The following is a 72089-nucleotide window of genomic DNA, read 5'->3' on the forward strand; positions in this document are numbered from 1 at the left end:
TGCATGATAACTCCCACTGTTACCACCAATTTGGTGCATATGCTCATTGTCCAGGCTCCAACAGGATTTTACTGTGGATAAATGAAATCTGGAGGAAAGAAAAATTACTATACTTTGTTATGCTAGTAGAGCTTGACTGTAAGACTCGGATTCCAATGCTAGACCAGGGAATTTAGTTTTTTGATCTTCAGTAATGGGGGCTGGTTGCTATTGCAAGCTCTTCTCACCTACTGAAGCAAACATTTAAATACCCCCCCCCCCTTTGCCTTGAATGAAATGATTGGTTGGAACAAACACAAATTTCTGCATTTACATATTTATTGATTTAGCTTTATTATATCGTATTGTTTTGTTTACTCACTGCAGAAGTTAATTATTTCAAAAGGAGAATATTCAAGTACCAATTAGTGCTTAAGAAATTATGGGATTTACTGGGTTTTTTTGTGGGGGCAATGCGATGCCATTTTTTAAATAAAATTGTATTATACTCTTGTATTCTCTGTTTTGCAGAATATCACATTCACAGTATAAAAAGACCAACTCAAAGGATTGGTGAAATGATCAGAAATATAATATCTGCATTTTTCAGTCATATCTTGACTGTATTGTACATAACAATCCAGTGGAATTCAGATTCACATCATACTGTTTTTTATTATATCATGATCCATGCAAACAATAAATCATTGTGGGTTTGCTAAGATAATTTCAAAATAGTGAAATGTTTTCCGTGTGTGAGCTTTCCAAATGTATATCGCAGAATAATATTGGACTAAGACAAGGATATGGGTTTTGCTTTGTAGGAATAATGACAAATAACTTGGAAAAATTATGTTCTAAAAGAACCTGATTTTTTTCCTGGTAAATTGTTTGAATATAATTCTAATTTTATTAAATGTATTTTAAATATTATCTGATTTTTAAAGATATAAATTTTATGTTTATTGAATGGATCTGCATTCACATCCAATTATTTTATATAAACACTCAAAGTAATTAAACTGAATTAAACTGCACATTGTATAAATGCACTATATATACAACTAGACTGTATCTATTTTTTTAAAAAAAAACAAATAAACAGCCTTTTTCTTTTGAATATGAATTTCAAATTGCTCTCTGAATGTGACCAGATTGTGGGTGGCTAGAACACTGGTTTTTTAAAAAATTAAATACATCTTTATTTTGAACATTTGTTTTTGTTTTTTTAAAAAAAGAAAGGAAAGAAAATGTCATTTTCCAAAATAACACTAAGGCCTTAATTTGCCTGGGAGTAAATCTCGCTAAACTTAACTATATTATTTCTGAATAGATAGGTACAGGATTTCATGTCACTGCACTGCACATAATAGAAAAGTAATCACAGTTTTGAATTTTGTTATCTAATTTTGTCCATGAACTATGATTTTTGACACACCAGCTTGCTTCTATATCACATTTTGTTTCTGCTACTGACTATTTCTGCATTGTCTTTTCATTTTGTTATGACAAATAATCGTGTATATATATATATATATATATATATATATATATATATACACACAGAGAGAGAGAGAGAGAGAGAGAGAGAGAGAATTTCTGTATCAGCTGATACAGATGTTGAATCAGCCTATTCTAAGCTCCCCTGACCCTTTCATAGGATTGTTGGTGATGGTTTTTTTTTTTTATCAAAATCTCTATCTAAAGATGTGCTTATATGCTAGCAAAGGAAGCACTTGATCTTTGAATGAAGATTTTTATTTTTAGAAAATAAACACCAACAGAAGAACAACAGGTGAGTTAAAGTTTTAAATACCTTTGTGAGGTGGGAGGGATTACCTTGCCCTGTATGTATATGAGAAATGCTTTTCAGAAGGAGCTTCCTTCAAGCTCATTTCATGATTTTGTTGCGGTTGTTGTGATGAATTTAATTGTAGGAGTGATGGTGGAAAAGTGTGAATTAAGTTGACTACAAAAGACTTCCACTACACTGAATTACCTGTTTCACCTTGAAAAGCCACACAAAATGAAGCTCTTAAAGCCTTTTGAAAATGACCCTTTTTTTCCTCAGTGATGATTTATCTTTCTCCCGTGAAAATCCCTTTTACAAAAGGGAGTATGATTAAAGGAAGCCAAGCAGCACAAATGCTGGCTGAAGATCCTGCTTATCGGGAACTGGCTTGACAATGTATGTTTGGGAGTCCAGAATGCTGCAGGTTCAAGGGATAATTCTGCCTTTCAAGCACTTCAATTTATTTCATGCCTGAGCACTGTCATTGTACGCAGACAAGATGAAACGCATCGTTGTGTAAAGAAATTGAAATGAAATCCTACTTGACCCAGCAGGATGGGGCATTATGTTTGACTCACTAGTGATTCCTGGGATAATATCTAATTCCAGGAGGAAAATTTCTTGATATGGCCACCTGCTGTGCGGGGCTTTGTCCAGGGATCACAAGTTGTTCTGGGTGACTGGGCTCAGGACATGGTTAAAAGAAAGCAGCCGGCCTCCTGCTGTCGTTAAGATCGCTTCATTTTCTCCTCTGCTCTCTATTCACTCTCCAAGTGAATGGAGAGAGACTCCTAGGAGGAGGGGCGGAAGATGAAGGGAGAAATTTAGAAGGGGAACCAAAGGACTTCCACAAGGAGATGCACACACTCCCAAGTCAAGGCCGGCTTGACCTGAGTTTTTCACGGAGGACTGTATAGTGTAGTGGTTGGTTTTTTAAAAAGTGAGGACATCTCATTATTTCTTCACAGTAAAAAAAAAAAAAACATGATGGTGGACCTGACACTTGTGTGTCTTCCTGCTTTGGGTCCCTGTGAAGTGTTTACTTTGAAAAGACAGCACACCAGCCGATTAAATAAAATGGGAGCACTCCTTGTCTCACAAGAGGGAATCCTGGAGACAGCTTTATTACTTCTGTCAGAGAACAAAGGTTTTTCCCAGCGTGCCAGGGATTATTAGGCCAGCAGCAAACAAACGGAATTCACAACGTCAAAGCTTCAGATGAGTCCAAAGAGCAGAGGAAGGGGTGAATTCATAATTGATTTGTCTGCTGAGATATATGGGATAAAACTAAACTGCAGTTATTCTAAGAGAATAAAACTAAAATATAGTTGTTGTTATAAGATAATCTGCACCATCATCTTATTTTGATACTAATGTTATAAAGGAATAACAGAGTTCATTTGGAAAGATGACTGCTTGTTTGTATGTTGCTCATGCATTTTTGCATTATACACCTTTGAAAGAACTGAAATGGCATTCTATTTTGTTTGTGATTAAAGATGGCAACTTGGTAGGAGGAATCATGAGGGGAAATTATAGGCTATGACTAGGATCAAAAAAAGGGCTTGGACATGCCTAGTCAGGTACTTTTCCTCTTTTAAAGAGTAGGGAAGCAATTCATCTCATGCCATTCCACTCACAGCTGCTTTTCATTTCAAAAGAACCAGCTGGTTGCAAGGAGAAGGTAGATACAAGGCTATAGCTACCTAAACCATATTTTTAAAAATCCAGTGTTATATATTCAGTAGTGTGTGTGTGTGTGTGTTTTGTTTTTTTGTTTTTTTACAATAACTCAGCATTCAAGTAGCCTCTGGGTATGTCTACATTTAGAATGAATATAATTTTACACTACTTTAACTGCCAAGCCTCAATGTTATGGAATCATGTAGTTTTACAAGGTCTATAACTTTCTCTGCCAAAGAATGGTGGATCCTCACCAAACCACTACTCCCATGAATCTACAGTGTAGATGCATAGATACACCCTGAATGCACTGGGCTCTTGGTATCCATTGGAGTTCAATTCCAGGATTCCCCACAGATACCAAAATTCATATGTACTCAAGTCCCATTATGGTGTTCCTTATATAAAATGGCAAAAGCAAGGTTTGCTTTTTGCATTTGTAAAAAATAAATGTAAAGAAAGTCAAGCTGTGGTTGAATCCATTTATGCAGAATCTGTGGAACAAAATTTAAGTTTTGCATTTTAACTATTTCAATTTCTAAAATATCAATTTAAAGGGGCATGGGGAAAAGATCCCATGACCTCAGTGTAGACAATACTGTCAGTCATTGTATGGGGTTAGTGGTGTTTTTCATTTTAAGATCACCACATATATTGAAAATAAATGTGTCAGGTGCACAGGCCAGATGTGAAATCCTAGCAGGTCAGGATGATGAAATTTGCATATGCCCAATTGCTCAGAGCTGCCATATCTATTGTCCTGATTTTAATCATTTTATAAGGCTATAGCTGTGTGGCACACTCATTGCACTATAGAGAGAGCTGAATGAGGAGATATTTTTCTATTTCACTGCATGAGTGACCTTGCGGAAGTGTTAGAAAATGAAACAGATTGTGTCTTGTCAAGCTATGAAGCTTGAAAGCTCACCTCCGAGATGTTCCCAAACTCACCCTCCCGGTGAACGGCAGGAATGTGAAATGACCTCCACAAGGTTCTGTGGTGCCATGTTAAGTATTCCACTCCCCCATTCTGAATGTCTTAATGACATTCACAGTCAGGAAGTGAAGATGGGAAAAAGAAGTATTAGGCAAGATTTATTGTCAGCAAAGTACATCATTTTGTCTTTTGCTGCACTGACGCACTGAACAAGAGCATCTGGCTGTAAGTGACGGCAGACCATTTCATCTGAGAACGCAGTCGAGTTACTGAGTAACTAGTGCTGCTAATGAATTGGTGTGCGTTTACAGTCTAGCTGAGGAGCATGTCACTTTCTACACAGTGCCTACTAATAGATGTGATTTTCTTGTACTTGGGATCACAACATTCGAGAGCAACGGCAATAGGTTAGAATTTCTCAAGCTCCAATTTTGCAAAGGTCAATGGCTGTTTAGAGCTGCTAGAGTGCTAAGCTGTAAAGTAATCCTAGCATTAATAATGAGTACCATTTGCTAGTGAACAGCATGTCGATATACATTTAAAAAAATTAAAAGGACTTCAGTTGGAATAGCAGTCTGAATTACTTGGACCTGATCCTACTTTGATTCAGATTAGTGGAAGTTTTACTTTAAATTTGAATGTAAAAGGGAAGTAAGCCCTGAGGGTCTGATATTGGTGCCAGCTTCTTTATTTTGCCAATGATTTGTGCCCATTCCAAAATATGCCTGTGCTTTGCACCTGCAATTAATTTGCATCCTCAAAGAGGCTTGGTCAAAACCCCTTAAAATATAGCCTTGGATGCATAATTTGAATAACAACCATCATCATAACGAGCATTTCCTGCTCAGTCAAGCAATCTGCCTTACTATTCCTTTCTGTTCTCTGTGCTGCTGCACCTCCCAAGGAGACTAACATTCAGACAGAGTGTATGACATCAACTCTCTGTGTTAGAGAAAGACACATTTGATCACTAAGCTGATTCAAATTATCTTGGACATATGGAGCAACGGACCCAAAGGAAATCTGATTTAGTTTGGTTACCATTCTTTCGATTTCTCACTAAATTTATGATTTAACTCTTGGCTCATACCTCTTAGTGTTCCAAACACCACACTTTATCTTTACAAGGACTGAGAACATAGTTTCTGAGGTTGTACCTAGGCAGTGTGCATTAAATGGAAGGATTATTTGAATCCAAGATAATTGCACTGATGGAGTTGGTGCATATGTGCTACAGGGAAAAAAATGTAGAACCTTTCAGTTGGCAGAAACAGTACATTCCATCTGCATACATGCTGCTTAGTGTACAAAAAGAGAAGGTACAATGTCACATTGTATCTACTTTACTTGTGTGCTGCTTCCCGCACTTCCATTATTGCAGTAAATTAAGGATGAGAATCATGAAATTCACCAAATGATGTTGAACTACTTACCTCAGCAACAATGGCCAACATAGCTAAGTGTGAAGTTTGCAAGGAACTGCAATGCAAGATTATTTTGGATAGCTGCATAAAGTATAACATTGCAGAATTGGTAATTAAAGGCTCTCTTAAAAGTTATGGTATGGTATTCAGTATTGGGCTGGCATTTGGGAGATACAGGTTTAAGTTCACATTCACTCATACAATTTAGTAGGTGACCTCAGAGCAGTCATTTTCCCTTAGCCCAACCAACATCAAAAATGTTGCTGCCCTGATTAATGTGCGTGCATATGCCATTATTTTTCTCAGTAAATTTCTGAGATACGTCTCTCCATAAGTCCAGTATCAGGTTTGAACCTCATAGAGCTTTTTGATGTTCCATTGTTGATACTAATCAAACTCTCTACAGATTCATGGCCCAATCTAATGATTGTCCTATGTCTAGAGAAGCAAGAGCCAGGAAAGTCAAATTCTAACAGAGTGAAAGAGTAGTAAGTGTGCCTGACCAGGCCAAACAAGTGATTCTAGAGAATTATCTGAAAATGTGAGCAGACACATTAGCAAGGTCTGTTTCAGAATCACTCAGAAGAAGCCAATAGATATGACTAGCAAATTCAAACTGGAGACACTGATAAGATGTGCAATGTAAAGTCATCCAGTTGCTGGGAAAGTTATAGCTGTTTGAATATGCTGTGGCTTATTGATTGGCATTTCCTATTTTCAGTCTTTTTGTGAAGTGTTGACTACTCCAATTTGGCTGTTTGGCTTGCCATTAGTCTGAAAATGAAGGAGGTCTCTTCACAGCATCTGTGTGCTCTATCGCTTGCTTCGCTCCTTTTGGAGGTGTTTTTGGGGGTTTCAGCTCCATTACCAGTTGAAATGAGACTAATCATAATGCCCATCAGAGGAAAAGAGAAAGCTGGCAATGTAGTTCTTGACATAGGTGAGGGTTGCTAGGGCATTTTGTAGTTGTAAACCCCACTCTGCTGACAATCTTCTTATTCTGGCAAATGGCTGACCATTGTGTGAACAGAATGTTGACCTATATAAGGTTTGTGCTCAAATCAAAATAACTTTTCTTCTGTTCTTCTTGTCCACACAATTTTCATCGTCACCGATATGAGATACTGGTGCCAACCTTAATTCTGTCCTCCAGTTTTGATCCCAGATTCTAATAGTAAAGCTCATCAAGTTTTTTTCACCCAAGACAGCAACATAATTTTTGATTTCACTTCAGGCTGTAATATATGAAGAATTGTTATGATATGAATTACTAATGATGTATGCAATATATAACATAAGAAAAGATCATTTTGATTTGAAGAGCAAAGCTGCTTTGTTTCTGTGGGTAAAATAAACATAAATGCAATTACTAATTCCAACTAGAGTAGACACATTTAATCAGTTTTTGAATGGTAAATCAACATTTATGTAAATCTTATTGATTTATTTTGTCTGTTCTAATTGTGACTAGCAATTTGGTTAGGGTAGCAACATCTCTTTTCCACAACTCTATATTGATCTGTAATGATCATCTCTAAAGTTGGTAAAAGGTCTAAAGCTTTAAGGAAATATGTGAAATTCACTGGTCCATTATGTCTCCAGCTATCAATATTTCTTATTTAATTTAATACCCAGATATTTTACCAAAAAGTATTAATCAACTGTAACAAAACAAGGATTGATATCTGGAGCTTTGAACTGGTCCAGAACATATCATCTGCAAAAAGTACAATGTTTTTGAATTCTAAATCAATATGGACAAATCCATTGATCTGGAATTTTGTCTAACAGGCTTCAAGCACAATTTCGATTTAAAAAAAGACAATGGACACCCTTGTCCTCTAACACATTTTTAATTTTTTAAAAAAGGATGAGGGGACAATGGTCATAACATATCCTCTTGGTGCTTCATATAAATATTTTGTTTATTTAAAAAAATTGGGAAACCCAAAATTAGCCAGTTTTGTGAAAATAAAGAGGCAGTAAATATTGTCAAAGGCCTTCCCAGCATCTAAAGAAATAATGGCTAGCTGACAAGTTCTGACTAAAATTAAATAAATCATGTCAAATCGAATATTATTGGCTTCCTGCCTGTTTTTTTTTGTAAATTCCACCTGTTTAGGATCTACCAAATATGAAATTTCTTTTGTAATCTTTTAGCTAATTATCTGTCAATATTTACATAAATCAATTGTGCAACTATCCATTCATTACTTAGGAACATACTACTGATACTCATAGCCTGCACTTTTAAATTTGTACTACAGGGTCAGCTTAGTTTGAGATCTCACCCTTTAATAACCCTGGAAAACAGCAATGCAAAACTTTATATAAATATAAAGTTACTACAAGTTGTCAACCAAATGAAGTAACTCTTTTAGTGAAGGGTGGCATGCGTATCTTTGTTCTTTTAATATGGTGGTGGTTTCCCTGTAGCTGAGTTAATACTTTTCTTTAATTTGGATTTCTAGCCCTTGGTTGTTACTCACTGTTCTCTGCTCTTTCAGTCAGTGTCCTTGCAAATGAGATAAGACCATATGGCTGCTGGGCTGATGAAGTAATAAACACCAGCTCCTTATAAAGAAAATGAAAAGAAATGTTCAGACTATCATAGCTGTGGCTCATAATTAGGACATGTTCATCAAAATCCAGAGTGTACTTTTGGAAAGAACTGCAGCCCCAAGACCCATCACCACACACCTTTGATTCATAGGAGAAGGGAAATATAGATTGTACCAGTTTAATCACTGAGCTAAGATTACTCCACACCAAAACTTGAAAGAAACAGCAGTATTGCAACTAAAATGTGTTCAGCATATTAACAGGCTTTCATACTGCTCTTGCAGTGGCTGTACATATAGACAGAGACAGGAACCCAGAAGAGCTGATGTGTGTGTGTGTGTGTGTGTGTGTGTCAAGCTCTCATTAGGTGTTTGTTCTCATGCTGATTCTTAGATTGCAATTAGACCACTGTGTTGTCATCCGAATTATATGCCAGTTTTGTCATGACTGGCATTCATATTAGCACTACATCAACAGAGGTTAATAAACATTAGCAGCTGGAGACATGATGTTAGCGGGGTGATACGTGTGCTCTAAGATTCAGACTGGATTTTAAAAGAATGCTTCTATGTGGAGGAAAGTGTTGTTCCACCCGTTGAATAGCTCCTTTAGATGGATTAAACACTAAAATGGATTTGTATCCTATGGATGTTGGAGCCATAAATAACAATATAACAGATAAATATCCAATAAATAAATAATAATTTCTATACTATACTCTATACTAAGTAGAACCTTGTTTTAGTTATAGTATGAATGGAGTAATGGTGGAAATAATATTCATAAACACTAGAAAAAATTAAAAATATTTTTGAATATTGATAAACCCTGATGAGAAAAATCTAGGACTAATTAGATTTTTTGCAGTTTAAGATTTAACTCACTATGAGAAAGACATTGAAAAACATGTAGAATTCAAAGTCTATTCCCAATGTAAAATTTACTCTGCACAAAATCTGTGCATGGTTATTTAGTGCAAGAAACAACATTTTTCTGCACAGGACATAATATTTCTATATAGCAATATTTTCATGTAGAAAATACTATACTGCTTTGTCTACAAAACATGAAAATTTCACACAGTATAAATTTCAGATTGTGAATAGGCCTAGAAAACCATATAGTTTTGGAATACTTTCTCACAAAAGGAAGAAAAGTGCTAAAATTGCTTTCCTACTCTTGGAAACAAAAGGCTCCCTGATAGAGGTTTGCTCTCAATACACAGAAGTTAAATCAAACCTTTCTTCATTATGATAGACCAGCATAAGGAGAGTGGGGTACAGTCTCATAAAAGCATGATACATTAAAATAATTAGAATCTAGGCTAAAAGCTAAGAGGCAGGGCTGTCCCTAGGTAATTTTCAAGGGTAAGCAAACAGTATTTTGGCTCCCTCCTGGCTGTCCATCATTCAGGCAGCTCCACCCCCTCCCCTTCCTGGCTGAGTGTTCTGAGCCCAGCAGCGACATAAAATCTATAATACAGAATACTAATTAATAATAATAATTTTTAAAAATCTAGAAGGAAATGAAAAAGAAAGAGAATCTGGAGGGGAGGTAGGGGCATTCAAGGTTTTAAAAAATTGACACAAAAACAATAATCCTGGCATGTTCATCCTTTCATTATCTACCCTGCCATCCCATCATCAATCATTAATTGTATACTCTACTATGGAGGTGGTAGAAAGCATTATTCTCAGGCCACATGCAGCTACTAAATACACTTTTGCAGCTTCTAAAGCAGTCCAGCAGTCCCATCCCAAGTTGAAAATCACTTACAGCTCAGCATTCCTCCCAAACCTCCCCCATTTTTTAATTTTGTTACACTCCTTTTCAAAATGGTAATACGAGGTGATGTTATGTCTAGTTGCCATTTTTAACATACTATAAACTCCCAACACTACAAGGCAAGGCTGATGTGGCAAGGGGAGGCTTTTGAAGGCCCCAAGTGAATAGGGGCCATGGTCATATAGGACCATGATGGCTTCATTTGCCCTCATCACATGATGTGATTATATAAGGCAAGTTGGCTCTCATAACAGTCTTCTTTCACTTCACTGTGACCTATTAATCTTAACCTCAAAACAGCACAAGATCACTCTAGTCACATAAGGGCCAGGTAGGATTTTTCTTCTTAATCATTGCGGGACTGAAGAAATTGGCTCATGGTGATGTCACTTAAATAGCTTGTCACTATGGTTGATAAAAGTTAATTAGATTTGGTGGACACTGTGAACCCCCTTTGTAGGTGAAGTCTGGGATTCTCTAATTGTCTAATTCTGTGGCTTGGCAAAATGTGAAGGGGCTAGAATGTGGGTTTCTCACTCTTGGAAAGTTGTGTGGCTTGCGAGGGAACACGCTCAGGATGCTCTTCCACTTAAGATCAGCCAGGGGAGCAGCCAGTTCTTCAGATTACCCTCAAGGTTAGGTGTTCAGCCAAGGGTGATCCAAGGAGGTGACTGGGAGTGGTACCTGACCCTTGGGCTGCCCCCCTAATTAATGGGTTCTTTTTCAAGAAATTAATTAATTAAACAAATATGTCCACAAATGGCCCTTTGGTTCCAATTTACTGTGTCTACTCTCTTTATTTCACAGTGGGAATTGAAAGGGGCATTTGAACTGGTTGTGAATGTGCACCCTATGGATTGGTCTGGGGAAAATTGGGCTATATTTAAGAGGAAGGAACTGGTAAAATCTGATTATTCCTTGCCTAGCAAAACCCTATGGAATTCATGGGGCCACCATAAGTTGACAGACAACTTAAAGGCATGCACACACTCAAGCAGTTGCTGATTCCTGATTTAAAATTCCGTAATGTTCATGCAGAGAGATGGGGGGAGGAGAGAGATTTTCATCCCCTTAGCAATGTCAGAAATGTTTTAGGAAGATCTGTTCTATTTTTAAACACACACACACACACACACACGGTTATTCAGAGAGGATTAGCTTGATCATGATTGATTTGTTTTTATTTTAAATTCCTGGAAGATGAAGTTTCACCATGAGCTATAACCTCAGCTGCCACCATAGCTAAAGGTGGTAGAGGTGCCAAACGTTAACTGACCTTTAACAACCCAGACTACTTTCTTGCATTTTAGTACTTATGTCTTGTTCACCTAACATTTGATCCTCCTCCTTCCAACATGTAGATAGAAGAGCTGTAAAATCACAGGTCCTTCCTCTCATGTCTTTCTACCCACTGTGGAGATGCAACTTTTCACCTCAGGTGTCATGTTTATGACAAAGATTAGAGGTTGATCATCAGCTTGGATTCCCTGCTGAGCAAGAGGGCAATGCATTTAGCAACATGTGGGGAAAGAGGGAAGGGGAAATATCATTGCCAAGCATACAGGAGTGAAATATGGAATGTAAATCTGAGCCAGAACACTGTAGCAAAATCTTACTATGTATTCTGATTCAGACTGTGCAAATAGCAACTTCTCCAAAGTCATAGGTGTGGAAATTGCATGTTATTTTCACGCTATGGGAAATAATTGGATTATCATAGCATAGTACTGTGCATAGCAACTGTTATTTGTTTTATCCTTCCGTTGAAGAGTTGCATCCATCTATGAAAGATGTGTAGGTGAGTTAGAAACAGAAATGGAATAGAAATACTGTTGATTGTTATTATGTTTGCCATACTAATTGTATATTCATCTTAGTGAATACTACATTCACTAGGTATCAGTATAATTTCCCCCAGAAAAATGCAATGTGAAGTTTTCGTTTTTGAGGATGTATTAGAGCCATATTTGTTTAAAACTCAGTTCAATGTGAGGAGAGTGCATAACATTAAAGGTAGAAAAGAAGTCCACAGCAATTTATATGATCAGAACACCCTGACCCTGAGATTACTATGGCATAACTTCAGAAACAATCTGCAAAAACGTGTTAGCAAATTTTTACATAGGGGCTAATAGTCACCACTATTGATAAACAGTGGGCACAACATGGCATCGGTCCTTAACATAGTACCAACAAACCCACCAACAACCATCACCACCAACCAACTATATTCCATATTAGTGAGCCCAAATAGCATGGTCCTAAAGTATGGTATCTTGCCACCTTTGCACTTAGGTCTGCCATTGATTCCTGTTGTTTTTCCCACTTTCGTCCTTTATCAACATGCAATATTGTTCATTTGCTCATTAAATATAATTGTTTAAAAGAAAATAGGATCAATTGTTGAAAAATTCAGTGATAATGCTACTCTCTTAGAATGCCTTATAAAATAGCTAAAATATGGCACTTGCTCTATCAAAAAGTAATGTCCTTCCTGCTCATTTGCAATGGAAATGTAGTGCTTTTGAGTCTATCCTTGCAGGGAAAATATGACTTCATATAGTTAACTGTGACTTTGTCTTGTTATTTCCAATCTGTGACTGAAAGCCAAGACTTGGCAATCACTGGTAACCATTAAGGCAACTTGGGTTCCTTTATTCATCCCGTATCTCATACATTCACCAATTGTGACTTTTGTTTACACACCAGACTCAGGTGAAAAACAAAGCATAATTTAAATAATGTAATAATGTAAACTTTCACCAAGTTGTGAAGCATACTACCCAAAGAATCTCACTGTGTTGAAAATGCAATCTGAAAAATTTAATGAACACAATTTGGCATTAAAAATGGAGGGAAAAGACATATGATCAAATAAGGATTATTTCTAACCAACAAACTTTAAATTTGTTATTTAATGAAACAGGGCAACGAAGCAACCACTTTTTACACCTGCAGCTCTTCCACATTCCATTTTCTGTAATGCTGCAGGCATTAATCAGTTGAACTATTGAAACCACCAGAGAAAACATATTAAATGGTTTTTTAAATAGACAAATGTATAGTTTATATATTAAACATATTGTATCATGCCTGGTAATATCACCTTCAGATGAGGCTGCATTAAAAAAAAATGTCCTCCTTCAATTTCTAATTTGCTGTTGAAATAAAAGCTATTCTTTTCCCTTGAATGTACAGTTCCTTTTGCAAGCCAGTTTGATCCCCTATAATATTTTCTTTTAGCTAAAAATACATTGTTAGAAAGCTTTCATGATCCCATATCATTTTTCCTCTACTTGCATACCCAGATTATTCATCTGTCAATAATCAGAATTTTATATGCTATGAGCAGATACACTACAGAACTGGTCTAATAAAAGTCAAGAAAAATGTATGCCCAAACTTCCATTGCTTGCTACCAAATAAGTTAATTAGCTCAGAGGAAAAGTAGAAAAGAGACAAATCACTTGACTCTAAAATGTCATGACATTGGTGGAGACCAGTAACTGAGATTTCAGTAGGCCAGTGGGTGATGACAGCAGTGTCCATTTGGCCAAGGGATCATTCCACAATCTAGCTGTTCAGATTGCCTCAATGTCCCAGGATACTCTAGAGTTTCCTGCAAAATCAGAACTATCTCCTGACTTTGGCTAAAGCAAGGTGAAGTCACATTAAATGAAGAAATCTGAGAACATATCTACAGTGATCACTGACTGATAGCACCTTGAAAATGTGATGTTCAAATGATACATTATGTAAATAAATGTAGGAATATGATGTAGCCTGGTTCTACACTGCCATATAATGCAGTTTGAAAGGCCTTAGAGGCCTTAAACTAGGATAAGAAAAAATGCAGGATACTCCAAAATAGGCCCTGTTATGTGCATCAGTATGTATAGGTTAAATCATACTATGTGGTGAAACCGATTAAGGGATGGGCACTCCTGTGATCCATACATGTGCATTGGGGAGGGGGGCTGAAAAAAAAAACCCAGCAAATCCTCCACAGCCATGAAGCCACAAATATTGCTAACTCTGGAACAGGATCAAAGCCAACCTGTTCAATATATATAAGCACTGTCCCAGCCGCAATCTGGTTCAAAAGCTTTATGTGTGATCAGGTGCACGTTCACTTCACTTTTGTGTTTGCTGCTTCCATCCCACATTACTTGGTTAGTATAGATGTGCTTTGGGATATTCAATTGAAGATAACAGTGTGCCTGAGAAAGCTTGTCAGTCAAGCCAATTTTGAGAAAAATACAAGGGAGCTTATTCTTTACTGTTCTGCCCCTAAAATCTTCTTTAAGGAGTAGTGAAGACAATGAGACTTTGAAAATATTCCACGCAAAAATGTAATTCCTCCTGAAGGAACCATGACACCTCTAAGCCACAAACAGCAATACTGGAATTGATACGGTACAGAGCAATAGATCTTTGGCATGAACTTTTTCATATCTGATGGCTTTAACAGCCTTTATTTACTGCTACATTGGCATAGATATATCTGAGCTTAAGACCCATTGATCCAATTATCTGGCAATGTGTTGTTTCACATCTATCAAATCTCTCATATGTTGTGGCTTTAAAAAAACAGTGATGGGTTTCTAATTGAGAATCTGGCATGCTATTTTGGCAATGGCAGTCTTTGTATAAGGACAGTATTTACCACCTGCATTAGTATTAGATAATCATTGCTTTCCTGAATTGACAGCAGGTCTCCACCTTGTTGCTGACTCATATTTTGCCATCTGGATGTTTTATTTTGCTATTTATTATCTGTTTAACAGCACCAGCAGGGTGCTAATGTGCTGTTTTGTCAATATGCTGACTCTTGCAATGTTTCAGCTTTAGGATGCCACACAATTGCAGAATTTGTTGAAATAAACTTTTTAAAAAATAGACCAGGATCATCCAAAAGCTTTCCTGTATGTCTGCTCATGATTCATCTGTCTTCATCTTTTTGTTTACAATGGTTAATAGTTACAGAAGGCAATTTTCTTTATTGTTCTTGCTTTTCAGTCATGACCAGAGCCAGGTATATCTAGTGCCTTAAATCAGCCATGGGAATCATGTGGCCCTCCGGAACATATTAGGACTGATGCTCCCAGAATTGCACACCATCTACCATGTTGGTTGTAGTTCATGGAAAAAGTAAGAGCTCTTTAATCAATGAGTGCTGAAAAACCAAGTTCCCAATTATTCAACAGCAGCAAGAAATCATCGGTCCAGACTAGCAGTCACTTCTAGTCTTATCCCCCAAGATGTTAATATTATGATTGAGTTATGTGGTGATAAGCAAAGGCCATTGATAATGCCACAGAATGGTAAAGACCTATTGTAAAATAGAAAACAGATTTAGTATCAGATTTGGACTGCTGTATTGTCAGGAAAGGGTTACATTGAGACACAGCCACCTTCCGTCTCTATTTCCCTTCTTCTCCGGCGATCTAGCATCTGCTTGGTGATCTAGCATCTGCTTAGATGCACAGACATAAATCCACACTCTCAGCTGTCAGCCAAAGCCAGGGTTCTTACATTTATTGAAGTAATTGTAACTATTTACATAGTTCGGCTGTAGCATTTCATCTAAGCATTCGAGGAGACTGATGGTGGCCAGCGAAGACATGTTATCTCCCAACTGTTGACATTCCAGAGCAGTGATGAATGTCCTGTTACGTATCCGGAAACTGCACACTGTTTCCCTCTAGCCATAACTATCTCTCTCTATGCATTTAACTTTTACACTGTAATGCTGCATTACATTGCACATTGCTTTAAACCATAAGTGAAATTTCAAACTACACAATACAAAACTCCAACATGTACAACAAAAAGTTTAGTTTGGTTATTAGATATAGAGATTCTTGAAAGAAGGTACTTTTTATACTCTGCCAAAAATAGAGAAATAATCTATATTGCCTGTTTTCATTCTGTTATCTTCCCATTTAGCTCATAGCCACAGAGAGTGTGACATTTTTCTGTCTGCATTGATCATTTGACTCTACCATCTAAAACTGAGATGCAAGCTTGGGTTTCTTAATATCTTTATCTTTCTTCACCTACATGATTTGTTAACACTGAAGAAATCAGATGGTGTCAGGGATTCCTCTTCTTCAGAAGAGGAAGGGGAGCAGGAAAGTGCTCATGAATCTGAGGGTGAGTTGGAGTCAGAGGAGGAGACTTTGCTAGTACCCTCATTCCAGGAGAGGCGAAAGGAAACAGAGCAGAGACGTTGTTCAGCTAGATTAACTGCCAGAAATACAGCTGAGTAATTAGGAACTGCTCTAGCAACTGTGTGGGGACTAGGCATGGTCAAAAAATCGTAATGAATCTTATATCGGATTAAAATCGGATATATCCCACTTTCTGATCCGTTATCCGATGTGGGCTATCACGGCCCATCAAGCCCCATCAAGCCTGTTAATTCAAAGCATTTGTAGCCCTACTCTCGTTATGTCTCTTAAATCTTTTCGTAATTTCTTTGCCCCAAAATAATATTTTAAAATATTTTTTAATTTAATTTTTTTTTTAATGTAACTGAACTTGTTTGGGAGCGCAGCACCGCCAAACATGGCCTCAGCTCCCCAACCAATCACAGGAGTCCGCAAGGGTGGGGGCTAAAATCCTCTGTGTGCCCACACTTTGTTCTTCTATTAAAAGCCCGGTTTGGGCTGCCTCGTGGCATTTGCAGTTCGGTGGGAGCGCGCGAGGGTGGATGGATGCTGTCTGTGGGCTACTATTTGCTCTATCTGGCTGGCTAGCAGTGGGAAGCAGAAAGAAGGGACTGAGAAGCAAAAGGGAGAAGCGGCTTTAGGAGTCTGGGAGGGTTGTATTTCTTAATAAGAAGCCAGGACTCCGTGTTGGGCTGGCTGGCTGGCTGGCTGGCGGTGGGTGTTGCACTCCAAGGCAGCATGAGCACTGGAAACCAAAAAGAGACCAATAATCATATAATACCTTTATTAAAACAATTATAAATTCAGGAAATAATAAGTGGATAAGGTGAGTGAGCAATAGTCCTTTATGATATGGTATGAATTAGTCCAAAGAGTTGAAGAGAAATGTCCAGTATTATTGTCCAAAGTCCAGAAACTGAAACACCCTCAAAACTGTTTGAAATTTCTTGAGTGGGGAAAAACAACAAGGAAGCAAGAGTGAACAACAAGGTCCAAAGAGCAAGATCCAAAGAACAAGGTCCAAAGTCACTAGGTAGTATTTGTCATCACGGCAGGAACAAGACGGAGTTAAAACCAATCTTGATTCAGGAACAAGGCAAGGAAGTGAATTTACTCCGGTTCAATCAGGAGACGCAGCTCGGCTTGACCGCCAGGAACAGGAGGCTTGGCTTGGAGAAATCAGGGAACTGGAGTTGGTGAAGTGTTCTCAAGAAAACGCTATGTTGACACCGTGAATTGTTCACCGTGTAAGACACTTTTATGGAACTCAGATCTAATCACAGCGAAGGGAAACCAACTCCCCAAAGGTTCCCATGGGAATCTCCTATCCAGTATCCCCTCTAGATGCCAATCGTTTACTCCTTCAAAGTTCCTGTTTCTCTGATTTCTGGCGATGCAAAAACTCCCTTCTATTAAAGGATACATTCCTGGGGAACTCGGGACATCTGGTTCTACCACGGGAGTAATGTTTTCAGTATCTCTCCCAATTAAGGAAGCATCGGAGCTATCCACAGCTGGGGTCTGTAATTGAAAGGAGCTTGTAGAACTGGGTAGAAAATCAGAATAAGTTTCATCCTGGTCAAAGTTCATTTCTGAATCAGGTTCAGAACCCAAAGGCGTCTGGGGTATAACAGTGGTTTTTTTTGTGGGGTTTTTTTGCATTTTGTCCCTGCTGAAAGGAAACGGGGAGAAGGAAGAAGCAGGACTGGGTTGGGTTAGATGATTTTTTGCCAGAAAAGGCACCTGTGGCTGGCTGTCATGCTGCTGGCAGCTGGCTTTGCAGCGTGGACGTTGAGAAAAGGGATTCTTGGAGGGTGTCTTCCTTAATAAAAAGAAATAAAAATATATATTTCTCAGAACTACATCCAGCTGTGAGGTTCCCTTTTGTGCCTCTCCGCTTGGCTTCTGGCTGGTCAGTGGCCACTTTTAAGTGCATATTGAGAGAAGCCAAACAATTACCGTCCGGTCAGCCTCACATCAATACCAGGCAAAATTCTCGAAAAGATCATTAAGGAAGTGGTCTGCGAACACTTAGAAACAAATGCGGTCATTGCTAATAGTCAACACGGATTTACCAAAAACAAGTCATGCCAGACTAATCTGATCTCTTTTTTCGATAGAGTTACGAGTTGGGTCGATACAGGGAATGCTGTGGATGTAGCGTACCTGGATTTCAGTAAGGCCTTCGACAAAGTCCCCCACAACCTTCTGGCAAACAAACTAGTAAAATGTGGGCTAGACAAAACTACGGTTAGGTGGATCTGTAATTGGCTAAGCGAACGAACCCAAAGGGTGCTCACCAATGTGTCGTCTTCATCATGGAAAGAAGTGACAAGTGGAGTGCCGCAGGGCTCCGTCCTGGGCCCGGTTCTGTTCAACATCTTTATTAACGACTTAGACGAAGGGTTAGAAGGCACGATCATCAAGTTTGCAGACGACACCAAACTGGGAGGGATAGCTAACACTCCAGAAGACAGGAGCAGAATTCAAAACGATCTTGACAGACTAGAGAGATGGGCCAAAACTAACAAAATGAAGTTCAACAGGGACAAATGCAAGATACTTCACTTCGGCAGAAAAAATGGAAATCAAAGATACAGAATGGGGGACGCCTGGCTTGACAGCAGTGTGTGCGAAAAAGACCTTGGAGTCCTCGTGGACAACAAGTTAAACATGAGCCAACAATGTGATGCGGCAGCTAAAAAAGCCAATGGGATTCTGGCCTGCATCAATAGGGGAATAGCGTCTAGATCCAGGGAAGTTATGCTCCCCCTCTATTCTGCCTTGGTCAGACCACACCTGGAATACTGTGTCCAATTTTGGGCACCACAGTTGAAGGGAGATGTTGACAAGCTGGAAAGCGTCCAGAGGAGGGCGACTAAAATGATTAAGGGTCTGGAGAACAAGCCCTATGAGGAGCGGCTTAAAGAGCTGGGCATGTTTAGCCTGCAGAAGAGAAGGCTGAGAGGAGACATGATAGCCATGTACAAATATGTGAAGGGAAGTCATAGGGAAGAGGGAGCAAGCTTGTTTTCTGCTGCCCTGCAGACTAGGACACGGAACAATGGCTTCAAACTACAGGAAAGGAGATTCCACCTGAACATCAGGAAGAACTTCCTCACTGTGAGAGCTGTTCGACAGTGGAACTCTCTCCCCGGGGCTGTGGTGGAGGCTCCTTCCTTGGAGGCTTTTAAGCAGAGGCTGGATGGCCATCTGTCGGGGGTGCTTTGAATGCGATTTCCTGCTTCTTAGCAGGGGGTTGGACTAGATGGCCCATGTGGTCTCTTCCAACTCTACTATTCTATGATTCTATGATTCTATGAATCGTCTGTTCCAAGGTTTTTCTTGTATTTAAATTAATTTTCTAAATTTAATTTAATTTTTTTTCTGATCTCCATTCCCTTTGTGCTCAGCCACCATTTATGCCTTGCCTTTCTTCCTGATTTTCCTTTTGGCAAGGCAGTAGGCTAGTAGGCAATCCTGAGTGCCCATTGCGAGAAGTGTAAATTTATAGTTGTTATTCTTTCAAAATTTAAAAAGAAATATATATTTCTCCTAGTTAAATAGACTTTAGCTCACACAATGCATGAGGGCACAAACTACACAGTACTACTCCACACACACAATCACTGAGGTGGTATAGCCTCCTTCCTTAATGGTTGCTGGCACCATTCCTGTTTGAGCCAACCACCACATCAAATCTCCACCTGGCCACTCCCTGTGGCTGCCACCACGTCAACAATTAATGTGGTCCTATAGCTATCTTCCTTAATGGTTGCAGTTAGAATCTAGTGTGATAGCTTTCTCACTGTTTGTGGCCCATTGCTCCAGTAGGCTCCCACCTACACGTCAATTCCTAGCCTGCCTGTTCACTGCTTTTAGAACCATGTCATGGAGCTCTGCCTCCTCTCGCCGGTTGTTGGTGTGAACCAACATCGTGGTTTGGTCTCTGTTAGCTGTTTCAGCTACCCGTGGGGCCATCCCATCCTTTGGCTCCAAATACCACATCAAATCTCCACCTAGCTGTTCTTTGCTGCTGGCACCTCATCAAAAATTAACGGTGCTGCTATATCTTTCTTCCTTAATGGTCGCTGGCGAGAGCTAATGTCTTAGCTCTGACACGGTTTGTGATCTATCATTCCTGTTTGCTCCCGCCACCACATCAAATCTCCACCTGGCCGCTCCTTGTGGTTGCCACCACGTCAACAATTACTGTGGTCCTATAGCTATGGTTGCAGTTTGAAGCTAGTTTGATAGCTTTCTCACTGTTTGTGGCCCATCGCTCCTGTGACCTCCCACTTCCACGCCAATTCCTCGTCTGCCCGTTCCCTGCTTTTAGAACCACATCATGAAGCTCTGCCTCTCTGTTTGGTCTCTGTTAGTGGTGATCCTCTTAGCGTGTCCCTACAGTCATGTGTTGGCACTGTTTGAGCTACCCGTGGGGCCATCCCGTCCTTTGCCTCCAAACACCATGTCAAATATCCTCCTGCCTGTTATCTGCTGCTGGCACCACTTCAAAAATCACTGTGCTGCTATATCTTTCTCTCTATATATCTGCTGATAACAATTTCTCTGTTGCAATTAAGCATTCTGGGGGATGCGGTTAGGCCCATACGAGTTCTGGCTGAGCCACAGCTGGTCGCCAAACAATGAGGGGTGGCAGGAAACTAAGGGGGGCGCTTGCAGGCAGTCCCCAGCAAAGTGAAATTGAGCAAGGTTGTGGTCAGAGTGACTTGACTGTGGAATTTTTGCCCCTCCAAAATCGATCCTAGTCAACCGTAACAGAGGATGCCACAGATGTAACAGAACTTGGTTGTGTTGTTGTCCTTGCTCAATAAGTAATGGTTAAGCAAAAATTGATAGGCTTCCCCTAACTCTTTGATCGTCAGATGACGGGGAGGAAGAAGACCATTCCAGTCAAGTTTTTCCCCAGGCGGCTGTGCCGTTGCTAACAACTCCTACCTCCCCCAGCCCCGTAACCACCCCACAAAGGTCACCAGGTGCACCACCGTTGGGAAAGCTGAAGTCTTTCCTCTGGGACCATTTCACTGTCCATCCCCAACGTGCTTCTTTGGCCATGTGCAGGCACAAACATTACCCAGAGGTAAAGACTTGATACATTTGTCCACCACTGGCTTAAGGGTCCACATGAAGAGGCATCATCCATCTGTTCTGTTGGGGGGAGAACCCCTTAGCCCTGCCAGCAGTAGCCTCAGCACTCCCACATCTCTGTTTGGGCAGGGTGGGAGAAAGACTCAAGCAACCTCAGATGTTTGGAGCCATTCCTCTGGCAGGAAGAGAACAGAGGAAACGCCACCCACCTTTGAGCAGATCACTCAGCGAGTGGGAGAGATGCTGGCTCTCGACCACCATCCCTTCAAAATGGTGGAGCAAGAAGGCTTTGTTCGCTTGATGAAACTGCGGTGTCCCCAATACAAAATGCCCTCGTGACACATCTTTTCCAGAAGCATGATACCCGGGCTGTATGAAGCCTGCAAGGTACGTGTTGAGGAGATGTTGCGGAGTGCCCTTGGAGACACTGACATTTGGACCAGCATTGGAGGAGGCCATTCCATCCTCTCTCTGACGGTGCATTGGTGGGAGAAAGACGAAACATGGAGGCAGGCCATCGCTGGGCCCTCCTCGCCATGGAGGCCATAGATAAGGACCACAAGGCGGAAATGATTTGCCAGATCCTTGAAAACATGATGGTGGCATGGCGCGTCGGCATCCAGAGGCCATGAGGACGGGGTTCATGGTCACTGATGCAGGCAAAAATATGATTAGAGTGGTGGAAAGTGCCAGATTCACCAATGTCACATGTATGGCACACTTGCTCCACAACACCGTCAAGGATGCTTTCAAGAGCACAGAGGATCAGCCCGCCTCCAACAAAGGGCACACATCAGTCTACTTATTGAACGCTGCTGGAAGATCACCGGATTTTTCCATCAGAGCATGAAGGCGGGCCAAGAGTTGTGGGACAGGCAGAACTTGGAAGGGCTACTACAGCACAAGCTGCTACAGGACGTACCCACCAGGTGGTACAAGATGCTTGCACGAATGGTGGAGCAGCAGAAGGCGGTCCACGGCATCTCCCTTACCTTGGTTACCATTGGCAAGCTGGTGCCGAGCAAGCAAGAGTGGGACACCATCTCCCAGCTGGTGGAAGTCCTGAGACCATTTAAGGAAGCAACAGAGACCCTTTCAGCACAGGGGGCCCTTCTCAGCCAGGGAGTGCCTCTGGTCTTGGCCCTTAAGAGGCACCTCGATATGCTGGGAGGTGGTCGAACACTCGACTCACTGGCTGGCACTCAAACATCACAGGTCCAGGAGGTTGTGAGAAAGCTGACCCAAGCTGTCTGTAAATGGTTAGAGCCACTACTAAGCAGCCAGGTCCACATGCTGGCAGCCATGTGTGATCCAAGGTTAAAGGACACTGACTTCTCCAAAGACTATCAGGAATCAAAGGCATGTCTCATTAATCTTGTGCACGAAGAGGAGAGCGTCGCTGGGGGGGTGGACAGCAGATGTTGCCCCCGAGCCACAGATGCCCACCACCCCTAGCAGTAGCGCCAGTGCCGAGTCCGACAGCTCAGAAGTGCTGTGCAATAGGTTGTCGACGTCAAGACAGCAGCTTCGGCAGCAGCATGGGCAGAAGCAGCGACGAGGGGACAATGTATTTGGACAAACAGTTGCCATACTGGCACAATCGGGGACTTCTCAGTCGGCAAAAGTACGGAAGCTGGATTCTGTCCAGTGTTCAGTCAACCGTTACTTCGAGGAACCGCCAGAGAATATATCCTGCAATCCGTTGGCCTACCGGATCTTGCCAACATCGCTCACAAGTTCCTCAGCTGCCCTCCCACCAGCATGCAGAGTGAGAGGGTCTTCAGCATTGCCTGAGATGTTATGACCCCTCACCGCAGCTTGCTGGATCCCCTTTCTGTAGAAAAACTGGTCTTCCTCAAGGCCAACTTCCCTGTTCTGAAATTTCCTGGGCTGGGCAGGGCAGTCTGTAGCAGACTGGCCTTTTCTTTTGTTTTCCCCAGTTCAGAAGACATAAGTTCAGCTGAATGTTTTGAATGGTTTTTATTATTTCTGAGATGCAAAGTTAGTTACCTAAGTATAAGAAGGACTTTCACATTGAAGAAAACACAATGGAAAAGGAAATAAGTCTTTCAATGCAGGAACAAAAGGGTTTCTTTCTTGTGTAAGCTATGAAAATTCACCAAAAATGAGAGGGTAAAGGAAACGTTCTGCAATTTGGTGAGCTGGCAGGGTTGAATGTGTTCTCCCACTGTACCAAATTTGATCACGATAGCTCAAAAAATGAGGGCAGGAGAGCCCCTTAAAGCCCTCACCACTATTTTTTCTATGATTGTGCATGTGCGTCCGCCATTAACGAACCAATTTCGAGAATTACGAATTTTTGGAAGTATACAAAATTTTGAGGGGAAAAATCGAAAATAGTTTCAAAAATGAAGTGCCGGCGCCCCCTACTTTAGAAGCGAGTTTAGACCCATTTTTTTCATGGATTGCTCATGCCTAGTGAGGGCCCAGGGCAGACGCAGGTGCAGCCAGCTCTTGCTGGTAACAAACTGACTCTAATGCCTTCACTCTCTGTCTGCCTGCTCCAATTCTGCATCTGGATTTATGCCTGTTTCTTTGTCTGAAGAAAGACTTACTGGCTTTCTTGTGCATTATTTCACTGAGTGTACTGTACTTTATGTTTTGCTGAAGTAAAGCAGTTTTCATTTACTTACCACAGTGTCATAAGGATGTTCTTGAAAGACAAAACAGGACAGATGGACTTCTAAGGCTACAGAGATGAGTTTTGTACCTTTAGATAGTACCAAGTAAAGGTATCATCACAATGCATACTGCTAAAATAAAGTGTTTTTAACAGACCGAGGTGAGGGTTCTAAGAAGGAATTGGGATATTTTCAGCTTACATTCATACTTTTGTACCAGTTCATGAACCAAAACTCTATTATCCTTCAAAATAAGCACTTCTCACAATTTTGTAAAGAATAAAACATGGATACACAAATACATATGGTAGGAAACAATGCACATAAAGGGTTGTTGTATGTCTTTCGGGCTGTGTGGCCATGTTCCAGAAGCATTCTCTCCTGACGTTTCGCCCACATCTATGGCAGGCATCCTCAGAGGTTGTGAGGTATGGATAAACTAAGTCAGGAAAGGAAAGAATATATATCTGCTTTCCTTTCCTGACTTAGTTTATCCATACCTCACAACCTCTGAGGATGCCTGCCATAGATGTGGGCGAAACGTCAGGAGAGAATGCTTCTGGAACATGGCCACACAGCCCGAAAGACATACAACAACCCTGTGATTCTGGCCATGAAAGCCTTCGACAACACAATGCACATAAAGTTTTCACATTGGCAGAATGGGATAAAAATCAATGTCCACAAAAATACAAGATTTTCATGTCACCATAACCTAAAAAGTTGGTTATGTTGACAAAAAGTTGTCCTCATGACATTTTAACTCACTAATAGGACACTAACCATAAAACTGTCACTAGTTGCATACTTTCATGTCAGAATTCACACATATTGGACCAGGCTAGCTGACAAGAGTTTAACCTCTGTTTGTAGAACATTGTGTATGTTGTGCAATGTCATATTAGAATGTAAAAATTAATTTGCAACTGATAACTGCAAGAATCTTCTCTAACAAATCATTCATTATTCCATTGGAAACCAACACAGGTAAAACAAAAATCTATTCTGCTTCACTTATATACTTCTGCAACAAAACAGAAACCTCTTATTCTAGTGGCCCTGCTGTCTGAAGGATTTTGGCATCTGAAATCCTAAAAGTAATTTTTCTGAGATTTGAGCTGTTAATTCATGATCATAAAATTCTGTTCTTCTGTCTTTTTCAGTGTATCTGCATATGCCTAAGTAAGTCAATCCTGAATTTTAGAAGCATGGGTTGGAGAAAAAATGCTTCCTAGCATGTATTTTGTGCAGATTGGTTGACGTTCCAGACTATATATAAAAACTCATCTACGAGTTTTACACCAGGTCATTTCAACTCTGGTACTCCATGCCTGTCTTTGGAGAAAAATATGTTTATTAAGTTAAACAATCTGATGGTATTAAGACAGATAAAGAATCAGCATTGCTTCCTTTATTTCATAATCTTTCTGTGTGTAATGTTTTCAAAATTATACAAAGCATTAAATTTTCTGTTTAAATTGTTAACTTTTTCAGAATTACATACATTAAATGTAGATGTAAGCAGTTAACTAGGCGTTGTAATAGTAGTCATAATAATAAAATAATACAAAATAGAATTTTAGGAAAGCTATGATAATTTGTTTTTAAATGTTTGCTTTTTAAATGTCAGTGTAACCTATATTCCGTGTACCATAGGAAATGATGAATTAAATTATTATGCTACAACCGTAATACGTACTCAACTAAATTATCTTTTTAATCTCTGGTCTTTACCAGAATTTTAATCTTTCTCTTTAATACCTTTGCCACTGTCTTCAATCATTTTTTGCTCCTTCTTTCTGAACTGTTTCTATTTTTTGCCGTCTCATTTTTTAATGAGATGGCCCAACTCTGAAAATGGTATTCAAGGACATACGGTTATCATGCATTTACATTATGACAGATTATTATTTGTCATATTGTTCTCTTTTGTCCTCACTTATTACTCTTTGACTGCCATTATGTTCCCAAATGACATCTTTAATCACCAAATCCAACATGGCACCCAAAATTTGCTAAGTTGGTGTATAATGAAGTCAAAACATTTCAACATAAAATACAACAATAAAATACATATATCAAAACACATCATTATAAAAACATACACCAAAACTCAGGGTACAAATATCAGCATACAGCCCATGATTTAAAGTTGACTGGGTAGGCCCGCTGGAAGATATGGGTTGGCTGTTAAATTCTGATAGCTCATTTAGCTCTCATAGGTCTTCTACCAGGTCAATTCCACAGTCTCATGGAGGCCGGTGAAAAGATCCTCTGGGTGACGGTTTCCAGTTGGGTTTTGGCTGGTTGGAGTAAATGTTCCCCAGAGGATCTGTGTTCTAAGGGGTAGATTTTGTGGGAGAAGATGATCCTGGACCCAAACCATGTAGGACTTTAAAGGTTATAACTCACACTTTGTACTTTGCCCAAAAACGAATTAGCAACCAGTGGAATGTCTTTAGTATGGGTGTATGATGCTCACTCCTAGATGTTCCTGTAATCCATCTGGCTATCAGGTTTTAAACTAATTGATGTTTTTGAACTTGGTACAGAGGTAATCCAATGTACAACACATTGCAGTAAAACTACATTAGATGAGTCTGACCAAATAATGTGGTTTCAAGCTGCACTTTATGGTAGTGTGAATGAGCACAAAAACTCTCTACAGGAAATTGGTTTTGTTATCTAGAATGGGATGTAGATCAATAGTGATATACTAACATAGACTTATGTTGACATAGGGAAAGAAGTTATTTAAGTCTGGAGGAAACTTCTTTCAGATATTTTGTTCATGAGACAAACTAATGAACAAGTTGTCCATGAATCTCTGGCCCTATCTATACTGCTATGTAATTCCATTTGAAACTGCATTATATAGTGAGTGTATACTCATATAATACAGTTCAGTGCAGTTAAACCATATTATGAGTCTACACTCATCTTCTTCTTCATTCACAGTCATTTCCAACTCTTTGTGACCTCATCAACCAGTCCACGCCAGAGCTCCCTGTCCGCCATCACCCCCCCCCCCCCAGTTCCTTCAAGTTCAAGACAGTCACTTCAAGGATACCCTCCATCCATCTTGCCCTTGGTCGGCCTCTCTTCCTTTTTCTTTCCATTTCCCCCAGCATCATGATCTTTTCCAAGCTTTCCTGTCTTCTCATGATGTGGCCAAAATCTTTGCCTCTAGTATCGTTCCCTCCAGTGAGCAGCCGGGCATTGTTTCCTGGAGGATAGACTGGTTGGATCTTCTTGCGGTCCAAGGCACTCTCAGGAGTTTTCTCCAGCACCAAATTTCGAAGGCATCTATCTTCCTTCGCTCAACCTTCCTTATGGTCTGGCTCTCACATCCATAGGTTACTATGGGGAATACCATTGCTTTCACTATGCGGACCTTCGTTGCCAGTGTGATGTCTCTGCTTTTCACTATTTTATCGAGGTTGACCATTGCTTTTCTCCCAAGAAGTAAACGTCTTCTGATTTCCTGGCTGCAGTCTGCATCTGCAGTGATCTTTGCAACTGGAAATATAAAGTCTGTCACTGCCTCCACGTTTTCTCCCTCTATTTACCAGTTATCAATAGGTGTGGTTGCCATGATCTTGGTTTTCTTGATGTTTAACTGCAGCCCGGCTTTTGCACTTTCTTCTTTCACCTTGGTGATAAGGCTCCTCAGCTCCTCCTCAGTTTCAGCCATCAGAGTGGTATCATCTACATACCTAAGGTTGTTAATATTTCTTCCAGCAATTTTAACTCCAGCCTTGGATTCATCAAGCCTGCATGTCGCATGATGTGTTCTGCGCACAAGTTGAATAGGTAGGGTGAAAATATGCAGCCCTGTCGCACTCCTTTCCCAATCTTGAATCAGTGTGTTTTTCTGTGGTCTGTTCTTACTGTGGCTACCTGATCTTTATACAGATTTCTCAGGAGACGGACAAGGTGACTTGGTATCCCCATACCACCAAGAACATGCCACAGTTTATTATGATCCACACAGTCAAAGGCTTTAGAGTAATCAATAAGGCAGAAATAGATGTTTTTGTGAAACTCCCTGGCTTCCTCCATTATCCAGCGGATATTGGCAATTTGGTTTCTTGTTCCTCTGCCTTTTCTAAACCCAGCTTGGACATCTGGCAACTCTGGCTCCATGTATTGCTGGTGTCTTCCTTGCAGGATCTTGAGCATTACCTTACTGGCATGGGAGATAAGTGTCATTGTATGGATGTTCAAGCATTCCTTAGTGTTTCCCTTTTTTGGTATGGGGATATAAATTGATTTTTTTTCCAATTTGATGGCCATTCTTGTGTTTTCCATATTTGCTGGCATATGGCATGCATCACCTTGACAGCATCATCTTTCAAGATTTTAAACAACTCAGCTGGGAGTTCAAACAGCATTATATGACTGTGTTGATCCAGCCTCAGTCAGCGAAGAGGCTTTTGGGGGATAGGAGAGAAAAAAATCTTGTTTGAAGGCAGCCATGAAGATATCGGTATGCTGTTTTTGGTCACTTCAAACTAATAGAATGGTCTAATGACTTTATGAATCATCACTGTGATGTAGCAGATCAGCCCACAAATAGAAAACTGTTGGCTTTCCCTCAGCATTGCCTATGATTCTTGGTACTCAAAGTTTATACACCTAAAAACTGGAAAGCTAATGATTCCCCACCTTTGGAAGATGGTTGAGTAGGATCAGTAATACAGTACAATCCCAGCATTTCACCCACGCACATTTGGCAAAATATATTCTATCTAGGAACCTTCTAGGTCCTCCAGGGTGACTCCATGGTAACTTCCAGTGGAAGTTGTTCATTTCAATAGGATTTGCTATTGAAATGAACTTACCGTGATTTCCTGTTTCCATGGTAAGTTCAAGAACACATTCCCCCCACAGTAAGGGGTCTTACTGTACTATGCACACATTTATTTATCTACTTAGTTGCCCCAGTCACCTCCATTATTATCTTCCTACTTTTCAGGGTTGAGAGAAAATGAAGATTACAGTGAACAACGTGGAGGAAGGAGAGAAGGGAAAGGCAATAGATTAAATAAAGGTGTTGTCCATACCTCACAACCTCTGAGGATGCCTGCCATAGATGTGGGCGAAACGTCAGGAGAGAATACTTCTGGAACATGGCCACACAGCCCGAAAGACATACAACAACCCTGATTAAATAAAGCTTTAGTTAAATTTCCTCTGGGCTTGTCAGGAAGGATAGTCTCACTTTGCTTACAAAGTAACATGTTTATAATAGCTTTAATGGAAAGTGCTACGACACCCATTCACATTACAGAATGTAATAGTAATATTCAGTGTTGGTTATGAGATCTTATGAGTAATGGGCCTTACTTCAGTCCATTTTGTGCTGCTCCATTGAGTCCAAAGATGATTTAGATAAACAGAAGCAAGTCCTGCCAAGATTGCAAAAGCCTTAGAGGCTGGCATGGATCTTTCTTTTTATTTGATCTTTAAAATAAGGTAAAATAAAATAAAATGAATCCTATACATTCCCATTCCTACTATGGACAACAATTTTTTGAGATAATGAAATTTGAACAATTGTTGTTTTGCACTATGTTCTGAAACAGTCCAGAGGTTTTTTATCCCCCTTTTTCTATTTACATTCATATAACAACAACTACTACAACTACTACTACTACTACTACTACTTTATTTGTGTACTCCACCACCATCTCCCTGAAGGGACTCAGGGTGGCTTACATATGGGAACGAAAGTCCAACAGACATAAAAGCAAACAATCCATTAAAACAAATCACCACTAAAATAAAATAAGAAAATCATAAAATACAACAATCCATATAATCACAGTTAACCATAAAAGAAAAACAGCAGCATTGAAGCTCCATCAAACAGTGTTCAACAAAAAACAATGACCATGATTACAAAAATAGATGTGACCAGGCTATAAAAGGGTTGGGCATGGGATAGTGCTAAGCAACGTATGGTAGGGCCATTTTCATTTATTCATGTATTTGATGTACAGCCTGCTTTTCTCCCATACTTGGGAAGGTAATTCACAACATGATAAAAACCAGGTAAAATTAGAAACATATCAACATAATTAAATTAAAACCATTTAAAACATAGCACTAGAAAATACAAAATGTATATATGATATCTTGCCTTTTGTCTCATTTTGAGAGGAAAGCTACACATAAATAAATGAATGACTATAATGTAACCTGTGAACAATCCTTAGCTTCTAATCAGTTACTGAGGGTTTGATTGAATGGAAAGGGAATTGCCTGCTGGTGAAAGGACAATGAGAACATGGTCCATATAGCCTCCACTGGAAGGAAATTCCACAGTCTTGAGGCAGCCACCAAAAAGATGTACAGTATTGTTCTTCTCCTGCCTCATTATCAGGACACTTCAAAATTTATTTTAGATGTGTTTTTACAGTTATGTTTTCATTTGGAGGTGTTATCATTTTAAAGTGTGACATGTTTCTATGCTTTCTGCTTACAGATCATTCTACTGCACTTTAGAATTCTTGCCTGCTCACACTACCTAACCTGAAATAAAACACAATGAAAATAGTTATATCAGTTTCCCTGGGTGCTTTAAGTGAAACATTGACTTGAAGGTTGCAAGTCACAAATGTGGCTGGTGGTTGCTACATGTCCTCATTTTGTTTCTTTTCCTGGTGTTCTTTGGGGACTGTGGAGGCTGCAGACAACCAAAGAAATGTGGGTGGAATTAGGGAAGGCAATGGACAGTCAAGGAGCTCCTCAGCTTGGCTCAACCCTAGCCACCCAAATCCCTGTTCCCCTTCTTAACAGGGGCATACTACTTTCATTTCCCTTCTTCAAATACTTCACATACTGTGGCAGGTGGATAGAAAGAAGGGCATGGTTCTTGCAGACTCTAATGACAGAAAGTGAGCAAAGCAACCCTCCTTGTTTGACCATGCTAAACCCCCATAAGAAGGAGCACCATGTTCTTTGCTTGGAGCAAAGACAACCAAGACAAAATTGCCATCCACACAGATCTAGTGCAGCTTAAGGAGTAGCCCTCCCATCCTATCATTCCAGCCAAATTCACTCTGCCACCAGTACACACAAATATATAAAAATGTAGCCTTCCTCATACATTTTTATAAGCTCATCCCACAAGTAATCCTCAGCAAATGAGCAGTTTTGAGCAGGAAAGAACAAACAGTATATATTATTCAATCTTGCTTACAAGAACAATATCACCAAAGATTTACATCTCTAAATGGGTTAGTCATTCCATGAGCAGTATACCCAATTGGATCTAGATGTTCTCCCAAGAAAATAGAGTCATTTCTTGGTTTTTCATACACAAACATACTTTACAAAACAAAAGGGATCAATGCTCACATAGAACTTTCAATCTAAAATTCAACACAAAGAAAACAACAAAGGAAAACCAGGTTAGGAAACTGAAATATTCAACAAAGGAATCTATGGTTGCTGCAGTTGAATTTTATTTGGCATAGTTACAGAGCTCAATTGCAATAGGAGGGAAAACTGAGGAGTTGTGCCAAACAGCTTTATAGAAAAGCTGATGTGAAATAACTGATTGGGCTTTAGTTCCCCATTCACCAGTAAGACAGACAAACTGAAGGTATCTTCTTTGTGAAGATAACCACCAACATGTGTTTCCTGGATTATTTTTTTAAATGCTACCAGCTATTTTGCATCTTCCATATAGGGTGTACTATGAACCTGAATTAATTCTCTATATTTGCTAGGATATACTGAAAGGTATATTCTTCATTCTTCTACACAGTGTCTATATACTGCCCTATCTTAAACAAACAACTGACAAAATATCTGTGTGAAAATTATGAGCATCAAGATTTCATCCCAAAACATAGACCATTCAATTAAAGCCACTACTGACCAGCAGGTGGTGCTTGAGAACCAATGGAATTTCTTCCTTTTTTGTTTTTCTTTTATTTTGTTCTTCTTTCCTCCTCCTCTTCTCCCCCTTCCTTCTTTTGACAGTTCTCCAAATGGTGGTTAGACTGAACCGTGTGGCAAAGAAATAAGCAAGTATAATAGGTGTAACTGTTATCAAAAACAACGTTGAATCCAAACAACAGGCATGGAGCAAGGACACAGATCAGTTTAAACAGCAAATCCATTAACATTTCTGTGTCACTTAAGTAATACCTCTTCCACATACACAGTTAATCACTCACAGATGATTAGAGAAACAGCTAAATTACTTCCCAATGTTTGCTGAACCCTTTGGTAACAACTGTCATCATAGTTAGCTGCCGTCAAACAATTCCTGTATTCTCCAAATAAAGCATTTTTATGTCTTAGCAGCTGAGTCTGGTCATTCTCTGTCTGGAATGATCAAATGCACCCGTACTCTTCCTTGTAATTGGAGATGATGGGAGATGAAGCTCAAAAAGAGAGTGAAGGGCTACAGCAATTTAAACACATATTACATTGTTACCTGCTTCCCTTGTAGCATATTGACTCTCAGCAATTTGTTCTACCTATGGCCTGTTGTCTGAAGGGAACTTCTTCTGCATGGACTGAATGAAATATCCTGTGTGGATTATGATCCATTAGTCTCTCTCTTGATCTGTCTTTATCTCATCTATTTGTCTCATATATGATATCATTTTACTTGAACTAAATCTTGTAGCTGTCTACAATTAAAATACACCACAGTATGCAGTAGAAGTATATGAGTTAAGTGAAGAGGGATGAAATTATTTGCAGCTCACTTTTCCAGTATTCAAACATTTTGAGCAAGGTTTTGTTTTGTTTTTGATTTTTTGCTGTAGCCTGATTAGAGTCTATTCCTTTTGAGAACAAGGTTTTTAGGGGAACAAAGTTTTATTTGTAATGTACTTTGAGAACCAATCTAGACTGAAAAGCAGAATATATTGATAGATGGTTGATAGATGAGCAGGTTACTAGGAAAACAAGTAACTGCATACTGGAGTATTAAATATCCAGCATTCAACATATTGCAACTTTCCCAAACCTATCATCCTTCATATTTGTTGAACTATAATCCAAATTAAACCCAGGTAGCATGGTGGGACTGTACACAACCAGATTATACATATAAAATAGTAAGAAATTCCATTGCATTCACTTAACACTGTTGAAGACTGACTTCCTCAATAGGTACAGAATATTTGAAAAAAATATGAGACAGCACCTTGGTGTCAGGTTTTCAGTTCCCTTAGCCACATATTTTTCTGTAAAATAAACATATTGTCCACATTTCTAAATAATATAATGCACATTCATCAATTTTTATCAAGAGCCTACACCCCTAAATATGATATTTTGGGTATCTTTTTGGCTCTACACAAAACAAAATGCCTTCAGATCCTCAAAATAGAGGAGATTCCTTATAATAAGGGCCAAGCTCCCTGGCCCCAAAATACAGGCAATCCCAGAGTTACAAATATCTGACTTACAAACAACTCATAGCTAAGAACATGGGTGAGACAACAGGAAGTGAGAGAAATCTACCCCTAGGAAGGGAAATGCACTACTGGAAGAGATATTATCATGGGAAAAAGGTATCTCAACTGAAACTTTCTCTCCAATCATTGATTCCACAAGAAACCAAATTTCTCAAAATCCAGTTATCACAGGGATAGGAAGAACACACCTACAGAACATGTCATTTTCATAACTTGGAAACTGCTTGTAATAGACTTTCCTTATAATAAGTGAAATCTGGCAATCTTACTTCACATCAAAACTTTGCCTGCATCGCTTTCATAGTCATAGTGCTGCTGCTCAGTCATTTAGTCGTTTCCGACTCTTCGTGACCTCATGGACCAGTCCACAGTCATAGTAGGAGGCATCCAACCAAGATTTCACTTGCTAGTTCAGGACTTTTCCACATCACAGCTGAAGAACTCCTGTTCTCACAAATATTAACTGACCAAACAGCCTTTTCAGTTCAATGAGAACTGTTTGTTTTTTTCTTCACAGCTCTTCCGTGTAAATCCTGTTATGCAATTTTGTAATGTTTTTCAACTTGTATTCAACAAGGAAAGATGTTCTTGTTGAGCTTTCTTGTAAATAATGATCAATATTTCTCTTAAGCATGATCAATAGGTGTTTGTCCCACTAGAGAAGAAATAGATCCATGCAACAACTGAACATTCCACAGAAAATGGCTAATTAATTGAAACCAATAAATAGAAAAAAAAGAAATCCCATATATTGATCCTAAACTATGGGAAAAATAGAAAGCTTCTTTCTCAGTTTCTTTTTCTTTCAAATTCCTTTCTCAGGAAAAATAACTACACTTTCTCCATGAAGATGTCTTTGACTATCTGTCCACGAAAGAAAAACTTTCAAACTTACTAAAAATCCCAAACTTAAAAGCTGTTTTCTTTGGGAGGAAAGCCAACCTGGAATTTATTCTCTTTCCCTCCATCGATTACTTCTTTTGTCAGCATCCACATACATAGTACCACTTCATTCTCATCCAATTAATTCATATCAACCTTATATGTATAGGCAGCCACTGTACATTCTGTCTTCCACATCAAAATATTTTACTTTGATCATAATGGAAGTCAGTTGATGATATCCTTAAGAAAAGAGAACAACATTTATTCAAAAGTTAATGAGTACCATTGGACACAGTTTGCTTCATGCACACATGTCTCAGGATACACCAGGTTTTGAAATTGCAAAGGAATTTCAAAGCATTTCACATTGGAAAGTGTAACCAAAACCTATTTCTCTATTCAGATCAAGACACAGGACACTTTTTTTCCTTTGGTCATAAAAGGCTATATGGCATTCTGTGATTTATCAAGTAAAGCTAGAAACATAAACTGCCAATTTTACATGTGGCTGTCTGTTTGGTGATTGACCCTTAAAACCTGGGCTGGGCCCACCATTAGGCAGAATGTAGCAACTGATCCAGGGAAGAGATGTGGGAGGAAGGGCCCAGCAGCAGCCACCTGAATGTTCAACCTTAGCCTGGATGTTCATCTTGAGTCCCTTGAACTGCTCCTATCTGCTAGTTATGCCCTCAAGTTCATTGGAACACACAAGCCCCCTCACCACGACAAGGTGACAATCCACTGAGGGTGTAAATACAAGGATTCCTGAGCCACAAGACTTGTGCTGATTGTGCAATTGTTCCTTCTGGGCAATTGGTCATAAAGTGAATGAACAGGAAAAACCCCATATGGGCATGGCTGGGCAACAGGGGACTAATTGATCCTCTGGGAGGGGTAATAATAAATAGATAGATCTGCTTATTGCTTAGTCCACTGACCATATCAACAATAAGTGAAAAAAAATACACAGACAAATAGGCACTAATCACTATGCTAAAATTCCTGTAATAGTTAACGATAATAAATTAAAACACAATAAAACTTGATTAAATAATAAATTTGGTAAAATGAGACTGAATTACAAGATGAAAACAGGGGGAGTCAGAGTATTGAGTATCACCATGACAAGAGACCCCATTTTGTGAAATAAAGAGATCTCTCAGGTAGGAAGCATTTATGATGAATTGAGAGGGGTAAAGGATTACCTCCACTACTAACTTTCATTTTCCCTTTTCCCCCCACTCCCTATGCATCTGGTGCACTTATGCACATTTCAGCAGGAAATGGAGTGGAGTGATTGCAAAGTGGCCTAAGGCCAGCCAGTTCCAAGCATGACTAACATCCCTGCAGCTAAACTGGTCTCTCACAAACTGGCTCCAAGCAGGAGTATAGTGACAGTGTAGTAGTACCACCAGTTTTATGAAACTGACCTAATAAGAAAAGAAGGATCAATGTAGAGAGTAGCTTGACTAAGGTTTCTTCCTCAATTTTGCTTTAGATATGGAGGTAGTAAGGAAAAGAAAATGGTATAAACACATTGACAACAATACACACATTGACAACAATTACAGTAGCTAAGGCTTAACACTTGTATCCTGATGACATTTAACTGATGACATGTTTGTTTGTTTTTTCTTCTGGAGATCTCATCATAAACAAGGGGAAATGTTGCAAATGCAGATATGTTGAAGGTTTTACCACCAACAACAGAACAATTATTTGTTCTTTTCTTGTATCTGAGGGACCATCCAGACAGGCTTTTGAACTGAGATTTACATCAGTTTTATTGGATGCATCCAAATGAAGCCTCCAATACAACTGAACTAATTCAGAACAAAGCTAGGTTTACCTTCCTGAAAGGCCCGGGTCTAATAGGGTATTGGGCCTGTGGGGACTCAGCCCCAGGTAGTTTCAGGACTACCTGGAATGACTCAGGGGTGAGTCCCCATTTGCCATCTTGCGCCTTTTGGGCTCCTGGAGCCCAAAGGTGTGAGGTGATGCCCACCCCCTTTCCCACTTCCTTCAAAACAAGCCTGAAAACAGTTTTTAAAAAACCTACTGGGCTGCCATAACAGTGGTTCTTCTGTCCTCCTGGCATGCAAAGATGATTTCTACACACCAAGAGGACAGAATGAAAGTTTTTAAAGTTTTCAGACTTCTTTTAGGAGACTTTGGGATGACTGGATCTCATCCCAGAAGTTACCAGGATGGCATCTAGACACCCCCCCTCCCCGGGAAAAGCCCAGGCTTTGGGGGGATGGGGACAGAAATGTACACCAAACCTGTTTTGGCTCTCATTTATTCCCTGTCTTGAAGCGCCCTGAGTCAGTGACTTGGTTACTTGTAACTGAGCCAGTGATACTTGTAACTGAGTCAATGTGCCTTCTTGACTAATGTGCAGTTTGAAACTGAAGAATGAACAAATCAGCTTGTTTTCATTCTATGCCACTTTTACATTTGTTTCATTTCATTTCTGAATTAATCTACATTTTTAAAGAAAACCTAATTCTGAAATACGAATAAATCATATTTTTATTAATTCTTTTCTAATTGTCTGCCCTTCTAAACATATTTTATCTTCAAATGTGCATTTTGGGATTGATACATTTTTGTACATAAAGAAATATGGAACTCCCTTGAGTTGGTTTTAAACAGCTGATTTTAAAGGAGATATAACTGATTTTAATGTTTGTTTATATTTATAGTTATTTTAAGCATTGAATGTTTACCGTATATATGTTGTGCTCCACCCTGAGTCCCCTTCGAGGTGAAAAGGGCAGAATATAAATGTTTTAAATAAATAAATAAATACTAAATAAATGATAAATATTTGACTTGAAATACAGTTACATTATTCAGAGAAGTGTTCAAAGCTCAAAGAAGGGCCATTACAACACCTGTGCGGGGTGCCTCCACAGCCCCTGGCAGCCTCGCTGAATGATTACTTCAATGTCCTGCCACCCGGCCATGACAACACCTTTACAGGCACCTTCACGGCTCCTGCTGCCTTACAACAACTCCAAGGCCCCTGCAGTCTCACCACGTGACTACTTCAACAACCTTGCTGCCCACTGCCCAGTGATTACAACACCTGCACAGGAGTGAAAATCACCACACATGGAGTGCACATCTACCACTCTTAACCCACCAAGTTTTATAACGTTTGGGCCATCCCCCAATTTTAAGGGATTTATTTCTTTCTATAAATAAAATCTCCTTAAAAACATTCCCTCTTTCCCCCCACTGGCCCTGCCCTCTAACTTCTCCAGGAGCAGCAGCAAGAGGGAGACAAAACAGGGCACCATTTCTTCCTGCCAAAGATGCTCCACACACAGCCCAGTGCCCAGCCCCACCAATTCACTTCTTCTTTAACTGACTGCAATGGGGGGGGGGGGGGGATTCCCCAACCCTTCCAATCATCTTTGGCAATAGCATGGGTAGTCCTTATATCTGTCATCCCAGGGCTACGGAGCACTAAGAACCGACACACGGAAGCCAATAACTATCTAATATCTTTATTAAGGATATATGTAAGAATAATAAAAACAAGTAGGAGACGTAGTCCAATATGAGACCTTTCAGGAAAGGTCAGATTTAGTCCAAAATTATATTGTCCAATATTTTATATTAGAGTCCAAAGTTGCAAATCCAAACCGAAACACACTCTATTTGCAAGCAGTAGAGTGGGGAAGCATCCAAATTTTCTCCAAAGTTCAAAGTAAGTCCACAGCAAGAACTGAAAATAAGGCTTGATACTAGAAACAAGGTCCAAGGCTGGAAACAAGGCAAGATAGTTCTTGAATACTTGGCTAGACAAGGCAAGGCAAAGGAACTGGAGTTGCGGACTTTGCGAAGTCCACACTTGGCTGGAAACACGAAATCACTCTCGAAGTTGATCTGTTGACTCCGCACGGAATCCTTCGTGTCGGGCACTTTTAACTCAGTTTCATTTCTCTGCAAAGCAGGTATCCTGAGCTTCCTTTCCCAAGGGAAAGGAGAGCGAAACACATCTCCCTCCAGATGCGTTCCTCCCTAGAATTTCCCAGGGGAACATGTCTTGTTTAGCGGCTAATCTCAAGCTTCTCCAAAACTGCTCTTTCTCACCCCGGCCCGCCGCATAGGACTGTTTCCTCGGAAAAGGAGGGGAGGCAGTGGGAAAGGCCTGTTCAAGGTCTTCCTTAATGGGCTCTCGCGTTGAATAATCAACAACAGGTATCTGGAAAGATTCCGGCTCTTGCTGAGCCGGCAAAAATCCCCTGTTTTCATCCTCATCAGCCACGATGGCGCTGGGATCAGAACTCCAAGGCCCATGAGACATCACAATATCCTTCATTACGACCTGGATTAAAAGCACCAGAGTAACTTAAGATACCACTTCTCCTGTGATGCTTTCCCCTTGGTCTGCAGAGGAGATCTGGGATTAAAGATAGTACTTAAGCTACCACTGTTTCTGTGATGCTTTCCTCTCCATCTGCAGAAGAGAAGTGGGTTTAAAGGCAGGGCTTAAACTACCCCTATTTCTGTAAAGCTTTCCTCTCCATCTGCGGAAGAGAACTGGGGTCAAAGACAGGGCTTAAATTATTTCTGTGATGCATTCCTCTCTGGAGACAAGTGGCAGGCAGGCAAAGCGATGCAGACAACAGGCAAGGTGACATGTTAGACAAATCAAGATTACACTTCTATAGTAAAGTCCCAAACCCTGGATGGAATATTAAGCAATGAGACATGTCACACTATGGGCTGCACATGCTTATTAAATTTAGACATCCTGGCATTTTCTTAACTACCATGAAAAACTGAATAAGCTCTGTGAGCAATTGGATTGAATAATTAATAATTGAATAATTAATTTGAAATAGACTGTACAACTCATGATCCATTGGGTAATATTTGTTGTTATTGTTAGCTACCATTAAATCAACTTTGATCTTTTGAATGAGAGACCTCCCTGTTCTCAACCCTCCTGCTCAGGTCTTGCAGGTTTAGACAGAGAAAGAACAGAGGTGTGTGTGTGTGGGGGGGGGGGGGTGTGTATCTACACTGAAAAATTATTGGAGGTTGTAGTTTTAGAAGGTCTTTAGCCTTCTCTGCTCCAGATTATCCAGTGACTTCTGGGCCATCTAATCAACTGTGGTGTTTCCTATTCAGATAAGCAGGTAACTAGAGGAAAGCGCCACGTTTTCAGTTCTTCATTGTTTGCTTTATAGGAGGCCCAAGGCATATGAAAGTATATTTTTTAATTAAAAAGCTCTTTCCATGAATATGTATAAACAATCTGAGGGGTTTGAATGGCTGATGTGGGTTCAAGAGAGATGAAGATGAGTATTGTCATAGGAGTCATAGGAGAGCTATGGCAGGTGAACCAATCACCTAAATCAGTTTAAGATGTTTTCCTCTTCCTGTGCCAGTGTGGATAGTATTTGAAAACAGCTAACCACATATTAATTTACAAGATTTTTATGCTTCTTTCCAGGCAATGCATCTCCATGGAGGAGTTTCTAAAGAGGTTATCAAATTTCAACCAAAATGGGAGAGTGGAAAACACATTCTGATAATTTTGGAAGAGTGGCTCTCCATATTTCTGAATAAGCTTTCAGAAACAAGCATGGAATAGCAGAAGCATAGGAGCATGTGAACATGTTAGAAAAGAAGGACAGTAGTGCTTAAATTTAAGGCAAAACATTAATTGAAAAGACAAAAAGGAATTGCTGCCTTCAAATGAAAAATTGGAGAGGCATATACAGATGTAAAAGTGCAGAGCTATACTATAATAATAATAACAATAATAATAATATGCTAGAAATTGTGAAAATGAGGAAAAACAAATAAATATTGTGCATACTCAAAAGGAAATACATAAAATAATAAAGAAGAGGGGGGGGGAAATGTGTGATATAACGACTGGCAAAGAGAGAAATTGCTAGCGCCACCTACTGGTCCACAGTAAAACAAAATAGTCAATCATGGTAATGTGAAACTCAACAATTGCAGCAGTTGATAAGAATAGTCACTTTCAATTACTGATCAAAAGTAGGAAGTTTTAAAAAGCGTAGGCATGGTTTATTGGAAGGGTGACTGGCAGGTGGACTTTCAGACTTACAAATAATTGCAGAAAAGAAGTGCAAAATAAAAAGCTTACATTTCAGAGCTTTCGTGGATGAAACATTTTCCCCTCCTTTACCCACATATCCCCACTATTCTTGGAAATAAATCAAAATGAAAATAGGTCCACTGTGGTCACTTACAAATGTTGGGACTATCAATCGCTTTCAGCCAATCTGGCTTGGGAATGGAAAAATCTTTCCTACGGCATCCCAAACCATTTGCCTGTTTGAAGCAGGAAGGCAGCAGCAGGGGACTGGCAGTTCCATATGCACTCAGAAGTTTGCTTGTGCCTTATGTGGTGCCTTTGTAGAATTCAGCAAGGGCCGCTGTCAGAGAAAGGATAGAGGGTGAGATGAATCATTGGTCTGTTGGATCCAGTAATGTAATTTTTATGGGGTAGTGGGGAGTGGTGGGGGAAAACCAGGTCAAAAATGTAGGCTACCTTTATGTCCTTATGAGTCATTAAGTACCTGGTAAGCTTTCATCTCACAGCAGGGAGTCTAAGTGGTAACTCTGACGTAACCACTGTTCACCACAATTTCTCATTTATCAAAAATAATTTAAAATGCTTCACTCTCATCTAATTTTTTCCATCTGGGCCTCTTCTTAGCACTGTTACTTAGCTGAATTTAGATGAGCACATACTTGAGTAATAGATGAGTTGATTTTTTCCTCCTGTGTCCCTACTTTTTTTTTGTAAGTTGGGCTAAGAGAGAAGCTAAACCATTTGTTTGTTGTATATATTATTTAATCAAATGTAAATGCTGACTAAAGATACCTAAAACAATATATAGAAAGGGCTAATGTTTCAGTCCATTGTGGATTGTATGGGAGTGGTTAAATCCAAAAATGGCTGCTTTGGGGAAAGTACCTAATGTATCCACAAAACCTGTCTTTATGTATTTATTATATTTGGATCAGAGAGTGCTGAACATATGAAGAGATGTTCAGTTTTATTCACATGTCAGCATGTATTTCATTGATCAGCATTAAATGAAATAGAAATACTCATTTCAATCCACTTGCAGTATTTTAAATAGGAAAGGGTGCCTAAAATATCTACATAAATGCATGAGAATGGGAGTTATTTTTTCCCAACAATTCATCCTTGCATTTAATATTCAAAGTGGCCCTAATGCATATAGCTATTTTGGCTATTAAAATAAATTCCTGTATTTTGTCAAAACATTCATTAATAAATGTGATGTCTTGGTTTTCTCTCTCCTGCTTATTTTCTGGTTTGCTGCTCTTGGGTGGAATGTTTCATTGCCTCTTGTTTTGGGGGTGGAGCTTGGGACTCCCCTGTAGGTTTGGGTGAGATGGTTCAACCCTGCAGCTAGTCTCTAGAGCGGGGGTCCCCAAACTAACGCCCGGGGGCCACATGCGGCCCATCGAAGCCATTTATCTGGCCCCTCCGCCTTTGAAAGCTTTGCTTGTTTATAACTGTAATAATTTTAATTATTATTTAATTAATTATTAATTATTAAGGGATGCTTTGCTAGTGCTTTTGGTGCACAAAGGCAGAAGGGGGTTGGACTAAATGGCCCAAGGGGTCTCTTCCAACCCTCTTTATTATTATTGTTGTTATTGTTATTGACACAAAGACAGGGAATGACACAGCCAACAAGATATATGTGCTGGATTTCGTATCACAAAATCACAAGTCAAACACTTCCAAAGTGTTTAGGACTGTGTGATGTATAATAACAACAACAACAACAACAACAACAACAACAACAATTGTTGTTGTTGTTGTTGTTGTTATTATTATTAACAACATTGAGGCTGGGTTGCCATCTGTCAGGAGTGCTTTGCTTGTGCTTTTGGTGCACAAAAACAGAAGAGGGTTGGATTAAATGGCCCAATAATGATGGTTGTTATTATTATTATTATTATTATTATTATTATTATTATTATTATTATTATTATTAACATTGAGGCTGTATTTGTTCCCATTTTGTTTTTGTTGTTGTTTTTTACTTGAAAATAAGATATGTGAAGTGTGCATAGGAATTTGTTCATAATTTTTTAAAACTATAGTCCGGCCTTCCAATGTTCTGAGTGACCGTGAACTGGCCCCTTGTTTAAAAAGTTTGGGGACCCCTGCTCTAGAGGCTTTTTTTCCTCCATTTTCATTCCAGAGCAAAACCTCTTAGAGATAAGTCTTAGAATTGGTCTGGGTTCTTTGGCCTGACAAAATCAAACAGGCAACCTATATCATGTACTTATTTACCAAAAGCATAGCTGATAGTTTACCTCATAGCCTTGTACTCACCTTATAGTCATTTCATAGCTCGTACTTACCACAAAGATCATAGTTTTAGGTACTTATCTCAAAGATATTTCAGCCTATAGTACTTACCTATAGCTTAGGCAGTATATTTCATAGCTTATAGTTACCATCATAAAAAGGTAAAGGTTTCCCCTTACATTAAGTCCAGTCATGTCTGACTCTGGGGGTTGGTGCTCATCTCCATTTCTAAGCCAAAGAGCTGGCATTGTCCGTAGACACCTCCAAGGTCATGTGGCCGGCATGACTGCATGGAGCGCCGTTACCATCCCGCCAGAGCAGTACCTATTGATCTACTCACATTGGCATGTTTTCGAACTGCTAAGTTGGCAGGAGCTGGAGCTAACAGCAGGCGCTCAAGCCGCTCCTGGGATTTGAACCTGGGACCTTTCGGTCTGCAAGTTCAGCAGCTCGGCGCTTTAACGCACTTCGCCACCTTTGCTCCATCATAGCCATCATACCATCATAGCCATCATACCATCATAGCCTAAAGCATATACCACCACTGCTTGTGCTTACATTATAGAAAGCTTTCACCTCAAAGCTGGTACTTACCTCATCTCACAGCCTAGTACCTACCTTATCTTATAGTTTCCTCATAGTTTGTGTGCTTACCTCATATAGTCTTTATAGCCTTCATTCTCAATCAATATAGTTTTATTTCTTTATAATTTCAGTGATTTTACCTCATATTATTTCTAATACAGTAAAAGGTTTATTTTCTGTGTAATTAAACTCAATCTACAATCTTTGTTTTCATTTATATGTTTCTGATTCAACATTCAAGATTCCTATTTGAAATTATCATTTCCTGTGTTTAATAAACATATTTTTGGTTATTTGTAACCAGCTTCAAGAGTGTTTACTTTAAGGTTTGAGGTATAATAAAGGGTAAACCGATCGCCGCTTGGGTAACCAGACACATAGCCTTCCTTTCCCCCAGGGTGCCATCACAATAAACAATACCTGGTAGAATGTAAGAAATTAATCAGATTGCACAGTCAGTCATAATGTCTTTTGGGTCACCTTAGCATATGGATATAAATCTGTGCTTATTTCATTCCCATACATAAAAAAAGAAAAAAAATCAAAGCTTTATCTTCTCTGTTCAAGATTATCAGACATTGTATGCATTTGAGGACATTTGGGGATTTCTTTGTCAAAATTCTGTTCACACAAAAATTGTAATTTTATGTGCATGAATACTTCTCCACAAAAGCATTGCATGTTGATCAAATACAACACATTTTTGCTGCATTTTATGTAAGCTATAATTTCTGTACATGTTCTGTTAGAAAAAGCAAACAATTATTGAAAATGTACAACATTTTGTTATATGTCAAAATACATCAAGACATCATTTCTCATTGTGGATGAGAAAACTGACCAACATTCTTTAGATATCTATCTAGATAATGGCTGTCTGTAAAGATTTACTAGCTAGGAATGTTGTGAGGATAAAACTTGAACCAGGGAGACCCAAGGGAAATCCATATATTGGTCTGAATTACTTTGAAGAACAGCAGGCTATAAATGTTAGAAATGTGATACATATTAGTGTACATGGGACTGATGACAGTTCTTCACTGACAGGAAAATCAGGTTTGATCCAGTATCCCAGACACCAGATCTAGCCCACTTGGCATCCCAACAAGGACTCCTAAGCTTTCTTGGTGGCAACAGGGGGTCCGCTTTTCTCGGCCATGGTTTGGTACTGCTGTACAGGGACCAAAGGGCACCCCTTCCCTCTATGTCACAGCTAGTGACAGCCATAATACAGGGGGGAAGGACAACCGCAGGATGTGCAGGATGGCTGTGATCATAGCTCATACATAAGTTGTAAGTATAGATGGAACTAGCCTAAATCTTTATAAGACCCCTCATCTTGATTCTATGTCATCTTCCTCTATCATATATTGTTTTATATGAGAGAAAGAGGGAGATCTCACCTTTGGACACAGGCAGCATGTGGACCATTTTTTAAAAAGCAACTGTCCTTCCTGTTCCAGCCACCAACCATCACTACCTCAAAGACAGAACAGTGGGTCACAAGTAGAAAAGATATACAATTGCTGATTAGATATTTCTGTCCAGCTTGGTAGCCTTCAGATGTGGAGTGCAGTCTAAGTAAGAACATTTACTTAGAAGTAACACTAGCAGCCAAATATATCTATGGAACTGCAACCCAAACGAAACGGTAGAAACATAATGCTGCAATACCTATCAGTACATAAAACTGATTTATATATTTATAATCTCATATTCATCCACAACCTATAATGGCACCTGGAGAGGGGATACAACCTCCAGCACACTTTATTTCTTTAAGACATAGAGACCCAATAAAGGATGAGTGGAAGCTCTCTAACACATCACTGACAATCTATAAATTGGATTAGATAATTTTGAAGACCCAACATCTGGGAAGAATTCCATAAAGTTTATCCTCACCAACCTCCAATCAAACAAAAAGGATTTCAGCATAAATACCCAGAAAGTTTTTGGCAAGGCCTTTGAGGCACTATAAACTTCCACCATCACTGATTGTCCTTGGAAATTGCACAGACGCCAGTCTTTTTGATACCACAGTTCTTACAACCATCAAATAGTGTTGAAGAAGTTTTCATCAGACTCTGAGGATTTACAGTCTGTTTTTGGTTCACAGACATATCAATATATTCATATCAGGCATCACATCCACTTCACAATGCAAACATTAGTTCTAATTTTTTTTTCATGCAGTGCATGCATTGAACACATCAAACAATAATGTTTCTTTAGGGAAATTATGCTTTGTCCATACCACATTTTAGAGAACTAAAATGAGGTGATTTAAGGACACTTGGTCCTCTGATACTTTCTCTCAAACACTTCCTACCTCCCACTGTTCTCTTGCCCATATTTATCTTCTTTAATCTGTTACATTTGGAAATACTTGAATGCAGGCTTGAGTTTCAGACATTCATTTGTAAAGATTTGAACATCTCTCTACCTTGTGTTGCATTTTCTCAAATCACACCTGCCATTTTCTCCATTCTTTTTCATATATGGAGTTATGCCCCTGTGTTTTTTTTCTTGTGCTTGTGTCTTTTTTCTTGTTTCATGAAGTACACACTTTTGTATACCATTTCCTTCAAATATATATTCTTCAAAATTTTCCTTTTGACTCTAGATTTTCCAATTCCAGATCATGATGCTCACAGTTTTAGTCAATGATGAAAAAACAAAAGATAAATGTGTTTTTAATAATTTTTTTAAAAGCAAGAAACGTGAATGCACATTTCTTTCCTATTCTCATTAAACTATAAAATGTTATAACCAAATAGTTTTCATTATTTTGTTATAAGCAATTTGTTGAAAAAATAAAAGTTTTTAGTGCGTCTAGCATCCTATATACATTTACATGAGAGTAAATCCCAATCAATACAAAACAGTGTACCTCTGATTATTAAACCTGTATAGCAAATGTATCCAGGCAAATTTGGATAAAAACACATAACCGATTTTTGTTTTATATTCTGGATTTAAGCATGAATATCTGTGTACACAATACAAATTTATGTCAGTTATGAATAATGTGTCCCATGATGGTTTTAACAGCATAACTATGTAGGCCCTCACCTGACCCATAAATATATATATTTTTTTATTTCCAACATTTATATCCCACCTTTCTCACCCGAAGAGACTCAGGGTGGCTTACAACAATTGGCAGAAATTAATGCCTACACATAGTTAAAAATCACAAACAGTACATACAATCAATTAAAACTATTAAAATACAATATAAAAAATGTAAAACATATGATTAGATCAATTCGTCCAAGAAACCTCATGCTTTAGCCATAAATCGGTCCATGTTGTCTTTGTCCTTTAATCATTAAAAGCCTGAGCACATAACCATGTTTTTAGAGCTCTTCTGAAGCCCAGGAGGGTTGGGGCTTGTTGAATATCTCTGGGGAGGGTGTTCCACAGCCGGGGAGCCACCACCGAGAAGGCCCTGTCCCTCATTCCCACCAGCCGCGCTTGCGAGGCAGGTGGAACCGAGAGCAGGGCCTCACCAGATGATCACAGGGATCTTGCTGCTCATAGGAGATACGTTCAGACAAGTAGATTGGGCCAGAACCGTTTAGGGCTTTATAGGTCAAAACCAGCACTTATTTATCTACACAATGATTACTGAAGTGATATAGATTGTTTTGATATTTTCAGCTTGCATCTACATTGCCATATCATGCAGTGTGGCAATTGTATTAATCTGAGGGGTGTCCAAATGTGTTTTAAGCCATGGTAAGCCTTTTACTCCAGTTTGACCTAGGCTTTACAAAACTTCAGCGAAGATCCAAATCTTCCAAGAATGTGGGTTCAAAGTTGTATGGAGACTACATGTTGTTGATATACCCTGTCACAGTAGCAGGTGACTGGCCACACAGCCCAACTGTGTCAGCACTAGTTTGGCAGTGCCTCTTAAGCCTCCCTGCACCACTATTTCCCAGAAATAAACAACAAGGAATTGCCTTTCCCATTACAGTAGGGTATCTTTTTTCTTGAACTTTTCATTCATCATCATCATAGGCAATCACTTCTGGCCAAACATGATTGTCTTCCAAGGGTAGAGTTTTGGTGGCTGGTTCATAAGTGGCTGTAGAGACCTATTCTTGATGATGATGATGATGATAATAATAATAATAATAATAATAATAATAATAATAATAATAATAATAATAACTTTATTCTTATACCCCGCCCCATCTCCCCGAAGGGACTTGGGGCGGCTTATATGGGGCCATGCCCAAACACAACAATATAAAAGCAAGCAAAACAATAAAGCAAATCACTCAACAATAAAAACAACAATATCAATAAAAATGGTCATAAAAGGTCAACATACAAAATAAGGTGTTAAAAACATGGGTTAAAATCACAGATCTGGGCCAAAGTGCAAAATATGTCAGAGTCATCAGGGAGGGATAGTTGCCCAACTGATGTAGTGATTAAAGTGCTAAGTATAATACTGAGAAGGCATACCTGTGGCTCTATGCTAAGTCAGCAAATAGGTCAAACCTACAAGGTCAATCATCAAAGGCCTTTTGGAAGAGCCAGGTTTTCAGGCTCCTCCGAAAGGAGAGGAGGGTGGGGGCCTGCCTAATCTCCCTGGGGAGCGAGTTCCAAAGCCAGGGGGCCACGACGGAGAAGGCCCTCTCCCTCGTCCCCACCAACCGCGACGGCGAGGGTGGTGGAAGAGAGAGGAGGGCCTCCCCTGACGAGCGAAGAGATTGTGCATGGTCTTTCACAATGAGGACATAGATTTTAAGATGGAAGGCAGTCCTGACAAGGGCTTGTTAGATGTGGCTTCGTCTCAGCATGTTTATTATTTTTGCCTTCTATTTGTTGTTGTTGTTTATTGGTTCAGTCACTTCCAACTTTTTGTGACCTCATCCACACCAGAACTTCCTGTTGGCTGTCACCACCCCCAGTTCCTTAAAGGTCAAGCTAGTCACTTCAAGGATACCATCCATCCATCTTGCCCTTGGTTGGCATCTCTTCTTTTTTCCTTCCATTTTCCCCAGCATCATGACCTTTTCCAAGCTTTCCTGTCTTCTCATGATGTGGCCAAAATACTTCATCTTTGCTTCTAATATCCTTCCCTCCAGTGAGCAGTTGGGCATTATTTCCTGGAGAATGGACTAATTGGATCTTCTCACAGTCCAAGGCACTCAGGATTTTCCTCCAACACCACAGTTCAAAAGTGTCTATCTTCCTTCGCTCAGCCTTCCTTATGGTCCAGCTCTTGCATCCACAGGTTACTATGGGGAATACCATTGCTTTAACTATATGGAGCTTTGTTGCCAGTGTGATGTCTCTGCTCTTCACTGTTTTATCAAGGTTGGCCATTGTTCTCCTCCCAAGAAGTAAATGTCTTCTGATTTCCTGGCTGCAGTCTGCATCTGCAGTGATCTTTATGCCTCTATTTGTGCCTCTTCAAATTCCACAATACTGTTGGTAACAGATCCCCTTGTCACTCAAGACATGATGCAACTTTGCAGGAGGGAAGGGGTGAGTGTTCCTCCCCCAAAGTTCCAACATGATCTGAGCCATGCCCAGCCATGCCAAACCAGCACTGTCATGGCTGGATTGTGTGGCCAGTCCCCCACCACTGCAGAGGGGGATATAAGCCACATGCAGCCTCCATGCAGCTCTGAATGGCATTTTTAATGTTGGTTCACACCATGGGAGGACCCAAAGGTCATATTTCTTTCATAGGTAAAGGGGGAGAGAGACTATTGTAACCGCATAGAGATCAGGACTGTGACAAAATTTGCTTATCAGTTTCCCTCCCAATTTTTCCATGTCAAAAATGAGCATTTGAGGGGGGGGGGGGGTCACAGCCCCATTCTCATGATGTGACATAATTTTATTTTGTATTTACCTCAGATTAGTGGCAAGGGAAGTTAGGATAACCTTACTGTGACTTACTTTATTGTGACACGTGTATTTGGAATATGGTATTTTCTGAATATGGTGTTTTCTGAAATTGAAACCCTCCTCTCTACAGAAGACATCTGACATCTCAGCAAAATTGCATTGGTGAAACTGTGGAGGAGACAATCATAGAATCATAGAATCATAGAATAGTAGAGTTGGAAGAGACCTCATGGGCCATCCAGTCCAACCCCCTGCCAAGAAGCAGGAAATCGCATTCAAAGCACCCCCGACAGATGGCCATCCAGCCTCTGCTTAAAAGCCTCCAAGGAAGGAGCCTCCACCACAGCCCAGGGGGGAGAGTTCCACTGTCGAACAGCCCTCACAGTGAGGAAGTTCTTCCTGATGTTCAGGTGGAATCTCCTTTCCTGTAGTTTGAAGCCATTGTTCCGTGTCCTAGTCTGCAGGGCAGCAGAAAACAAGCTTGCTCCCTCCTCCCTATGACTTCCCTTCACGTATTTGTACATGGCTATCATGTCTCCTCTCAGCCTTCTCTTCTGCAGGCTAAACATGCCAAGCTCTTTAAGCCGCTCCTAATAGGGCTTGTTCTCCAGACCCTTAATCATTTTAGTCGCCCTCCTCTGGACGCTTTCCAGCTTGTCAACATCTCCCTTCAACTGTGGTGCCCAGAATTGGACGCAGTATTCCAGGTGTGGTCTGACCAAGGCAGAATAGAGGGGGAGCATGACTTCCCTGGATCTAGACGCTATTCCCCTATTTATGCAGGCCAGAATCCCGTTGGCTTTTTTAGCTGCCGCATCACATTGTTGGCTCATGTTTAACTTGTTGTCCACGAGGACTCCAAGGTCTTTTTCGCACACACTGCTGTCAAGCCAGGCATCCCCCATTCTGTATCTTTGATTTCCATTTTTTCTGCCGAAATGAAGTATCTTGCATTTGTCCCTGTTGAACTTCATTTTGTTAGTTTCGGCCCATCTCTCTAGTCTGTCAAGATCATTTTGAATTCTGCTTCTGTCTTCTGGGGTGTTGGCTATCCCTCCCAGTTTGGTGTCGTCTGCAAACTTGATGATCGTGCCTTCTAACCCTTCGTCTAAGTCGTTAATAAAGATGTTGAACAGAACTGGGCCCAGGACGGAGCCCTGCGGCACTCCACTTGTCACTTCTTTCCATGATGAAGACGACGCATTGGTGAGCACCCTTTGGGTTCGTTCGCTTAGCCAATTACAGATCCACCTAACCGTAGTTTTGTCTAGCCCACATTTTACTAGTTTATTTGCCAGAAGGTCGTGGGGGACTTCGTCGAAGGCCTTACTGAAATCCAGGTAGGCTACATCCACAGCATTCCCTGTATCGACCCAACCCGTAACTCTATCGAAAAAAGAGATCAGATTAGTCAGGCATGACTTGCTTTTTGTAAATCCATGTTGACTATTAGCAATGACCGCATTTGTTTCTAAGTGTTCGCAGACCACTTCCTTGATGATCTTTTCCAGAATCTTGCCTGGTATCGATGTGAGGCTGACCGGACGGTAATTGTTTGGGTCGTTCTTTTTTCCCTTCTTGAAGATAGGGACCACATTCGCCCTCCTCCAATCTGCTGGGACTTCTCCCGTTCTCCAAGAACTCTCGAAGATAATTGCTAGTGGTTCTGAAATAACTTCCGCTAATTCCTTCAATACTCTTGGATGTAGCTGATCTGGCCCTGGGGACTTGAATTCGTTTAGAGAGGCCAGGTGTTCCTGGACAACTTGTTTCCCTATTTGGGGTTGGATTTCCCCCAATCCTTCATCCATTCCATGTTGCTGAGGTTGAAGATGGCTTTCTTTTTGTGAGAATACCGAGGCAAAGAAGGCATTGAGCAGTTCTGCCTTTTCCCTGTCCCCTGTCGCCATCACCCCATCTTCTCCTTGCAGAGGCCCTATCGCCTCCTTTTTCTTCCTTTTTCTACCAACGTAAGCAAAAAAGCCTTTTTTGTTGTTTTGAATGTCCCTGGGAAGCCTGAGCTCATTTTGCGCTTTAGCCTTGTGAACCTTTTCCCTACAGGAGTTGGCTATACGTTTGAATTCTTCTTTGGTGATTTCTCCCCTTTTCCACTTCTTGTGCATGTCTCTTTTGAATCTTAGCCCGGTTAGAAGTTCTTTGGACATCCATTCTGGCTTCTTCGCACTTGTCATTTTTTTTCTTTGTTGGCACTGTTTGCATTTGCGCCTTGAGTATTTCACTTTTTAAAAACTCCCATCCATCCTTAACTCCCTTGTCTTTTAATATTGGCGTCCATGGAATGCCACTCAGTATTTCCTTCACTTTTTGGAAGTCAGCTCTCTTAAAGTCCAGAATGCAGGTTTGACTTTTTTTTCATTTCGCCCTTCCTTTGTATTGCAAACTGCAGGAGCACATGGTCACTTGCCCCTAAGGATCCGACCACTTTGACTGTATTGATCAGGTCTTCCACATTTGTTAAGATTAGATCAAGAGTTGCTGATCCCCTTGTTGCCTCTTCTACCTTCTGGACCATAAAATTGTCTGCAAGGCAAGTGAGGAATTTGTTGGACTTTGTGCTTTTGGCCGAGTTTGTTTTCCAGCAGATATCAGGATAGTTGAAATCTCCGATTACTACTACATCTCTTCTTTGTGCCTGTTTGGTCAGCTGTTGACAAAAGGCTTCATCAAGTCCTTCATCCTGACTCGGGGGTCTGTAGTATACTCCCATGACGAGATCTTTTTGAGTCCCGGTTCCCTTGATTCTTATCCAGATGCTTTCAAGCTGGTTTCCCGGATTACAGTCTTGTATTTCTTCTGCAACGTAACTGTTTTTGACATATAAAGCTACTCCCTCTTCTCTCCCCTTTGTTCTATTTCTGTGAAAGAGGTTATAGCTCTCAATGGCTACATTCCAGTGATGGGAGTCATCTCACCAGGTTTCAGTGATGCCTATGACTTCGTACGTGTGGTGCTGTGCTAAAAGTTGGAGTTCGTCTTGCTTATTTCCCATGCTCTGTGCATTAGTGTAAAGACATTTAAGCCCCTGTGACCATCCCCTGAGCTGTTTATTTGGGATTATTGTGCTCTCGGTAATTGGTCCTTGCTGTGTTTGTGCAGCCCTCCATTTAGCCTTTTGGCGGTTCCCTGTGGTTGTGGGTAATATAGTGTTTGCCAGGCTGTTGTTCCCCTCCCCAAGTGGATCTAGTTTAAAATGCGCCTGATGAGGTTTGTGAGTCTGTGTGCAAAAAGATGTTTTCCTACTTGTGTGAGATGCACCCCATCACTTGCCAGTAGGCCATCCTCCTGGAAGAGTAGGCCATGGTCAAGGAAGCCAAAATGCTCCTCTTGACACCATTTGCTGAGCTAGTTATTGACCTGTACTGTTTTTCTGGCCCTTGTAGAGCCATGTCCTACAACGGGGAGGAGGGATGAAAAGATCACATGTACATTACACAATTTTAGCTTACTTCCGAGGGCTCAAAAATCATTTGTGATCTTTTGAAAAGTATGCCTAGCGGTATCATTGGTTCCTACATGAATCAACATAAGGGGGGAGGGTGATGGGGCTTTAGGAGCCTGCTGAGCCTCTGAGTGATATGATGTATGTTTGCACCCGGGAGGCAGCATATTTCTCAAGCCATCCCATCTGGTCTGGAAATGATGGCTTCCATTCTTCTAAGGAGGGAGTGACCTACTACCAAGACCTGTTTCCTTTGAAGATTTACAGGGTCCCTTTTGTGCAAGACAGTGTGTATGTCCCCTGAAGAGTGCTCCTGTTGAAATGAATCATGTAGGTGTAAAGTGTTGTCCTCCTCCTCAACATCTCCAGTTCATTCATCAATGACAATCCATTGAGATTTGTCCGAGAGCCCATCACTTTCCCAAGGATGTTCCTGTTGCTCCTGGTCTACGATTGGGGATGGAGCCTTAATTACAGCTAGCCCCCACTCAAGAATCAGCACAGACTCAGGTTTTTTTTAAGGCAAAGAGTCCAACAGACACAGGTTTTTAAGGCTATCTAGGAAAAGAGTAGGCAATCTAAGAAAAGAGTGCACACTCTCAGGTTTTAAAGGAAATCTTAGAGAGGCCTTACCTAAAGCAAAGGAGCCAAGCTGCCTTCTTGCTTCCTCTCCTCACCTCTGCATGAACTTAGCTGCCATTTGAGTTCAGCTTCTGGCTTAGAAAGCTTTAACAGGAAGCCAACACTTTCAAAACAATAGCCACGCCTCACCTTCCAAACAATAGTAGAGCAGCTAGCCTCAATTACAGCTAGCCCACACTCAAGAATCAGCACAGACTCAGGTTTTTTAAGGCAAAGAGTCCAACAGACACAGGTTTTTAAGGCTATCTAAGAAAAGAGTAGGCAATCTAAGAAAAGAGTGCACACTCTCAGGTTTTTAAGGAAATCTTAGACAGGCCTTACCTAAAGCAAAGGAGCCAAACTGCCTTTTTGATTCCTCTCCTCACCTCTGCATGAACTCAGCTGCCACTTGAGTACAGCTTCTGTCTCAGAAAGCTTCAACAGGAAGCCAACACTTTCAAAACAATTCCACCCTCCCTGTCAAAACTCTGCCCCCACATACTCCCCCCCCCATTTTTTTTCTTTAAATCATAATAATTTATAATAACTTAATTTTGTGCCCCACCTCTATTTCCCTGAAGGGACTCAGGGCAGCTTACATATGGCACAAGGTGCCTAAAACAACACATAAAATAAACACACAGTACAATACAAAATAAAACCACTAGTATATAAAACAACAATTTGAACTCAGAACAGCGCCCAATAACCTATAGTGTCATCTGTTGGAAAAACATGACCAACTGTAAACAAGAAGAAAAGAAAGAGATTGTGCAAGTTGTAGCTAAGGAATAAGGGAATGGGATATAGTGCTGTGCTGTATCATAATTGCAGACCATTGGGCTACACATTCTCAAAGGTTTGTCTAAACATCCAAGTACTCAATTCTCTCCAGAAGGAGGATAGTGTGGGGCCCTGCCTAATGTCCCTGGGGAAGGTGTTCCAAAGCCACCACCGATAAAGCCCTCTTCCTTGTCCCCACCAACCATGCTTGTGACGGTGCTGGGACCGCAAGAAATAGGTCTAAACACCTTCAGATGAGTGCAGAAAATGGTTCTGGAGGCAGCAGAGGGAGAATGTATACTTCACTCAATAAAATTTCCTACAGCAAGAAGCAGCTTGATGTAGCCCCTTACAAAGAGTAACCTTTTAGGACATTTTCAAACAATCAGAAATTACAGGTGAAAACAAGTTAAAGTAATCTGTTTTCACCTGTATTCCTGTGTACACAGACCACTCCAAACCTTGGATTTTTTCCTTTCGGGTGGCCAGATGCTATCCCAATTGTAATCAGAATAGCAGCCAGCCACTCCCCAAATCCCAAATTTAGGACCTAAATTTTAACTAAAGCTGCTGCCAGACACGGAGCCTGCTGGTAAGTTCTTCTGGGGCACCAAAATGGCATGTGAGGAGAAGTGGAGGGAGAAGGAGAGATTTCCTAGAGCCCATAAAACCAAGATGGTTGTGTGGATTGGACCCGGAGATCGCATGACACTGTTACACCCTAGGCAGCTGGAGCACCGAAAACCAACACAAAGACCAATAACAATATAATATCTTTATTAAAGCAAGTAAAGTTCAAAAAGGAAATAAGCAGCAAATTTGAAGAAGCAATTGACCTCCCAGGAAAGATCAAACTTAGTCAAATAAGAAAAAGTCTTATGTCCAGTATTAGAGTTTAAAATCCAGAAACCGAAACACACTCAAAACTCTGCCTGAGTTTTGAGTGGGGAAAGTAGCAAGTAGCAAGAAGAGTCCTCTAGAATAAATGTCCAAAACAGGATTTCATGGCAAGGCAGAAACTAGACGTTCAGGAGCTGAAATGCAGTCCAAACTTGGCAAGGAGGTAGACCGACACCCGGTCTACTCAAGAGTAAGCACACCTTCAGGCCACTTGGGATCCAGGAGCTGGAGATGATGATGTTTCTCAGTGAGAAGTAAAGTTGTCACCGCAAAGGCAAGTTCTCAACACAACACTTTTACTGAAGATCATAAGCTCCCCCAAACCAGGTGCCTAACTCCCTAAAACTTCCCAAGAGAACTGAGCTTGTTACAGTTATTACACCAGGTATCTAACTCCCCAATTCTTCCCAAGAGAACTGGGCTTAGCCATAGTCACCACGGTCCGCTAATCTGGCGCTTCTCAGGAGGCTTTGTCGGTTTAATCTGACTGTATTTACAAATGCCCTACGATCAAACACTAAGTTTTCCGGCGAATCTGGGAGAGCCGGCATTGACTCAAGGGCATTCTTAATTGGCTCTGGCTCGGAATTGTCAACATGAGGCATCTGGAATGGTGTTGAATCTTGCTGACTTGGGAGAAACCCCAAATCTTCTTCATCCTGGTCAGGAAAGGGCACAGGGTCCAAGGTCAAAGGTGTCCTAGGCATCACAGACACGGTCGTTGGGCCCAATCCACACAGGGCTCACACCTGCTAAAACCCAGATAATACATATGATCCGGATCTTAACAGGTGTTTTATTAATTCAAAAGAAAGCAGGGAAAACTTACTTTATTCCGAATAAATTCATTTTTACCAGGGGTGTAATTTGGATGCCCCTGGTAAAAACCCAGACAGGTCCCAAGATATGGGCCTATCTGGATGAACCCTTCATTAAAAGTAAATAAATACATCTTCTAAATCCACTTCAAAACCACAAATATATCCAACTATACATCTTTCAGGGGGGCAGTCCATCAGGAAAGCACTACCATTAGGAATGTAAATATTTGTTTGTATAGTTCCTGTATGAAATAATTAAAATTTCAAGAAGTTATCTCCCCGCTGGGTGAGATTACATGTCTGTCCATTTTATAAAATGGAATTTCACATTTTAGGACATTTTCATAAAGGAGTTCTTGCTTAAAATCAGTTATTATTTTTTTATAAAATCATTTAATCCTATTACTGCTGCTGGAGAAACAATATCACTTCATTCTTGTAAGACATAAAAATGTTCTTCCTGGTATGTCTCATGAAATATTCCTTATAGCCACAGCAACCCCTGAGAAGGCCTGTTTGCTGGCACCTGCTAATATTACATAGCTTGATGGCATGCCAGTGAGAAGGCCCTCCAACCTTTTAACACACAAGCAGTTCATAATGATTCCAACACTCTTTCAGATACCTTAGACCTAAAGCATTCAAGGTTTGAAGATCAAAACCAGTATTTTGATTTGAGGCCAGCAATGCACTTTCACCTGTTACAGAATTAGTGTAATACAATATGTACCTCTAACCTCCCAACCAAAGACTGTTTGTTTTTTGGCAGATTAGGCTTCTAAGACTGGCTCTAGGCTGTAGAATTAATGCAGTTTGATGCCACTTTAACTGCCATAGAATCTGTGATATGGAATCCTGAGATTTATTCTTTGGTGGGGCACCAGCACTGTATGGCAGAGAAGGTGAAAGGCTTTGTACAACTATAATTCCCATGATTCCTTAGTATTGAGCCATGGCAGTTAAAATGGTGTCAAACTACATTAATTCTGTGGTCTGCTTTCCCTAGACATGGTCTTGGCTGATGTATCAAACTCATTTTGCAGAAGGTACTCCTGGCTCCTGCCAACATTAATCTTTCCCACACATATTCAACTCCAGAAGCCCTTCAAAGCTAAAACTTGTTCAAAGGGAATAAATTCTTTCCAATAAAATCGATATTCCTTCATCCCGGTAGACACATTATTCCAACCAAGGTGCTTCCTAGAGTATATCCATGATCCCCACAGACTTCCAAGAGTGAAAGGTGAAAAACATAGATATAGCTGTGTGTTCTCTGCATATGTTTCATGCGGTATTCTAAGTATGAACAAAGTGTAGCCTACAGACTACATGTGGCCCCCAAAGCCTTCTTATGGCTCCCAAATCCCCTTATTGCTCCCAAATCCTCAGACCTCCTCATGTTGTTTTTTTAATTGGGTGAAATAATCCATTAATAACCTCTAAAACCATAAAACCATAGCAAAATGTGGAGTTTAACATTGTACAAACACTCAATTTTCTCAAAGCTTTTTAAAGGGGCGAAATAGAAGAGTTTTGGTCTCATTGAGTTTACATTTTCTCATGATTTTCACCCTAATATATGGTTTGAAAATCTGAAAAGACTTTTCTGTTTCAGCAAGCTTTGGGGAATAGTTCTTGTATGAAAATGGATTTTTAATGTGCCGTACTACTTTTGTTCTTTGTTTTAATGTAACATTTTAAATGGTTTTAATTTTGTTGTCAGTTTAATACTGTTTTAATCTTAGCTTTCCCCATGTTTTTAACCATATGTGTTTTTAATTGTAATTCTTTTTATTTTAGAAGTGACAAGTCTCAGTTTGGGGAAGAGGTCATAGGTATATAAAGGGATGAATGGACAGATAGGCACAATTTACTAATGGTATTATTTCCAATGGCCTAGACTTACAAACAAACATTGCCTTCTTGCTCACAACACTCCTCCTTGAATCTTGAGGTAACTCAGATTTCCAGATAATTTCATCTCATAGCTCACGGGTGGAAAAAGCGTAATTTATGGATGTTGCTGGACTACAACTCTCAACAACCCTTGCTAGCATAACCCAAAAATGGTGGGAGCTGCAGCATAATGGCATTTAGTAACCACATTTTGATGCATAAGTTAAATAGTATGGAAGGCAAAATGAAAGCCATGCAGTAGACTGAAAGTTCCCCAGCAGCATCTTCTGAAGGTAATCTACTGGGTATCCCTACCAAAGCCCATAAAGTCGTGTTCTCCAGCAGAAATTTATTTGTAAATGTGAAAGACTTGCTTTTTCTCTTACACTATTATTTTTTAAAAAAAACAACTAAAGTCTACATTAGCCTCGCTGAATTATTCCTGACGGATATCAGTGTAAATGAGGAGAACATCAGCCCAGCAATTTTTATCTGAGATGTGACACTTTAACAATGAGGTTAAAGTAATTTGTACTTCAAAGGAGAAAATATTTCACTGCCTCTGACCTTTTTCAGTATTTTGTTTTTACTGGCAATTCCACTTATTCCCTGCAGATTTCTGAAAATGTTAACTGAGAGAAGAGCAGTATCATATATTAAGCAAACCTAACATAATCAACAGTGAGAATCTTCAGTCCAAAGTACTGTGCTTTAGGTAAACTCCAGAAAATGCTATTTGGCAATAAAAACCTGTTGTAGAGTCAAATATACTGAGATTTTTTTTTCTGAACATGAACAGTAAATATAGAATTTAATTGCTGGATAAAGTTACATGCCTTGGTAAGGATAAAGATAGCTATTTCAGCATGTACTGAAGTGGAGATAATATTGATGGTATAAACTGGGGCCAGTGCCCGATGTAGGACAAATGAGGCCCTGTGCTAGTTAAGTTATGAGGCCCTTTCCTTGGGCCCTGAAGGCAGAAGGTCCAGCAGGCCTACACTTGCCTGCTTTGTGGCACACTCCCATAGACTATCAACTCTATCATTATGTCTAGAATCACTCCAAAACAGAATGCCTTCAAATTTAGAATTGCACCACATTAATAATTTATAATTTATACATTAATAATTTTAAATCTGATTTATGTGTACTGTATAATTTTTTATATGTGTGTTTATTGTAAGCCGCCCTGAGTCCCCTCTTGGGTGAGAAGGGCGGGATATAAATGTTGTAATAAATAAATAAATAAATAAATAAGCAAAATTGATCGTAAAAATCTGTGTGAATTCAGGACACTTGGAAGCAGGGCACATTAGTCTGCATACGCTCTAGCTCAGTGGTTCTCAACCTGTGGGTCCCCAGATGTTTTGGCCTTCAACTCCCAGAAATCCTAAAAGCTGGAAATCTGGCTGGGATTTCTGGGAGTTGTAGGCCAAAACACCTGGGGACCCACAGGTTGAGAACCACTGTTCTAGCTGATAGTGCAATGGAATTTGGAACGGCTTTAGTCCTTGCCTTTGGATGATATGTCTCATATTGGAATGTATATAAATTATGTTTTGTGCCTGTTTAAATTTTTATAATTCTATTTAATGTCTGTGTTTTATGCCTAAGGCACTGTATAAGTGTTGTTTGTAAGCCACCTTGAGTCCCCTCGGGGTAGAAAAAGGCGGGATATAAATATGGTAAATAAATAAATAAATAAATAAAAATGATCAAGTCTAATTTATAAAAAATACTTGAATCAGCAAATTATGCCTCTGAAGAGATCTCTTTCTCTAAGCCATGAAGGATGCAATTACAAGCCGTGTATATATACAACACAGGACTGGGTGGTCACTTCTTAGAGAGAGCCCCTACAGGTTTGTAATTCTGCCACTAGCCTATTACTGACCACATACTGGGCCAGACCCAGACTCTCCCTTCTAGTTTCTATTCTCAAGGAGGTGACTCCCAGGAATCGAAAATGCCTACTCTTTTTTTTTTCTTTCACAATACTTTGCTGCTCTGGCCATCTATTTCCTTCCCTTAACATTGATCAGTGCTGGTTGGGCAAAATCCCTGCACATGAATGAACAATTAAGATGGAATAGGAAAAAAAAATCCCTACCAAACCATGAAGTTACCAGTCAATGCTAGGGTAAACTAGAGTAAGTGAGTTATAACTAAAAACAAGGTGATGTGCCTCATAACAGCGTTAATTATTATTATGTACGCTGGAACTCAATCAACAGACCCAGTCCTTTAAAATTTAACACGTCCATCTGTATTTTAGAATGTGTTTTATGAATGTCTGATGTAAGTTAATAATTTTAACTGTTTTATAGTGCATTGTACAATTTTTATATATGTGTTTTATTGTAATCCGCCCTGAGTCCCCTGTTGGGTGAGAAGGGCAGGATATAAATATTGTAATAAATAAATAATAAATAAATAACTTGAAAAGGGCTGCTAAGGCAAAGTAAATACATCAACCAGTACTGGCCAGTGGCCACTGTTCTGGGAAACCATGGAGAAGTAGCATAGCCCTTAATTCTACATGCTCTGTATACAAGATCTAATGCATCATGTCCTAGATGATGCAGCTGTAACAACCATCATACATTCATCCAGATCTTGATTCAGAAACATTTGCTGGTGCACCATATGGCTGTCTCCTCACAGGAAATATTCCAGTCCTTAATTGACTTCACTAATTATCCATTAAATGTTGGGCTTAGAACAGGACTGCTTTAAAACCTTAAAATAATTTTAAAACATTTCCCTGTATTAGAGAACAAAAAATATCTGACTACTGATTTTATAGAATACTAACTTCTTGGGGGTTTTTAAAAATAGTTTTATTTTTCAGCTTTGCAAATATGGAGTGAGTAAACCCAACAGACTATCATATAAATAAATACAGTGAGAGCTGTGTAAACTGGGGAAGAATAATCAGGGTAATTCCTAGAGGGACTTTTGTTGTGTAGATATTAAATTCTCTCCATAACTGATAACAGGAAATGTGCAAGCATCCACTGACAGGTGAAGGTAAGAGAAAATATATTCTGCTTGTTTGCTTACTCTTGGAAAAGTTTAAATAGTTTCTTACCAGGTTTTTTTTCATTGGGGTGGAGATGATTTGGAACATCTTGATATATTGCAGTTCTTCTTGTGGCATCTGAAACATTATCTTCAGCTCAGGTAAACTGTTTGCTAATGGGCAATGAACCACTACAAATTCCCAAAAGGTCAAAATCATATATTGTGTAAATCAATATTCAAGAAGGGATATCCTGGCTCCCAATTTTCTGCTTCTATTTGTACCTTGTGGCATTATTAACTAAACATAGCCACACTGTTGGGGCCAGAAGAGCAAAACTTTATTTTGTCTCCAAAGAAAATTAAGATACACATACACAGCAACAGAGAGATGTTACAAATAAGTGACAACAACAGAATTCCAAGAGGGAACTGAGCTGATGCTATATCATTATATCTTTCAGAGTTTGTAACAGTATTTAAAGAAGTAAAGAAGTTGCCACCACCTCCTCCTCCTCATTCTTCTTTATTGTCACTCATTATTTAATATGTACCATGTTAAACATGTCTTGCCAATGTGTTACTGTCCACTTACTTGCTTGTTTTTCTTTTTAAAAGTACTTGAACAGAAATGTTCAGAAATCCCTCAAAATGATTTCCCCAATGCAATGCTTATTTTAGGAGTAACCTATAGTTAAAAAATCTCAGCATTGGGGATGAGCCAAACTTAATAGGTAACACCTCCACCCACCCCCCAAACAGACTGTTTCATCCTTAACTACATATTACAGATAGAAGAAAGTTGCATTGTTTTTGTTGTTGCTGTTTTCTTTGTGGTGTGATGATATATTGCCATCCTTATGGCAAATAATTATAAAATCATAGTGTTAGAAGAAGTCTCCATCCTAAGACAGTCTGACCAATGTTGAACACTTCTTACAATCAAGAAATGCCTCCTAATTTTTCATTGGAATCTCTTTTCTTGTAAATTTGAGTTCATTGGTTCATATTCTTGTCTCTTGAGCAGCAGAAAACATATGATCTCAATTTTCTACTTCAATGCTTCTCAGGCCCCTTCTAAACTGCAACATAAAATCTGTTCTGAACTGGATTATATGGCAGCATAGGCTCACATAATACAGTTCATAGAAGATAATGGGGATTATCTGCTTTGATAATCTGGATTATATGGTGGTGTAGAAGGAGCCTCAGGCTATCTGTGGGGTAGGGGAAGCAATTTTTCACCATCATGCCAGGAATGGCACCATGTTTTTGACCATTGGCTACATTTTTTCCTTGGAAACTGACTAGTAACTGGCAGCCAATGTCCAGGATCACTATAATTTTGAACAGCGGGTTTTGTTTTGTTTTTACATGATATCCTTCCATATACTTAAATATGGTTATCATATCATTTCTCAGGGTACATCTAGAATTTTTGCAGCTTGACACTACTTTAACAGCCATGGTTCAATGCTATGGAATCCTGGGAATTGTAGTTATATAAGGTACCTGTTCTGCCCCCACACTATCTTAACTACTTGGAAAATGAACTGGCTGCTCAGGGAACAGATTGAAGACTATATAGCTGAATCAAACAGGAATTTATTAACTGACAAGACAAGAATTTTAGACTTTATCTCCTTCTGAGTCTCACTACAAAGTCTTTATGAAGAGAGATAAAGTTTTTGAGAAATAGACACAGTTATGGCCAAACTGAGACTCTTGAATTATTATTTCTTCTTATTGTCTCTTTCTAGTATGGCGTTCAACTGTCGCTAAAATGGTCACAATATTTAACTCTGATTGGACTTGAATACAACTCATACAGCTCCGACAGGATGTACTCTTCTGTAAACTTTCTGGCCTTCCTCTCTTTTCACCTTCCAGTCACAAAAAAGCTGACTTTTTTGAGAACCAGAAGTGCCTTGCCTGAGGCTTCGCCCCTGAAGGGATTTTTTAAAGGGGCAGGGTGATGGAGGCTTTAAAGGGAAAGAAGCTATCTAAATTGACTCCCCACAGAACTATACATACAATGCTAATCCCTCCCTAACTAAAAAAAAAAAGGGGCTGAAATAGGGATAAACAATAAGATTTCTTGTAGAGACACAACATTCCCATCTAAAACTTATCAATAAGTTTTACCACTTAATAATAACAAATTAATAACTAATCAAATGCAAGATATCAACTAATCCAACAAATGTCTCAAAGTCCAACATGGGCTTTTCTTTCATCTTCTTGCAGTGTTTCTTTGAATGGAATGCTGGAGTTGAACACCATTCTGACTTGGTGGGGTTTCTGTGCATGTAGTTCCTGATGCATGGGATACATCACTTCAAATGGTTTTTTGTGCAGTTTGTCTTTCTGACTATGATTTGTAGCTAGTCTTTAGATTCCTTAGAAGTCTGCTTCTTCTCTCTGTCGTTCTGGTATAAGAGAGGAAATCCTGTTTGAGGGTCATTTTTCTCTCTAGCCATTCTTGTGAGGAACTTCACAAGATACGAATATGGTGGGTATTTCCATTGATTATTCTCTTTATAAGTAAAGACTTCTTTGCCCCATGCTTCTCTCATTGGATAGGGCAATTTGTCAATGATCTCTTGCTGTGCTAAATGTTGATCTAGACACGCAAGTCATGGCAGCTCTGGGAATTCCTTCACTGGTTCTAGTTCTGTGAGAAAATCTACATAGTCCCATAATTTATCATATTTGTTCTTTGTAAAGGTAGGGAATGATTTGAGCTTTTGGAAGAGCATCTAAGATGGCTACTTCAGTGGAGTCTTCCTTCCACAAAATGGTGCCCTCGTGGGACTACAAGTTCATTATGTATCCAAGATAGACTCTGCAGCTTCAGGGAAGCCTTCTCTCTCACACACACACACAAAAAAATCCTGTTTCCTTTCTGAGGTACTCCCAGCCTTACTTCCCAGTCAAGGATTTGACTGAGAGGCTTATTTTCTCTGCTTAAATTCAAAGGGGTACTTTTAACTTTTTCCTTTTATCATTGTGGGCAGAATAAAATAGCTCTGCTCCTTCTGAGGCCAGAACAATGAAAAAAATACTTCTATCTCTGAGGGCAGAGCAAACAACAACACTGCCCTCCCTGAAGGCCAGAAAGATCAAAATAGCACTGTTCTGCCCCCACACTATCTTAACTACTTGGAAAGATCTCTACAGCTACTACAAAGAGAACCACCTGAAGCCTAACCCTTCCAAGACACAAGTGTGTGCTTTCCACCTACGTAACCGTGAAGCCAACAGGAAACTGAAGGTTACTTGGGAAGGCCAAGAGCTCGAACACTGTTTCCACCCTAAATACCTTGGTGTCACCTTAGACCGAACACTAACATATAGCAAACACTGCATGAACACCAAGCACAAAGTAGCTGCACGCAATAACATCCTGCAGAAATGGACTGGAAGTGCATGGGGTGCAGACCCACAAGTAATAAGAACATCAGCCCTGGCCTTGTCTTTCTCAACTGCGGAGTACGCCTGTCCTGTTTGGCACAAGTCTGCCCATGTGAAGCAGGTGGACATAGCACTGAACGAAACATGTAGAATAATCACAGGATGCCTTAAACCTACACCTGTTGATAAACTCTATAAGCTAGCTGGCATTGCCCCCCCTGACGTGCGAAGGGAAGTTGCTGCTAACTGTGAGAGAAAAAAGGTTGAACATTGCAAAAGCCATCCACTGCATGACTATCACCCTCCTCCCACCAGACTCAAATCAAGGAAGGGCTTCATGAGAACCACCACTCCTCTTGATGTTCCCTTCCATGAGAGTCTGCCTCCAGGGGCAAACCAAGAATGGGCAACTTGGAAGTCCATAAATAGACTGAGAAGTGGAGTGGGCAGATCAAAAGACAACCTCGCAAGATGGCACTACCTGGAGGAATCCTCCACCTTGTGTGACTGTGGAGCTGAACAAACAACTCCTCATATGCATGCTTGCCCACAATGCCCTGCCTCATGCACAGAGGAGGAGTTGTTTAAAGCTACGGACAATGCGATTGCTGTTGCCCGCTTTTGGTCCAAAACTGTTTAGCTGTTTGTGATTCCTTTATTTTATCACTTTTAAACTTATTTATTGTGCAATGCTTTTGACACGAAATAAATAAACTACTTGGAAGGTGAATTGGTTGTGCAAGGAACAGATCAGAGACTATATAGTCTCTGATCTGTTCCCTATGCAACCAGTTCACCTTCCAAATGGTTAAGATAGTATGGGGGCAGAGCAGTACCAGCTAAAAATCTTGTAAAACTACAATTTCAAACTGAACTGATTGTACAGCATATTCCTAAATAACTACTCATAGGGTTTGGTTTCTAATATTTTTTTACTATAGTGGGTTCTCTCCAGCTTGTCAATGTCCTTCTTGAACTGTGTTGCCTAAAACTGGATACAGGGGGAGTTCACTTCAAAAGGTTTTTGTATTTTTGTGCATTTTGTGCTATATGCATTTTATGTAATTTTGTGTAACAAATTGATTAACTCTGGGCTTCCAGGCATGTTGAACTAAATCCCCTACAGTCTCTCAACACTGGTCATTCTTGGTGGGACTGATGGGTTGTAACCTGAAACATCTGGAAGGTGAACAGTGCTTCGGTGGTGGGTTAGAGAGTTTTGTCTGATATAAACTAGAATGCATGACTATGTTCCCCATGCTAAAATGGTGGTAAAATGCTGGCCCTTTGCTGGTAATGTATACCTTTCACACAAAAATCTACAGTCATGACCCTGTGCTCATGTCAATGAATATAACTGGTATGTTCATGGCATCTCACCATACAGTGACCTGCAGTTGCCACTGCATGAAAAGTGCACTCAAAAATATTTTCTACAATTCTCCAGTTGGCCACATAGATAAGAGGACAAAGTCCTTACATAGCTCTCTGTAGATTTCAATGTAGCTAATGTTGTTGAACTAGAAGAGGCTTGTGGAGTGATCTGAGGAGGCTTTGCTTGCAGCAAAGTGTTGTTATTTATAGTAGCAGGAAATTGGCTCTTTATAAGCTTTTGTTCCTTATGCTTCCCACAGGGTTGAGTTCAGCCGTGTAAACTAAAATGTATCAATCTGGTTAATATGCTCAGTCAAAGTAGTAGCTTTGTTTGCGTGCTTGTTTGCCTAGAGTTGAATATTGCGTAAGGTGAAATTACCACACTGTGGTACCTTTCACTTTAAGTTATGGCAGGTTACCAATAAAAACTCATGTATTTCTTGGGCTATTCTCTTGGTCATGTTGCAGACTTTTAGCAGAAAGTTAAACCCATATAATTTCATTATTTTATTTTATATGCAAGGCAAATGGCAAAAATTCTGCTTTGAGCGAAATGTGAGGGGTATAGCATGGGTATAGGATGGCATTTCAAAACCACACTGTCAGTCGAAACCTAAAGTATTAAAATAGATTTCTTTTAAGCTTTCATTACGGATAATCTATTTAGTAACTTGTTCTTTTAATTTAAGAAGAAAATGGGGTCTGAAAAAAGATTAATAACCCAATGATTATTGGGATAAAATTAATATCATCTACGCAGATAGCTTTTAATAATAGATGCTATATTGGGAAATATATTCCACTTTAAAATACTCCTTAATGAACATAGCTTTGTAGCCATAGACCACATTGTTAAAGTCTTTTGCAGATTGTGTGCCTCTCTCTCTCTCTCTCTCTCTCTCTCTCTCTCTCTCTCTCTCTCTCTGTGTGTGTGTGTGTGTGTGTGTGTGTGGAGAGTTAGCATGGTGTGGTGGTTGAGCACTATGTCTCCTGCCTCACTTGATCATGGAAACTCATTAGGACTATATATATATACAAGATGGTGGCTGTGCATCGTATAGATTAGAAGATACAGAAGTAAGATCCCAAACTACTGATTGATCTCTGCTTGCAGTGGCTTGCAGTGGCCATTCAGTGAAAGATGTTGCCTTGTTGGAAGACTATTACAGGCTCCACAGTGAAGACCCATTTAGTGAGCAAACTCTTCAGGCAGCACAGAGCATTTTGTTCTCCATCTCTGAAGCCAAGAAAAAACGGTGGATAAAGCTGATAACAGAAATCAATATGGGCAGGAATAGTCAGAAGGCATGGAGGCTGTTAAGAAGTCTGAGCAATGATCTCTCACAAACTAGTACCCATGCCAACATAAAGGCGGATCAGATAGCGCAGCAACCTCTGAAGAATGGGAAACCCAACCTTGCCTCCAAACTAGGAAAGAAACCAATAGTCAAACAACCAGATAATGAGAACAAAAGCCTTCATGAACCTTTTACATCTACCGAATTGGAAATGGCTCTCAATAAATGTAAAAATGGCAAAGCAGCTGGCCTGGATGATCTACAGTTGGAACAAATTAAGAACTTGGGCCCAAAAGCAAGGTGCTGGCTGCTAAAGCTGATGATCAACTGCATTGCATCCTGTCAGATTCCTAAAATCTGGAGGAAAACAAGAGTCATAGCCATTTTGAAACCAGGCAAAGACCGTAATGATCCAAAAAGCTATAGAAGGAAAAAAAGAACCAATTTATGATCCCACAGCAAGCTGGTTTCAAAAAAGGGAAAAGTTGCACATCACAAGTGCTGAACCTGACTCAGCACATAGAAGATGGTTTTGAAAGATAGCATATTACAGGAGCTGTCTTCATAGACCTGTCAGCAACTTATGAAACTGTAAATCATTGCCTCCTTCTGAAAAAATGTATAGTATCACAAAGGATTACCACCTCACCTGCTTCATAGGAAATCTGCTACTAAACAGGAGCTCTTTTTTTTTGGGGGGGGGGGGGGTTCCAGGGTCAGAGAAGCAGATGATGAAAACAAAAGAATGGCCTGCCTAAAGGGAGCATGCTTACTCCATCAGTATTTAATATTTACACAAATGATCAGCCACTGCCAGAAGGGACAAACAATTTAATCTATGCTGACGATCATACCATCATTGCTCAAGCAGAGAGCTTTGAAATGGTTGAACAGAAGCTCTCTGAAGCTCTAGCTGCTTTTACTGCTTATTACAGGGAAAACCAGCTGATTCTTAATCCATCTAAAACGCAGATGTGTGCTTTTCATCTTAATAACAGGCAAGCATTTTGAACTCTGAGGATTACCTGGGAAAGAATTCCATTGGAGCATTGCAACACATCAAAATACCTGGGAGTTACTCTGGACTGTATTCTGAATTAAAAGAAGCACTGCTTGACTATCAAGCAAAAAGTGGGTGCTAAAAATAATATATGAAAGCTGACTGGCACAACCTGGGGATCACAACCAGACACAGTGAATACATCTGCCCTCATGCTTGGCTAATCTGCTGCTGAATGCCCAGTGTGGAATACATGTTAAAGCAGTGTATGTGGCTCTTAATGAGACATGCCACATTTTCACATCTACACCCTATACCACTGGAGAAATTATACTGTTTAGCTGGTATTGCACCACCTAACATCTGTCGGGAAGTAGCAACCTGTAATGAAAGGACGAAGGCATTGACATCTCTGGTCCATCCTCTGTTCGGATATCAGCCAGAGGCCAATGGCTTAAAAAAAGAAAGAAATTACTTCTTAAGAGATACTTGCAGGAACACCTTAGTAAGCAAGGGTTCAAAAGTGGTAGGTTAAAACCCAGAACCCCAACTAGTGGCTGATACCAGATGAGAAACACCCCCCTGGGCACATAGAAGAGTTGGTGACTTGGAAGGTGCTGAACAGACTGCACTCTGGCACCACAAAATGCAGAGCTAACCTTAAGACCACACCTGGAATACTGTGTCCAATTCTGGGCACCGCAGTTGAAGGGAGATGTTGACAAGCTGGAATGTGTCCAGAGGAAGGCAACTAAAAGGATCAAGGGTCTGGAGAACAAGCCCTATGAGGAACAGCTTAAAGAGCTGAGCATGCTTAGCCTGCAGAAGAGAATGCTGAGAGGAGACATGATAGCCATGTATAAATATGTGAGGGGAAGTCATAGGGAGGAGGGAGCAAGCTTGTTTTCTGCTGCCCTGGAGACTAGGACACAGAATAATGGCTTTTAACCACAGGAAAAGAGATTCCACCTGAACATTAGGAACAACTTCCTAACTGTGAGAAGTATTCGGCAGTGGAACTCTCTCCCTGGACTGTGGTGGAGGCTCCTTCTTTGGAGGCTTTTAAGCAGAGGCAGGATGACCATCTCTCGGGGGTGCTTTGAATGTGATTTCCTGCTTCTTGGCAGGCGGTTGGACTGGATGGCCCTTGAGGTCTCTTCCAACTCTATTGTTCTATGATTCTATGATTCTAAGAAATGGGGCTTCAAAGTGGAGTCCACGACATGTGAGTGTGGAAAAAAGCAAACCACAGACCACTTACTACAATGAAGTCTGAGCCCTGCCACATGCATAATGGAGGACTTTCTTACAGTGACACCAGAGGCACTCCAAGTGGCCAGCTTCTGGTCAAAGGAAATTTAGCATAATGCTAAGTTTTTAACTTTGTTTGTGGTTTTTCTAAACATTATAACTGCATTCTCAATTATCTTTTGACACAATAAATATATAAAGTGAAAGATGTAAACATGGAGACAGTATGGGATCAACAAGGCTTTCTAAAAAATAATGAGAATTTCCATGGGGGCCAGTGAGATATGTTTTTATTTTATTTTACTCACAGTTTTCCTTGTTCTTCTGTCTAGTCCTTCCTTAAAATATTCCAGATCCCCCTCCATTGTGTTCTTATCCATCAACTGATTTCATGTCAAATCCAGTACCATGCAATATTTCAGAAACATTTTCATAAGTTTCCACTAAGCCTTTTTATCATTATTCCGGAGTTGCTGTTGTTGTTATTTAGGAGTGACAATTATTGTGGTAAAGTATTTGCTAGCTAAACATTAGGATTACAGTCAGCCCTTTGTTTGTATCCACAGATTCTGTAATCACTAATTCCACTACCCACAGCTTGGAAATATTTTTCAAAATCTAAAAAAAGCAAACTTTGATTTCACCACTTTATATAAAGCACACTATTTTACTATGCTGTAATATATATTGGGATTTGAGCATCTACAGATTTTGGTATCCATGGGAGGTCCTGGAATCATACCCTAGCAAATATTAAGGGCCAAATGTATTTCATTTTAGTTCTAACATTCCTCCTTCCCTTACTTGATTTCTATTATATCTGTGTCCTGGAAATGATAGCTTTACTTGGTGGCCATCATTACTAATTTTGTGAGAGTTAAAGCATGCAGCCAGGTACTGATCCTTTTCATTTTGTGCTGTGCTCAATTAAAAATAAGACCACTTGGACCATAGGAATAAAACGTTTTTTGATAGTACCAGGAATTTATTGAAAATATATAATCACAATCAAAGTGCCATCTGTATAAGCAGAAATGTATAAACGGTTTGCAGAGGAACAAAACCTGGCACTTCCAGAGATCTTTTACTCATAGAAATCCTACATTACATTGCTGAAATGTAGAGACCTTCAAAGAAAAGCAGGGGTAGCATTTTGGGAAGGACTATGACTACATTCTGGTTATTGTTGTGGATATATGCCTTCAAGTAGTCTTTGACATGGTAACCCCCCCCCCCCCCCCCAACAGAGTTTTCTTCGCAGGATTTGTTCAGGGAGGGTTTGCAATTTCCTTCCTCTGCCACTGAGACAATGCAATTTGTCCAGGCTCAGCCACTGTTTTTCTGTAGCTGAGGGGATTAAACCATGGCTTTCCAGAGTCCTAGTCCAACATTTAGATCATTCTGTCATGCTATTTTTCTATAGAATCACAGAAACTCAGAGTTGAAAGAGACCACAAGAGCTATCAAATTTAACCTCCTGTCATGCCAGTGTCAAAATACATTACTGAATACTAGTTAGGATTGTCCATGCCATTGTATTTCTAATTTCCAAGAATGGTTATGAAAGCTGGATGATGAAGAAAGCTGATTCTGCTCACTTGAAACACAGTGCTGGAGAAGAATTATATGGTTGGTCTGGACTGCTAAAAAGACAAATAGCTCCTAGAGCAAATCAAGCCTGAATTCTGCCTAGAAGCCAAGGTAGAAGGTAGTAGGGAAAGAGGAAGACTGCATTACAAGTGGATAGATTCAGGGCGCTATCATTCATGCAATAAAACCCTGAAGTAACCAGGATAAAAGGGAGGTGGTTAAGCGACGTTTGAGAAAAGTGCAGGTGGAATCGGGTTAACAGCTGAAAAACATGTGTTTAAAAGGTGCACTTAAAACCTGATTCTACCCAAAAAATGTGCATCTTCGCATGACCGTATATCCCTGCAGTCATGGAAAACACATGACTTCCTTCCCATCCCCAGATGTGGACTGCTCCAGTGCATGTGTTGTAAAAGCCCGAAACAGCTGATCGAGCTGTCAAAAAATTGAACCATGGACACACAGGTGGCTAAAGGGAAGCACAACTGGAAAGCAGTTAGAACTCTTTGCAACCATTCCTTCTTTCTTATAATATTAATTAAACAGAGCGTGAATTAACAGTTGGGTAAAGAGAGAGATAAGAAATCTGCTTGTGTGTAGATTGGGATCTCCGCATGTGTGCATATGAGGTCCAGCACATCTCAGAGATTTTTTTAAATCAACTTCTGTCAGATGTCCCCTATCTGCCCTCCATCTTGATCCACTTCAAAGGAAGGTGTGAAGATGGTATGTGACCATTTCCCAGGATTACAGGTCTGTGTGTAAATTTGCTGTCAGGTCCCGGGATTTTTTGCCCCACTTTTAAAATCCTCTGTCTGGAATCACTCTCAATCAAGGAAGTCATACATCTGAGTCAGCAAGACCTGATGTTAGGGTGTCTTGGAGGTCTTTCATTCATAGTATCACCATAGGTCACAGTCAACTTGACAATGGTTAACAACAAAAATAAATGTGTGGTGTGAATGGATCCAATTCATTTGCCTCCTAAAGCCAATTTTAGTTGATTTAACATAAACATATGAACATGCTTTGGATAGCATGAGCCCCGATGGATGGAGAGGTGGGGTGTGTGTGGAAATACAGCAGATACCCTGTCACTTCCCTCCCTGTCACTTTTGATTTTAACTCTTCCAACTGGCCACTATCTGTGAGAATAAGTAAATGGTGTTCTACAGATTATCCTTTAGGGGAAAACACATCAGTGAAATGGGTGATTTTCTAGGGAAAAATCTACAGGAGGGCAGGTTTTGTGTTATTTCCCTTTCCAGCTATTTCCTTGCTGAATGTTAGCTGCTCAGCACAATCAATATACCTATAAGCAAGCAATGTCTTTCTCCCTTGCCCTTCTCTCCACCAAAGGTTCTTTGGACTATAATTCAAATAGCTGTAAAGATCAGCCAAGTAGAATAGCAC

This window comes from Anolis carolinensis, chromosome 1 (assembly GCF_035594765.1).
Source record: "Anolis carolinensis isolate JA03-04 chromosome 1, rAnoCar3.1.pri, whole genome shotgun sequence".
NCBI classification, from domain to species: Eukaryota; Metazoa; Chordata; class Lepidosauria; order Squamata; family Dactyloidae; genus Anolis; species Anolis carolinensis.